The sequence below is a fragment of the Bos grunniens genome, chromosome 21 (genome assembly GCF_055505025.1).
Source record: "Bos grunniens cultivar Pamir isolate PY7600 chromosome 21, Bosgru_T2T1.0, whole genome shotgun sequence".
Classification (NCBI taxonomy): domain Eukaryota; kingdom Metazoa; phylum Chordata; class Mammalia; order Artiodactyla; family Bovidae; genus Bos; species Bos grunniens.
In genome coordinates, this window is record NC_141185.1 from 35852098 (window position 1) to 35906717 (window position 54620).

Genomic DNA, 54620 nt, shown 5'->3' on the forward strand with positions numbered 1-54620 from the left:
AGATCCCAACTAGCTATGGTTCCATACAAAGCTGGCCACAGAGACCCAACTCTGAGGGCGAGGAGCCAGGTCAGGCAGCTGGCACCTCATTCCCATCCATTCTCTCTCTCTCTCTCTCTCTCTCTCTCTCTCTCCCCTCCAAGCCAATCTTGTTCCTCACTCCCCATCAGCTAACAGCTAAATAAAGCCCCTTATTCCTTGAATCCCAGAAGCCACCACTCTATCTACCAACATTCATTTCTCAGTCATTCCAGCCTCAAGCCAGCTGCTGCTCCTGGAATTTCACTGACTGCTCTCAAGCCCGGTTTTTTTTTTTTTTTTTTTGCTGGGGTAGTGGGGAGGTAGAGGCCAGGGGGATGTCTGCATGTAAGGAAATCACAAGTTTGAGAGGGCAGCTTTAGGTGCGAAACTGACATAGACTTTGGAATCAGAGAGACAAGGGTTCAAATCTTACCTTCACCACTTCCTAGCTGTGTGACCTCAGGCAAGTTCCTTAACCTCCCTGAGCTGCCTCATCCTCATCTGTATCATGAGACTAATATCGCCTGGCTTACATGACTGTTGGGACTGGCCAACCAGGATAATAGGTGCAGAGCTTCTAGCCAAGACCTGGTACAGACAGAGAGCTGGATAACTGTTCTTTCCCCTCCCTTCATGCAGTCCTTCTCGGCCTGTCCCATGATACTGCCCAGAAAATGATGTTACTGGATTCTGTAAAATCAGTGGCTTGCTATGGACAGAGTATCTGTCCCTACGCCCTGACTTTGGACTTCCTCTTGGACACAGGGAGAACCAGATGTGCACACGCACACACACGCACAGGAAGGCATGTGCACATTTATCAGCTCTGCGTAGAGGCACACAGAGGACAGGCTGACTGAGGCAAGAGGAACAGGCAGGGACCATGCCGTAAGCACCCCCTGCCAACCCTCCTCTCTGCTCTCCCCTCCTGAGCCAGGCCTCGGCTTTGGATGTGTGAAGAGGCTTTGGCGCCCTCTGCTGACAACAGCGATGCCTGCAGCCTACATCTAGCTCAGTTCAGTTCAGTCACTCAGTCGTGTCACTCTTTGCGACCCCATGGACTGCAGCACGCCAGGCTTCCCTGTCCATCACCAATTCCGGAAGCTTACTGAAATGCATGTCCATCGAGTCGGTGATGCCATCCAACCATCTCATCCTCTGTCATCCCCTTTCTCCTCCTGCCTTCAATCTTTCCCAGCAAGAGGGTCTTTTCCAGTGAGTCAGTGACTAGAGCCTGAGTAATAAGCCCTGGGTGCCTGGGGAAACTCCCCTCCCTCTAGTGCAGGAACAGGGAAAAATGGAAGGGAAGAGAAAGGAGATGAGGGACAAAATAAGAAGGGAGGAATGGAGCCTGGTTCCATTCTGTCCTCAAAACCATCAGGATGGAGGATCCGGCTCTGTAGCCCCTCCATCAACCACAGCAGCTGCTCACAGCCATCCCCTCTTCAGATGCTCATCATGACCTCCTGGAGACCTCTTGGTGACACAGCCAGTCCCCAGGAAGCTTCTCATGCCCTGGTTGTGATGCCTGAAGGCCTACATGACAGAACGATATCCCAGGCCTGGAAGACTTTACTACTTTCTCTGGAAATGCCACATCCCAGACCTTCAGTCTTAGAGACAGGAGAGCTGAATGGTAAAAACTTGTGGACTTGGAAGCCAGACAGACCTGGGCGGAGGGCCAGGATTGGCCTCCACTAGCCACAGGGCCTTGGGTTCCTAACCTTTCACACTTAACCTCTGCCTCCTCGACCTCAATATAGATGGAAATAATACAGCTGCTCTGAGGATTCATTGAAAATCCATACAGAGCACAGCCCAGGGCCTGGCACATAGTAAGTAGGCAATAAATGCCAGCTATTATGATTTCTGCGGAGAAGGCAATGGCAACCCATTCCAGTACTCTTGCCTGGACAATCCCATGGGCAGAGGAGCCTGGTAGGCTGCAGTCCATGGGGTCGCGAAGAGTCGAACATGACTGAGCGACTTCACTTTCACTTTTCACTTTCATACATTGGAGAAGGAAATGGCAACCCACTCCAGTGTTCTTGCCTGGAGAATCCCAGGGACGGCGGAGCCTGGTGGGCTGCCGTCTATGGGATCGCACAGAATCGAACACGACTGAAGAGACTTAGCAGCAGCAGCAGCATTATGATTTCTGAGGTTGCTTCCCTTGCCATGGGTTTCATGAGGGCTAAAGGCCACACTACCATCAGAACCACGGCAGCTTGCATGGCAACCTGGCAGGTGGAGGGATGGTGTGGTCGTCAGAACCCCCTCCTTACAGAAGACATGTTGTTAGTCTGAGTTCCACTGGGAACACCAGTTGTGACTGGCTGACAGCACCGATCCTCTTTCTCCCAGGAGGGCCCTTCCCTGCTCCTCTGTGGAGCTGCCCTCCCGGCCAGACTGACTGTCCACTGTCCTGACCTGGCCAGTGAGGTCATCCTCTGGGATTTTAGATTTGGGCCACCAAGAGTCGGTTCTCCAGGCAGAGTCTCCATGTTACAATGCTTGGAAGCTGTGAGTGGCCATATTTTCTGTCTTTTGGACCAAACGTATGTACAGCGAGAGGAAAGAATGGGGCTGACCTACAGCAGGAAGCAAAAAATGAGAACTGGGAGAGGGCTGATTTTGGCTGTCACTCATGCCCACCTATGTCACCTCCCCTCCCCCAGCTCAGCTATTGGACTCCATGAGATGCTCCAGGATCCCCCCTATAAAGCCCCACTTCTGCAGAAGCGAGCATGAGTTGTACTTTCTGTCCCCAAAATCAAAAGGACAAAGACCTGCTCCTTGACCCCTCGGTCCCGTGCCAATGGCTTTCCCTCTTCATCTGCACTCACAGAAGCTCCCATGCCCCACCTCTATACATTCCCCACCCCCAAAATGTTCCAAAGCTGTTTTTTCCCCTCTTTTGCTTTTAAGAAAGGGTTTTTCAAGTGTAGCACATTCATTGCAGAGTCTCAATCTGTTGGAGTATAAACATGAAATTGTCTTCTAACAACCAACCCCTCCCCCCACCCCTCACCCAGCTGTGTCCTGTCGAAAGCCCATGTCCCACTGGGTGGCAGGGCTCTTAATGACATTTGGCTGCACCACCCATGATCGTCTATTGGAACAGTCTCGTTTCTGCAGTTAACACTCAGACCTCTTCGCCTCCTCCAGCAGAGTTGAGATCTCAGCTGCATGGCCCAGGGTGAAGGGGAATCTGGCCCTGCACCCAGCCTCCTCCGCCCTTTTCTGGAGATCTCTGAGACTGGGGGGCCAGGAGAGGGGTGTGGAAGCAAGTCTCACAAGCCTATCCTCTCCTGGCTGGATTGTCACTGCTTCTCTGGCTACTCGACCCATCCTCTGTTCAAAGAAAGCCGAGTCCCTCCGGAAGGCCTGTGAATTCCTTGAAGCCTGTGAGTGAGGCCCTCCTGGGCGAGGCAGCAGCAGCAGCACTCAGTTTGAGCTCAGCTGCCTCCCTCTGTGCTCTCTCCCCACCCCGCCATCTGTCTCTTATTTCCCCTTCCCCTCCTCAGGCGGCCAGAGGTTCATCACAGAGCCCACAGACAAAGCAGACACCCACCTGGGGGATGACATGCTGGTCTCGCCTTACAAGAGATTTCCTGTGGCCCTGGGAAGGAAAAGCACCCCTCCCCATCTCCCCCACAAGAGGGAAGAGCAGACCCTCTGCCACATGCACTGCACTCCCCACATGGTAAATGACTCTCCCCCATGCCAGCTCCTCTTCCAGTCATTGTGGGCAGCCGTGGTGCTGATGAGAGAAGAGCCAGTCCAGCCCCCTTGCAAGCCCTGCAGAGGGGAGATGCTGTGAGCTCCTGGACGCTCACTGGAGGCTCTGTGAATGTAGGCACGTGGGTTCCTGGTGTCTTTCATACTCAGTTTTGGGTCTTAGCTGCATCCAGGACAGGACAAGTTCCACACAGCATCCAGGTATGCTGGCACAGGGCTCTCCTTCCTCCAGGAGCCCAGCTCTTGGATATATATAGAAGGGAAAGCTCAATAAATAAACATATTAAATTTTTTTAACATTGTATTTATTTTAATTTTTGGTTGCTTTGGGTCTTAGCTGTGGCCTGTGGGATCCTTCCTTGTATGCCTGGGCCTCTCTCTACTTGTGGTGCATGGGCTGAGCTGCCCCACTGCATGTGAGATTTTAGTTCCCTTAGCAAGGATTGAACTCGTGTCCTCTGCACTGGAAGGCAGCTGCTTCTTTTTTTTTTAATTGAAGGATCACTGCTTTACAGAATGTTGTTTTCTGTCAAACCTCAACATGAATCAGCTATGGTGGCAGTTTAGTCACTAAGTTGTGCCAACTCTTGCGAACCCATGGACTGCAGCCTGCCAGGCTCCTCTGTCCATGGGATTCTCCAGGCAAGAATACTGGAGTGGGTTGCCATTTCCTTCTCCAGAGGATCTTCCCAACCCAAGGATCGAACCCAGTTCTCCTGCATTGCAGGCAGATGCTTTACCAGCTGAGCAACAAGGGAAGCCCTGAGTCAGCTATAGGTATACATATATCCCCTTCCTCTTGAACCTCTCCCATCTCCCTCCCCATACCCCTCTAGGTTGATACAGAGCCCCTGTTTGAGTTTCCTGAGCCATACAGCAAATTCCTGTTGACTATCTATTTTACATATGGTAATGTAAGTTGCCATGTTACTCTTTCCATACATCTCACCCTCTCCTCCCCTCTCCCCATGTCCATAAGTCTATTCTCTATGACTGTTTCGCCACTGCTGCCCTGTAAATAAATTCTTCAGTACCATCTTTCTAGATTTCATATATATGTGTTAGTATACAATTTTTATCTTTCTCTTTCTGACTTACTTCACTCTGTATAATAGGCTCTAGGTTCATCCACCTCATTAGAACTGACTCAAACACATTCCTTTTTATGGCTGAGTAATATTCCATTGTGTATATGTACCACAACATCTTTATCCATTCATCTGTTGATGGACATCTAGGTTGCTTCCATGTTCTAGCTATTGTAAATAGTGCTGCAATGAACATTGGGGTACATGTGTCTTTTTCAATTTTGGTTTCCTCAGGGTACATACCTAGGAGTAGGATTGCTGGGTCATATGGTGGTTTTATTCCTAGTTTTAAAGGAATCTCCACACCATCTGGAAGGCAGATTCTTAACCACTAGACCACCAGGGAAGTCCCCTTAAATTTTTTTTTTTTATGAAAAATAAAATAAAATAAGGGCAAGCCCTGAGTCAGCCTGGAAGCCAAGGAAAGCACATTTCCATGGCAGGAATGCTGGGGATCTGCGGAAAACATGCCCCATCGGGATTGAAGTGAGATCCCTCAAGGGCTGGTTCACAACACCAGTTTCTGAGAAAGGTAAACTTCCTTCGAGAGAAATAAGTAGATGAGATCCTGACAGTGTTTGTCAACTGCCCCTGAATTGGAGAGCAGGTGGTGGGACGTGGGGCTTGCCGAGAATATGTCATTCAGAAGCTCTTTCGGGGCTGTAGATTAATAGCGTTTGGGAAGAGCTGACTGGAAGGCTTTGGGGTGCATGTGGTTGCTAGGCCAAGTATATAACTGGGAGGAAGCTCCTCCCTGAATCAGTTTCACCCTGATACCACATTTCCTCTTCCTTGACAGAGTGAGCTCAAGTCTTGTGAAGGCTGCATCAATTACCTAGTGGATGAGCCTGGCATATCGCTGGAGCCTGGCATATCGCTGGCCCCTGGTGCAGACAGAAGTTTCCCCACTGGGTCACTGCCAATTCCCACTCCTTCCCCCTAACTAGATCCCTGAGCTGGTAATAGCCTTTGGAAGGCTCTACTTGAGTAGAGAAAGAACAGGACAAATACACAGATACACACACACATACACACACCCTACAGCCAGTGAGACCTGCAAGTCAACTCTGGACATGAGCGGGGGCACATAATGACAAAGATAATTTGTGTTCACAGCCAGTTGGTGACATGAGTTGGCATTAACCAGTCCTTCAGCCTAAAAGATGACAGGACCTGGAATAATATCCAGGTGAATGGTGAGCTATGCCAAAGCCTTTGACTGTGTGGATCACAATAAACTGTGGACAATTCTGAAAGAGATGGGGATACCAGACCACCTGACCTGCCTCTTGAGAAATCTCTATGCAGGTCCGGAAGCAACAGAACTGGACATGGAACAACAGACTGGTTCCAAATAGGAAAAGGAGTTTGTCAAGGCTGTATATTGTCACCCTGCTTATTTAACTTATATGCAGAGTACATCATGAGAAACGCTGGACTGGAAGAAGCACAAGCTGGAATCAAGACTGCCGGGAGAAATATCAATAACCTCAGATATGCAGATGACACCACCCTTATGGCAGAAAGTGAAGAGGAACTCAAAAGCCTCTTGATGAAAGTGAAAGTGGAGAGTGAAAAAGTTGGCTTAAAGCTCAACATTCAGAAAACGAAGATCATGGAATCCGGTCCCATCACTTCATGGCAAATAGATGGGGAAACAGTGGAAACAGCATCAGACTTTATTTTTTGGGGCTCCAAAATCACTGCAGATGGTGACTGCAGCCATGAGATTAAAAGACGCTTACTCCTTGGAAGGAAAGTTATGACCAACCTAGATAGCATATTCAAAAGCAGAGACATTACTTTGCCAACAAAAGTCCGTCTAGTCAAGGCTATGGTTTTTCCAATGGTCATGTATGGATGTGAGAGTTGGACTGTGAAGAAGGCTGAGCGCCAAAGAATTGATGCTTTTGAACTGTGGTGTTGGAGAAGATACTTGAGAGTCCCTTGGACTGCAAGGAGATCCAACCAGTCCATTCTGAAGGAGAACTGCCCTGGGATTTCTTTGGAGGGAATGATACTGAAGCTGAAACTCCAGTACTTTGGCCACCTCATGCGAAGAGTTGACTCATTGGAAAAGACTCTGATGCTGGGAAGGATTGGGGGTAGGAGGAGAAGGGGACGACAGAGGATGAGATGGCTGGATGGCATCACTGACTCGATGGACGTGAGTCTGAGTGAACTCCGGGAGTCGGTGATGGACAGGGAGGCCTGGCGTGCTGCAATTCATGGGGTCGCAAAGAGTCGGACACGACTGAGCAACTGAACTGAACTGAACTGAACGGTGAGCTAAAAAGAATCCAATTCTTCCCCTCTTATTTGGGGGAAAATAATAAGATTTAACAAAACACTGATTTTCTTAAGGAGGAGTAAAAGCAAACACACACCCACATGCACACACATACACTTGCAAACACACAGAGTCTTTGAAAAGATTCTGTATCATGAAGGGAAAGAACAAGTCCTTCAAAGGGCAGAGAAAAACCATTCCTTTGAAGATGATTTATCGCAGATACACAAATAACTTTCAGACCACATCTGCTTTGTATGCACTTCATGTAATCAAAACACAAACTCTAAGAAAGGACAGCTGAAATACAAATGGGAAGAATGAAATGCGATGGCTGCTGGCTGAGAGGCAGGTGGGAGTCATAGGCAAACCATACAGGAGAGAGAGAAAGAATGAAAAGAAAAGGCTGTAAAGAGACTACAAAGGCAGCAGCCGATTTAAAATTATATTATGATGGTAATGGACAGAACCGAAACTACAGAAGACTGAATCTGTAAATGGGGAGACAGACCTAAGTCCTCTGAGAAGGCTGAGGAAAAGCCCAAAGGAATAAAAACAAAGGGGGAGACCACAGTAGACATAGAGGTCCAAAGAAGAAACCGAGCAAATGAAATAAAAGCAAGAATCAAAAAAGAAGATGATACTCCTGATGGGAAGCCTGAGCTTAAACATTTAAAAGATTCCTTTTGATATGTCAAATAATTAAAAAAAAAAAACAAAACTTAGAAATACCATGCAGGATTTTGTCCATTTTAAGGGTAAAGAAATAATTCTATGGGGCTTCCCTGGTGGCTCAGCAGTAAAGAATCTGCCTGTCAATGCAGGTGACGCGGTTCGACAGGACACAGATTCGATCCCTGGGTCAAGAAGATCCCCCAGGGAAGGAAATGGCAACCAACTCCAGGATTCTTGCCTGGAGAACGTCATGGAGCCTGGCAGGCTACAGTCCATGGGATCACAAAGAGTTGGACACAACTTAGCAGCTGAACAACAGCAACAAAGCAATCTTGTAAGCACCCATACAGAGGGGAATGCGGGAGAAACATCTGTAACACTCGGGAAACACGTTTAACTGGAAGAGGAACTCCATTCCATGGAATGTTGAGAAGTACTTATGCTACCAACCAGGGTTCTTGGCCTTCCCCAGTCAACAGAAATTGACTAGAGGCCAGACAAGAAATTCAGACAAAGCTTTTTGGGGGCCCTGGCTGCAACAAATGAGATCAAGAACAAACAAGTAAAAAAAAAAAAAAAAAAAAGAACAAACAAGTGTCCCTTGTTCGCTTGCTCCATAAAGCAGGGTGCCGATTTGTTCCTTATACAGAATGAGGGTGGGGTCAGGCCAGAGGCGTGGCTTAGGTGTTTCACCCACTCCTTTGATGATGGCGAGTGCAGTGGGCATGTGCAATACCCTATTTTTCCTCCTGACACACCGTTTTTGCTCCAGGTTCTTCAAAGATGGCAGTTGGGTTTTTGGTCTCTTTGTATCTTTTGTCCAGAATTTGTCCCAACTGCATATGTATGCAGTTATTTTTAGTTCCGTACAGTTTCTTCATATTGTGTTGCTTGAGGATGTGTGTCCAGCTGCAAGCACTGAAGCACTGCAGCAGACGGTCCCGTGCCCCAGCTATGCTGCAGAAAAAAGCTTCTGCCATAAAATTGACTTGGGAGATGCAGAGAGAAGTGCAGCAAGATCCTATACTGAGGCTTTCTCAGGGCTTCGAAAGCATTTGTGAAATCAGTAATGTTAGCGAGCACAGTTTTCCAAGTTTATTTAGCAATGAAACCCTTTTCCACTGACTGAGTGGAAAGACGGGTGCTCCATGGAACACACTTTGGAAACCATGCTTCTACAGAATTTTGCGAGATTGCAGCTGTGACCTAAAATTCCCATCATCTGCCAGGGGCCCTCATGCATGAAGACAACAGAAAGAAACTTTCCTGTACTCCAGAACTTAGGATATGTGCCATGTGTAATGTTTCATGGGGAAAAATATTCAGGGATGCACTCTTAGCAGGCAAAGATGAATCAAAATAAGCAAGATCATAGTAAACAACAAAAATCAGTACTAGGAAGTTGTTGTATAGAGGTGGAAGTGAATATTAAAACCCTGTCAGGCATATGATTATGTTAGTCTCCGTCAGAGTCTGGTCACGAGACAGAAACCGCAGCAGAAACCACATCCTTGCCTGTCTGGTCCCAAGCCTCAGGGGGCTGACCCCACAAACTGCCCGGGCAGTAGCAGTGTCTCCAACCTCAGCACTTGCCTGGACCTGTTCTCCCAGGTGTCAGCTCTAGGTTCCTCCCTCGTCCCTGCAGCCCTGGGACTGGTCTCCGGGTGCCTCACTGTCCCTCGTTTGTCCCCTTCGCCTTATCCACACGTCCACAGGGACTCCTTTCATTAAAGTCTCTCTATTTAGGGACTTCTCCGGTGGTCCAGGAGCTCAGCGTCTGCATTCCCGATGCAGGGGGCCCAGGTCTGACCCCCGGCTGGGGAACTAGATCTTACAAGCTGCAACTAACACATGCGGCAACGAGGGTCGAAGATCCTGAGTGTCACCACTAAGACCTGGGGCAGACAAATGAATAAATATTTTAAAAGTAAAAAAAAATAATAATAATAAAGACTCTCTGTTTAAACCATTTGGCAGTGGGGAGAATGTTTCTTGCCAGGACCCTGACTCACACACTTCCCAACTCTTTATAAAGCTGGAATAACCCTAACACTAAAACCTGACCAATGGCATAAAGAAAAACACAACGAACGAATGAGCCATTCACGAGTCTCTTTCATATAGATGTAAAGTCCTAATAAAAATTTAATCAGATTAAAGTCCAAACCCAGTCCAACAACATATTAAAACAATGTGTCCAGTGTTTTTACCTTAAGCATCTTTGCCACAGAAATCTTTGCCAAAAGCGTTTTCTGCTGCAAACATTTTTGCCCTGTAACTAAAGGGCTGTGAGGCAATTTTGTGAGAAAGATCAAATAACTGGTTTGACAGTTTGGGGTTTGACAGCTTGGTTTCCGCTGGCTGAAGTGTGTTAGCGTTTCTTCCAGTTAGCAATGTTATTGATGGCTTTATGGAGCTGACAGCAGACAATGATTTCCCCAAGAGTTGGTTTCTGATTTTGAAACACACTACCCTGGAGGAGAAAGAGGCCTTCCAGGCACAGTTGAGCCCACTCTTCCCACACACGTCTGGAGTGACAATCAATGGACACGTGGCGTTACACCAAGAATTAACGACAGTGCAGAGGCCTTCACAGCTCACCACAGAGCTCATCCCAGGATTGGGGACCAGATGCCTCATCCAGCGAAGGAAGAAATTCTAGCCTGAAAGAAAAAGAGTGATGCCAGCTGAGAAGACAAGTCACCGAGTAAACGCATAAAATACTATGAATGGAAGACCTGGAAGACAGCTGCAGATAGGTCCAATCCACAAGATAAAGTCAGTTCTTTGTGTAGCATGTCTATGAATCTACACATATTTTAAATGTCTTCAAATATTTTGTATTTTAAAATACAGTCTTTTAGATTTCATTCTTCATGTTTCTGTCCTTCTTAATGTTCCTCTTAAACTTTTATGGCAAAACTGTCCTATGGCCAGCTAGTTATGTGATGTAAATGTTTGTGTCAAAGATGTCTTGGCAAAGATACTTACAGTGAAAGTATCTAGAGCTATGAAAAGAATACACCATGAGCAAACACTCCTGGAATGCACGGATAACGCTATATCAAAACTGCAGGAAACTGATTAACTACGGCGATAGGTTAAAGGAGGAAAAAAAATCATTTTACACACTGAATAGATACTTGGTAAATTTCAATATCCATTCCTGGTTTTCTTTCAAAAAACTCTAGTGAACTAGAGATGGAAGTATATTTGTTTCACATGGTAAAAAATACTAGCTCTCAAACCCACAGCCAACACCAAGTCAGTGAAATACAAAAAGCATTCTCATCAAATATGTGAACAAGATAAAGATTTCTACTGTCTCGTTATTCAACACTAAGTATTATAAAAATTCTAGCTACTGCAATTTGAAAAAATAAGATTAAATTATAATTATTTGCAAATAGTACTCAGAAAAACTAGGAAAAGGAATACAAAATTATCAGAATAGAAGAGTTTAGTAAAGTAGCCAGTTATAAAATAACTACAGAAAAGTTAATATTTTTTCTACTTCCTGATACTTACCAGAAAACATTAAGCAAAAATTAAATAAATAAAGATGTTGCATTAGTTATCCATTGCTGCATGACAACTTACCCCCAAAGCACAGTGGTTTAAAACAACAGAATTTATTATCTCAAGTTTCTGTGGGCCAGGAATCTGTGGGTGGCTGAGCTGAGTTCTCTGCCTCTGAGTGCCTCACAAAGCTATAATCAAGTAGTTAGCCAAGGCTGCGGTCTCATCTGAAGGTTCAAGTAGGTATGCTCACTCACATGGCTGTTGGGCTGAGGGTCTCAGGCCCTTGCCACATGGGCTTCCCATAAGGCAGCTCGAAACGTAGCAGCTGGTTTTGTTAGAGAAGGCAAGTGAGAGAGCCTGAGAGGGAAAGAGAGCTCCAGCAAGACAGAAGTCACAATTCTCCACAATCTAATCTCAGAAGTAACATCCCATCACTTTTCCAGATTCTAGTCACTAGAAGCAAGTCATTAGGTCCAATCCACACATAAAGGGTGGGGATTATACAAGGAAGTGACTACCAGGGATCATTGAGAACCATTTCAGAAGCTGCCAACTACAGATGTCATTGCCACGTTTCATTAAAGATGCACCAGACACATATATTCATCTATAAAACTTAACTGTAGAACAACAATTTAAAAAGACCTTAATAATAGAAAGATACACCATCTTCCTGAATGGAAACACTCAGTGTTGCAAAGAAGTTATTTACCACTACATTAATCTATAAATTTAATCCAATTCCAATTTCCAGAGGGACATTTTGTTTTATATTTAACTTGGAAAAAAAAATCTAGAGTTCACCTAAATGACAAGCACTAAGAATAATTTTTGGCAGTCCAGTGGTTAAAATACCCATGCTTCCATTACAGGGGCTATGGGTTCAATCCCTGGTCAGGAAGCTAAGATACTGCACTCTACAAGCCATGGCCAATAAATAAATAAATGAGATTTGTATTCTCAGTTAATAACCATTATTTAAAAGTTACAACTATTAAAATAAGGTAATCTCAATGTAAAAATGATCTGATAAGTCAATGGTACAGAATAAAAAGCACAATCAAACAGAAAACTATTCAGTATATGATAAAATGGCCTTTCAGATCACTAGGAATTCATTTATGGATTAATTTATCATTCATATTAAAATGATAGTGGCTTAATTTGTTTTAAAGTTGTTTCCTTACCTCTCACCAGATACAAAAATAAAATAGAGTTAAATATAAAGGTGAAATTAAAGTATAAAATCTTGAAATGTAATTGAAAATGTATGCATTCTTGGTGAAAGCAAAGGTCATATAACAATAAAGTCTGGGATCATAACAGAAAAATCGAATAATTTGACAGCTTAAAACTGAAGCACTTCAATATATCAGGAAAGTATAAAAACTACAGATGCAAATGACAAACTTCAAAAATTACCTGCACCCTATATGACAAAAAAAGTGATATATGAAAAGACGCTAAATATACTACATCTTATAAATCAATACTAAGCAGATGAATGTTACAACAGAAAATAGTCAAAGAATATAGAAATTCACCATTCATTCATTTGTTCAACTAATATTTATTGGGTGACTCAAAGGTCACAGAGTCAGCCCAAAGATGCACCCCTCCTCAGGACTAGCCACTCCCACTAGAGCGTGAGCTCTTTGGGGATCCCCCAGCCAACACAGGGCTTCCATTCAGCAGGCACCCAGGGAACACGCTGACTGAATGAGTGGACACATAAGGGAATAATTCAGAGAAACAGGTGAGGTGGAGTAAGGGAGATATAAAAGAATAGAAACAATGAGTAGAGACTGTAAGCCACTGAAATGGAGGGAGACAGAGAAAGTGAATGAATGAATGAAAACAGGGATATTCTGAAAAAAGGAAAAAAAAAATAAAGGTAAAGAAACCCAGAAAGACCCAAATGGAAGTTAAAGATATACAGGCAGGAAAACAAAAGCAGAGAGAGAGACAGAGAGAGAAAAAGCTTTCCCTTAGCCTTGTTTAGTGGTCGTGTTCGACTCTTTGGGACTCCACAGACTGTAGCACCAGGCTCCTCTGTCCATGGGATTTCCCCGGCAAGAACACTGGAGTGGGTTGCCATTTCCTACTCCTGGAGGATCTTCCCTTAGCCTTGCCAGGCTGCTATTAGAACCCCTGGGTTCCTGCCTCAGGAACCTCCCTGTTCCCTCCCACTTCTCCAGGGTTTGCCAGGCTGCAGCCCAAGGGACTGGCCTCCTGCTTGGTCTTGCCAGTTCTCGCCTTTGGGCAGGGAACTCTGTGACCTCCTCCTCCCCACAGCACGCTGGCTGAGAGCCACCCCAACTCGAACCTTAACACCAGGGGCTGTCCTATCCAACAGGCTCCAACCAACAACTTCAGCAAAATCCTTCCACCCAAGGACGGCCTCAGGGAGGAGACCCCTCTCCATCCCTGTGATCATGATATTCCCTGACCCTGCCAGCTCTGGATCCTGGGATGGAGTGGGGGCCGGGGGTGGGGGGCAACGTGGGCAGGGAATGTTACCATTTAGCCAGACCCAGAGCCCTGCCCACCCCTCAGGACGGGGAGAAAGTCTGGAAGTGGAGAAGCTGGCTGGGCTGGGGGCCAAGGGGATCCGGGGATCGCGGAGGCTTCCTGCCTCACAGAGCTTTGCCTGGGTGACCAGACCCATGTATCTGCGCTGGTATTTCCAATTCCCTGGGGAGCATGCAAGCAGGAGCCCCAGAGAGCTAGGAGGAAAAGCAGAGTGGGAGGTGGCCAGAGCCACTGAATTCCCCTGGGTCCTAGAGAAGGGTGGGTTCCTTCCCTCCCCCCCCACCTCCCCATTTGTCCTTCCAAAAGGCTCTGACCTCACCTCCCCCATTTCTGGGCTTCTCCAGAGTTCCAGCGATGAAGAGAGGCACTTCCAAACCAAAGGGCCCCGGCCCCTCCTGCGGGCCCCTCCACGGCTACCTTGGCTCTGGGGACCTCCGAAGCCCCCCTGCCTCCCCCACCATTGCACCAGATGTGGCTGTAGGGGAAGGGTGGGTGCAGGGCCCAGCTGGCAGTGGTCACTTGGTGGTCCTCTTGCTGCAGAGTCAGCACATTCTATGCCAGCTTGCCAGGCCTCCTCACTCAGCACTTCCTCGGCCCAATTTCTAGAAGCAGCAGCAGGGGCCTGCGCAGTTCACTGCCAGCTGGGCTGGGGCTTCCACCCCCAGGTCCGCACAAACCCCATCAAGAACCTTTGCCAGGGGCCTAGGCTCAGCAGCCAGGGATCTCAGTGGGTGGATAAGGACCAGTCCCATTCCAGGTGGGGGACAGAAGGCAGGGACACCCGGAGTTTGCCTCATCCTTTCCCCACAACCATAGAAACATTCTGACCCACAGTGGGCCTCCTGGTCCTTTCCTCTGCAAAGCAGTAAGGCATCCCACGGCTCATATCCTTTCTCGGCTTCCCAAACCCTCTGCGGTTGGGTCTGAGGCCTCCTCACTCCCTCCAGATTTTCCAGAGCCTGGAGTTCCAGCACAGGATCAAAAGACACTGGCTGTGTCCCATGGGAAGCCCAGGGGAGGAGCAGCCCCGTCCAGAACATTAGATTCTTAACAAAGTCACACACTACCAACAAGCTCTTGCAGCCCTATACCCCAGCCCTCCAAGAACACTTGTGCCTGGTTCCTATTGCCAGGGACTGGCAACAAGCCTCAACCACAGGGCTAGGTCTTAAAACTGTGGGTGTGAACCCAGCCCCTAGGAACAGGGCCTGGTGAGGAGCTGCCTGCCACCCGCCCCTCACCTCCAGATGGCTCAGGCCCAGCCTGGTGACTCGAAGCCCTCATTTGACCCCAGCTCTGCATCCTTTGCTGCCTGTCTGGGGTCTCTCTCAGACCCCGGCTCTGCTGCTTCCAATCAAAGGATGTCAGGACACCTCCAGCTACTCAGGCAAGGCCTTGTCCTGTGTGTGCAGAGGGGGAACCACCTAGGCTCCTCTGGGCTCAGAGATCCAAGAGGGTCTTATCAGCCACTTTGGGAGACGCAGATTGGAAGAGAGAAGGAGGGCAAGGAAGGGAGTGGAGAGGAGGAGAGGACCGGCCCCAGGAGTGTGCCCTGGGCTGGGTATAAGAAAAGGATGCAGAAGACAGATGAAAAAGATGAAAGGGACAGAGAAAATGGGGAAGGGGGGATTTGAAGCTCTGAGAGCTTAACAGGCTTCCCTGGGGAGTGTCTGGGGGCCAGGCCAGGACCCCAGGTCTCCAGTCTCAGCAGAGATGGCTGGCAGGGCTACAATCCTGGCCCCAGGAGCTTGTGCAGAGGCCCAAGCTATGTTCAGAGCAGAGTTTATTCAAACAGAGCCTAACAGGAAACTTGGCTCCTCTGACTCACTCTGATTCGACCTTATTAAGAAAAAAGAAAGAGGAGCAGGAGCCAGCACTGGGTAGGGTTTCACGCCAAAAGCTGGCTCCCAGGCGGAGGCCGGCTGAGCACAATGGCCTGTGCCCCGAACTCCCCACAGCTCCAAAGTCCCGAGGCAGCCCTGTCCCCCTGCCTGGCTCAAGAAGAAGGGTCCGGCCTTCTCCGCTCTGCCAGTGGGGCTCCTGTACCATACAGCCATCCTCTCTCCTCCCTCTGTTCCTCTCTTCCCTTCCCCTCCCTGCCCAGGGGTACCCTGGGGCCTGTTTCCACTGCTCCTCCTCCTCCTCTCCTGGCGCTGCTGCCCATCTGGCTGTCGGGAGGGCCCTACAGGACCCCAGGGATTCCAAGCAGCTGAGGCCAGCACTGCAGGGGGGCAGGCTGGAGGGAGGGAAGGCTTAACCCTCCCAGTCCCGGCCCTCAGCATCTGGCTCGTGGTCCTGCACCAAATGGGTTGCCCTTTGCAGGAGTCCTGTTTTAGAGACTGAGATCAAACCCCACATGAGGGAGCAGAGGGGCTGGTGTTGAGCAGTCGCTGGCTGGACTAGGAGGGCAGACGGATGCCCTGAGTCACCAGAACCAAGCCTCATCTTGAAGCACAGCGTGATGGGGGAATACATGCAGGCTGGATGAGGAAGCAGGGGCCCACGGTCTCTGAGGAATGTCCACTCTGGCTGTCTCCTACCAAAGTGGTCTCCATGCGTTTCCAAAGTAGGAGGGGAATCTGGAGAGACCAAGTTAAGGGCAGGTTCTTCCTCCTGGATGTATAGGCCCAAGAAGGGGATTTCTGCCCTCCAGTTCCCACGACCAAGGTTGGAGAAGGCAGCCTGGGGGAGGCATTCAGAGACATTTCTTAGACTCCAAAGTGTTCAAACTTCTAAGGCCCCTCCTATTTCTGCCGAGAGAACAGAGAACCTGCCAAAGCCCTCTTGGAGACCATCTGGTCTAATCCTCCACTGATCGGATGTGGTGACTGAATCAGAACAGGGGAAAGACTTGCCCAAGTTCATCCAGCAACTTAACCACAGCAACTGGAGTAGGCCCATTCTCTCAAATCCTCTTTTCTGTTGCTCCATGCAAACAGCACATGGTGCCTCCCAATGACTCCCAGCCCACATCAAAGACAGCCCCTGAATTTCACTTTATCCAGGTGCTCACTCAGGCTATTTCTAGGCCATGCGGACTTCAGAGATGCATGACAGAAGCCACACATGACGGGCAGGAAATTGATCTCTCCCATGTTTTCACAAGTTCTGTTCAGCAGGAAGGCAAACTTCCATTCTACAGACCAGGAGAGTAAGGCCCAGGGCTGTGCCAAGAGGGAAAAGGCAGAAGCTGCATCTTCTTTTTGCTCAGACCCAATGAAGGAAGATGCACCTGATGACCTGAATTAGAGTGGCTCAGCCTCTCCCCACAGGAGGGTGGGATTCAGCATATCCCCCTAGAAGGCCCACCAACAAAGAGGAAGTCTCAGTACTGCTTTGGAGACTAGCAGCCCAGGTGTCCTGGGCAGAGGCTGGAGTGGACAAGAGTCAGGGGCTCATTAAAGCCTAGATAAGAAACCAGGATGCTGGGACCAAAGCAAAAAGAAACGGCCAGAGTGGTGCTGACACCTCTGCCCTGTTATGCCTGCCAGGACCCCACTCACCAGGCCTGAGTCCCCAGAGGCCTCCTTCCTACTCCCTATTTCATTCCCTTGCTCAGAGGCAGGTCTGCGGCTTGGCTGGGAGCTCCAGGGACTGAGGGAGCGAGCGCAGCAGCTGTGGGACAGACCACATAGCTAAAACCCGGCGGGCCATAGGGCCCCGCGGAGGAGGCCCCAGCAGGCGGACCAGGCTGCCCGAAAAGCCTCCCGAAGCTCCCAGCCTGTTGCTTATTCATTCAGAGTGGGAAAGCGCCAGCCCAGCGCGGCCAGCCACAGCCGGGCTGGCCATGTAAGGCCCCCAGGCGGCCCTGCCTGCCCGGTGCCCTACAGAGAGCCTCGTGCAGCCCTGGGCACCGCCCCTGCCCTGCCCTGACCCCCTTGGCCTCGAAATGCTGTCATCGGAGGAGCCGTCCCGCTCGGGACAAGGCCAGGATGGACAAAGCTAGAGCTGGGGCGGGAAAGGAGCCGTCCTGTCCTCGAGGCCGTGGGAAGAGAAGCACGCACGGGGGGCCACTCCTGAGAGCCTCTCGGTCCACCAGGCCTCAGCAGAGGGGCCACCATGGCTCTGGCCCTAACTGGCTGGCAGCTGGTGTGGGGCGCCTGCGTCTGCGTCCTGGTGCACGGGCAGCAGGCGCCGCCAGGGCAGGGCTCGGACCCGGGACGCTGGCGGCAGCTGATCCAGTGGGAGAACAACGGGCAGGTGTACAGCCTGCTCAACTCGGGCGCGGAGTACGTGCCGCCGGGGCCTCAGGGCTCCGAGGCTAATTCCCGGGTGCTGCTGGCGGGCGCGCCCCAGGCCCCTCCGCGGCGCAGCCAGGGGGGCCTCCGGCGTCGGCAGGCCCCGTCCCTGCCCCTGCCCGGGCGCGTCGGCTCGGACACAGTGCGCGGCCAGGCGCGGCACCCCTTCGGCTTCGGCCAGGTGCCCGACAACTGGCGCGAGGTGGCCGTCGGGGACAGCACGGGCATGGCCCGGGCCCGCACCTCCGTCTCCCAGCAACGGCACGGGGGCTCCGCCTCCTCGGTCTCGGCCTCTGCCTCTGCCTTCGCCAGCACCTACCGCCAGCCGTCCTTCCCGCAGCCGCAGTTCCCCTACCCGCAGGCGCCCTTCGTCAGCCAGTACGAGACGTACGACCCCTCGACGCGGACCTACGACCAGGGCTACGTGTACTACCGCAGCGCGGGCGGCGGCCTGGGCGCGGCGGCCGTGGCCTCGGCGGGGGTCGTCTACCCCTTCCAGCCGCGGGCGCGCTACGAGGAGTACGGAGGTGGCGGCGGCGAGGAGCAGCCCGAGTACCCGCCGCAGGGCTTCTATCCGGCCGCCCCGGAGAGGCCGTACGCGCCGCAGCCCGCCGACGGCCTGGACCGGCGCTACTCGCACAGCCTGTACCACGAGGGCACCGCGGGCCTCGAGCCGGCCTACCCCGACCCGGGCCCCGACGCTGCGCAGCCCAACGGCGGCGGGGGCGGCGGCACGTACGGCGGCGGCGGGGGCGACCCCCGCCTCGGCTGGTACCCACCCTATGGCAACATGCCGCCCGAGGCCTACAGCCCGCCGCGGGTCGTGGAGCCGCAGCCCCCCTTCCGCGTGCTGGAGCCTCCCTACCTGCCGGTGCGCAGCTCCGACGCGCCCCCGCCGGGCTCCGAGCGCAACGGCGCGCAGCAGGGCCGCCTGAGCGTGGGCAGCGTGTACCGGCCCAACCAGAACGGTCGAGGTGAGTCCGTCCAGGCGCCCGGGGCTTCGTCCATCCTTTACAGAATGCCTCCCCCGCCTGCTAAGTCAAGACCCCCACCCTGGCCCCCATCGGCAGCCCAAGTGCTTCCCAGGCCTTCGCCACCGTCCACACATCCCCATGGCGCCAGGATTTGGCCAGGCAGGCCAAGGCTCTGACCTGGGGGGTAGGGGACGGAGGGGCTGGATAGGCTTTGGAAAGAGACGCTTGGGTCATCTGAGGACACATAAAGGAGCCCCTCTCCCCGCCTCTCCCTTGTTCCCACTGGGGCACGTCCTCCTCTCTTGGAGGTGCCCCTCTGCCAGCCTCACAGGGTGAAACACGGAGCATCCGGGTTAGAAAGGCCTCGGGAACACCTCCGGAGGTGTGACAAGTTCCCGGTCACTGGGCATAGGTGGGCTTGGCGTGAACGAACAAGAGGTTAGAAGAGAGGGTCTGGCCTGACAGGAGAGCAGATTGGACCTCCCGGGGTTCCTTCGCGGGACCCTGCCAGGCCCGGACTACAGAGGCACTGGCCTGGGCACCAGAAAACTTAGTAATCTACTTAAGTAATATTTCAGTGCATTTTTAGATCAAAAGTCATGCCGAAAAAAGATGAACAAAATATCAAATTTTGAAATAGAATCAGTAATGGTGCCATGCCAAACTGTATTCAAGCCAGGGAAAAACTGAAAATTAGCAATAGCAATCTGTCTTTATATGAAATTTTGATATTTTCTTCATCAGATTTCTTTTTTTTGCAGTACTGCTTATTTTTGTAAAATATTGCCTCAAATATTACTTCCCTTAGTTACTGAGATCTTAGATGCCCTCTTAAGTTTTGCACCCCAGGCTGGGATGCAAAAGTCCCTGGAGGCAGTTGTGGACAGGGATGGGGGGGAGGTTGAAGATATGACCTGGTCTCGGGAAAGCTGTCTGCACACTGGAAGAGGCGGCCTTCCTTCTTCAGATGAGCAGCTCCACACATGCTGTTCTAAGGCAGGCTACCTTGGCTAGGGCCCATGAGTGGTCTGGCCAGGGCTGAACGGCCATTGACCTAACCTCTGCCCTCCTAGAACTCCCTTCCCTGCTTCTGTCTCTGCAAGTCTGCAGTCAGCTCTGGTCAAGGTTTTCCATTCAAACTCCAATGTGTGTGCATTCCACGTCAGCCTTGCCTCTTTCAGGTTGCAATTAATATTCCTGATTCTTTACTTCTGCTTCTCTGCTCCACACCAGGGTGGCTGTGCCAGGCCCACCAGGTGAGGGCTAAGCCCTGAGGGGCTCAGGGACACAGATACTGCATCTCCAGCCTTTGTTCCTCTGCCTCTGTCCACATGGGGATGCATCCTTGTCTCCAGCCATACTGACCTTGGGTGAGAGGCTGCTGCTGGGTTGCAGGGGTGGGGACTCTTGACTCTCTGTGGGCTGCTGGAGCCCAAGGCTAGGGGAGGGATGTGTCCCTAATGGTAGTACTCGCTCCCTCACATTCAGGGGCTTCCCAGGTGGTACTAGTGGTAAAGAACCTGCCTGCCAATGCAGTAGACGTAAGAGATGCGGGTTCAGTCCTTGGGTCGGGAAGGTCCCCTGGAGGAGGGCATGGCAACCCACTCCAGTATTCTTGCCTGGAGAATCCCATGGACACAGAGCCTGGTGGGCTACAGTCCATAGCGTTGCAGAGTCAGACACGACTAAATCGACTTAGCTTCAGCTCTCCCTCACATTCAAAGCATAGCCTTCAACTTGGGATGCTGAATCCCACTTTGAGAACCTTCAGGTGCTCCAGACAGGAGCTAGAGGGAGGGCCCTTCTATGATGTGATGAAGGATTTCTCGGCCTCACCTGCATCTGATTCTCAGCAGGACTCGCAGCAGCCCTGCAGTGGTGTGTGGTACCACCCTGCATCAGCCCCTGCTAGAGCTCCGTGGAGGAGAGCACGTTTTATCTATAGGCTAAACTGTTGTGGTGAATTTTCTTCGAATGCAAGACCGCGGAGTGGGGCTCAGCCAGAAGCGCTCCACCTCTGGGCGGAGGAGAAAACCCAGGCCTCAAATAGCAGTACTGGCAGAGCCAGGCCTTGGACTCATCGTCTGTGCCCCGAGCCAGTGGCTTTTTCTAAGGCCCTTCTGTGGCTTGTTAGATCTTAAGGTTCAGAGGGAGACTGACCAGGGCAAGGCTGTGTCTGGAGTGGAGGTGCTTGGTGCTCAGGAGGGCCTCTGGCCATTGCCCCTGATCCCCAGTGTTCATTTGAGATTAAAGACAATTCTGCCCTGAAGGAGATGCCAAGCTGAATCCAGGCCCTGCCCTGAGGGAGGCATAGAGGAGGGGGCATCTCAGGGCTATGATCAGGCAGGCATTGGGCGGGTGGGGAGAGGGTGGTGGTGTAGGGGAGCCAGAGGAGGGGCCTCCCCAGTCAGGGACTAGGAACCAGGGAGGACTTCTAGGAGGAGTAGGTACCCAAGTATTGCTGCAAGTTGTCAGCACCCTCCAGGTGCCCCTTCCCTAATCCTGGAGGGGATGGTGTGTGGGTGGGGGATACAGGCAAAATCCGGGCTCACAGAGAGGCCAGAGAGGGAGCAGTACCTTCTCCCCCATCATTTGTTCCCCTTCCCACCCTGCTAGGCTGGGACCATGGAAAATCCCGGCTCGGGGAAGGCCAAGCTTTGTGCTTGAGATCAGACCCCCAGGCCTGGTGTGGGAGTCCAGGGCGGATTCTCCGAGGCTGACCTCATTCCTCCTGGCCGCACACCCAGGGGTCTGAGGCTGGGCGCTGGCAGCCCGCGCGTGTACGGGTGTGGACATGTCCTCACAATACCAAACACATGTGCGCACCGCCCACGGCCTCCACGTTTGGGCGGTTTCCAAGCGCCTGTCCGGAGCCTGGTTTCTTCCTTGGGTGCCTGTACCCGCTTCCCTCCCACCCTGGAGAGGGGGACCCAAGGGTTCCTGCAATACCATTGTCTCTGAAACATGTAGCTGGACGGAAGGCAAGGAAACAGGGGCCCAGGTCACATACCTGGCCTGACTGTCCCAGCAAATCCAGGCAGAGGCCTGGGGATGGGCTGCCTGCTTCCCAGGCCCTGCTGAGACCCCTGAGCTGTGCCCCTCCCTCTCCCACGGCCAGGCTGTCTCCTCCTAGCCTCCTTGTCCCTGTTCCTGCCTCCCCACAGCCTCAGCTCCTCTGATCTGCTGATATTTGTGCGGACTAAGATGACTCCAGGCCCTGGAAAACCATGCCTCTTCTCCCAGGGCTCCCCCTTAAACCCCTGGCCTGTTTCACTGGTTCTGGCCACCCTGTGAAAATAAGGTGGAGCAGCTGCCCTGGGAGGATGGCCAGTTGGAGGGCATCCTCCCAGGGCACCTCTGATGGCTGTGCCAGCCCTGCCTGGCACGGTTCCTCCAGCTCTATCCTCACACAGCCGGTTGGAGCTGTGACTGCCCCCTCCCTGGTTTCTTCCAGTCCGTCCTACATGTGAGGTAGATACACCCTTGCATTGCTGACCACATTACTCTCCTGCTCAATGAGGTTCTGGGGCTCCCAAGGCCTTCAGGACAAAATCACAAATGCCTTAGCCTATTGCTCCAGAACCTGAGGCACCTCCTCCCGTCCCCTCCTTCTCCATCTCTCAGGCCTCCACAGCCCCCAGGGACGGTCTGGGCCTAGATATTTCTAGGGTCCGCTCCTCTCCATCCAGCCTCCTGCGCCCAACAGTCCAGATGGGACCCCTTAGTCCCTGAGAGCAGCCTAGGCTCCCTGCTGCCTGCCCTTCTCCCCACCAGGACCTGCCTGCCTGACTCAGGTCACGCACCCACCTCCACAAGGCTTGAAGGAGATGCAAGGGCAGACAGAGCAGGCCTCCACCCAGCAAGCATCCAGAGTCAGAGCCCCCCGGCAGGAATGATGATCACAACTCCAACCATTTGCAGAGGAGCACCTGCTGAGCTTAGTGGCCTCGATGTGCAATTTCATTCACCCCACAGCCTCCTAGAGAGGTGGGGATCACAGGCCAGTGGTGCAGATGAGAAAATTGAGACCCGGGAAGGTCTCACAGCTGGATGCGGCAGAGCCAAGACTTCACACTGAGCCTGTCATGTCTTCATGACTCTGAGAGGACCCTGCCCTCAAGCCACCTGTGAGCCAGGCCCCAGTTCTCCCAGCCACGTCCAGGGGGAATAATTCTGCTAGCATATGTTGGACACTTTATATTTATACATCACCTCTCTTTATTCCCATAGCAACCCCACCAGCCAGATGCTGATAATCCATCCCATTTCATAGATAAGGTGGTGGGTTCACTTGCTGATTATCATATGACCTGTTAGTAGTGAAACCAGAATTTGGGTTTGTATGACTCCCCATCCTGGGTTCTTAACCCCCACGCATTATTTTTTTCCTAAATCTTCATGTATGGAGGCTTACCTCTCATATCCATTTGGTCATTTAGCAGATACTTGACTCCTACTGTGTTCTGGGCAGTGAGCACTGGTTGTGACAAAGTGAGATGAAACAGAATGTGCACAGATTTAGAAGCAAAGAACACCTTCCCAGTGTGGTGTTAGCATGAAGCCCTATCATTTCCACTCCAGACTCCAGAATATTTAACAAGCACATGGACAGCTCCTGACACTGTTCTTGGAAATTTACAGTTAGAGTCGTTTAATCCTCCTAACAGGCTTCCCAGGTGGCACTAGTAGTAAAGAATCCACCTGCCAATGCAGGAGACGTAAGAGACGTGGGTTCGATCCCTGGGTCAGGAAGATCCCCTGGTGTAGGAAATGGCAACTCACTCCAGTGTTCTCGCCTGGAGAATTCCATGGACAGAGGAGGCTGGCGGGCTACAGTCCACGGGGTTGCAAAGAGTAGGACACGACTAAGCACACATACCATCCTCATAACAACCTTTGTTGTTACTATTACTCCCATTTTGCAGATGAGGAAACTGAGGCCCTCGGAGGTTAAGCAACTTGCCCATGACTGCTTCAACTGGTGACTGGTGGAGGCAGAATCGCAGCTCAGCACTCCTTCTTCCTTCCCTGAAGTTGTCCCAAGTTGCTCCTTTAGAAAGAAATGGAGTCTCAGGCCTAGGAAGTTGGAGTAAAGGGTCAGACAGCTATGGAGACAGAGGGGCCTGGGTCCTCTCGCTGCTCCCCTGTTTGGCAATCAGAGGTCACTGGTGTCAGAACAAACAAGTTGTGTCAGGGACAGCCTCCTTGCAGGCAGACTTCCTGTCTCCTCTCATATCTGCCAGTTGAGGGCCACATCCTCTCCCCCTGCTCTCAAACTGGACTGTCCCTGCAGGAAGAGACAGCTCCTGTTTTAAATAATTATAATTGCAACTGATATTACTGAACCCTTAATGTGTATCAAGGACTTCCCTGGTGCCTAGGACAATAAAGAATCCTCCTGCAATGCAAGAGACCCAGGTTCGATCCCTGGGTCGGGAAGATCCCCTGGAAGAGGGCATGGCAACCCACTCCAGTATTCTTGCCTGGAGAATCCCATGCACAGAGGAGCCTGGCGGGCTACAGTCCATGGGGTCACAAAAAAGTCAGACACGAATGAAGCGACTGAGCACCCACAGTATGCCCCAGACACTATGCCAAGCATTTTATTTTTGTTTCTTCCTTTAGTCCTCCCGGCAAGCTTGTGAGGTATTATCACCCCCATTTTACAAAGGAGGCAGCTGAGGCTAGAGAAGTTCGTAACTCATCCAGGGTCCCAGAATTCATCAGCAGCCAAGCTCAGATCCAGGCTGACTCCCCTCACCAAACCTCAACCTCCCCTTCTGCTCCTGCCCCTCAAGGAAGGGTATGTCTCCACCTTCATTGTTTCTCTCAGATCTAAACCCCATTAAGACACACAAAGTTGGATTTTTTTGCCTTGAGTTCGCAGGCCCCACAGAGCTTGTTGGGGTGGTGGCCCAGCAGGGCGCTTCAGGCCCTATAAGTGCCAGTCCGCTGCCACACTTGGCTGGGGCAGGGGGGTTGGTGTTCTGGCCTTTGGCCCCCTCTCCTCCTCTCTCCCACTCTAGGTGCCCCCATCTTAATGCCCTCTCACCTCCGAAGGGGCATTTCACCTCCAAAGGGGCACTTCTCCCCAGTAGTCCCAGCCCAAGTCCACGCGACTCCTGTCCAAGCCAAGAACACATGGAAAACTCCCCAGGGCAGTGGCTGGAAAGGCAGGAGAGGAAGGGCGGGGGAGGAGCCGGTGGCCGGCCCCAGCAGCCCACACCTGCTTCCAATTCTGTGCCCGGCATTCCTGCGGAGCAGCAGCCCGCTCGGGAGGGAGGGAGGCCGGAAGGAGAGGCTGCTCCCATCCCTCCCCTTCCCCAACCTAACAGCCTCCTCCCCACAGGCGGCTGGAGCCAGAGGGCCTTGCTGTCTGGGTTCTGGAGTGCAGGGCCAGGCTGCACCTGGGTCCCTCTCCCCCTTACTGATGGGCACCCAGAAACCGGGCATCTCAGCATCACCTGAAAATGGAGCAAGGGCATCAGGACACCAGAGCAGGAAGGTGCCCAGAGGGGGAAGTCGAGGCCTGAGGAGCGTCAGCCACCCGAGTCTCAGGAGACAAGCTGCCCTTCCTCCCTGTCGTGGGCCGATGGGAACCATGGTTTTCCAGCCCCAAAGCTAATCCTTTCTGAAAAGAAAGGGCTTTTGGAGTCAGTCCTAGCCTCTACGTGATAACGAAGGCTGTGCTCCCGTAGGTAGTGCCAGCAGACCCTTTGTGGGATACCGGTGTTTGTCCTCAGGCTCGCTGAGGGCATGCAGGTGCCAGGCCCCGAGCTGGGGTACAGGGAACTCAGGGGCACCCTGAACCCATCCCTGTTCTCGCCGGGGCCTTAGCCCCGGCAGGCAGGATGCCATGGTCCAGGTCCACTTCCTTCTCTTGCCAACTCGCCAGCTCTCAGAAGACTCCGTGCACAGACCTGGGCCACAGCGGGGTGGCGGCAGACAGGTGGTGGAAGAGGGAAGAGGGAGGGGCACCGGGCGGTGGCAGAGGAGGGCTAACAAGGTAGGCCTTGGGACCTCAAGACTGTACCCCGATGAAGAGGGGGGTGTGCGTGTGCCTGCACAGCAAGGAATTCCAGGGCAAGGGCACTATGGGATCAGAGATCAGTGGCAGAAAAGGTCAGTTGTGCTAGGAGCTGCCTCCTGCTCCTTGGGGTTAAGAAATCTGGAAGGCCAGGTTAAGGCCAGACCACAGAAGGCTGGCTGAGGAGAGCAGATACCATCTCATGAGGAAATGCAGCCATTCCACAAATATTCATGGAGTGCCTTTCTCTGTGCTGGTCTAGCGCTGGGTATTCATGAGTTTAAGAAAAGAGACAAAGTCCCTGTCCTTGTAGATCTTGTATCTTCATGGGTGAACATGATAAGTAAATAATAGAAGGTGGTAAGTACTGTGGAGAAAGCAGAGAGAAATCAGGGAGCTCTGAAGTGTTGGGAGAGCTTGCAAAGGCGTCAGGGTGGGCTTCATGAAGGTGACTTTTGAGCAAAGAGTCAAGTGAGCCAAGCAGCTATCTGCCAGTAGAGCATTCCAGACAGAAGAGCCAGCCAGTGCAAAGGCCCTGAGGCAGGAATTCCCTGAGCTTTCAGGTGTGTTCCAGCGTGGTGGGAACAGCACAGCATGGGTGTGGGGGCCTTATAGGAGACAGGTAAGAGAGGTAACGGGGTCCAGACCATGACTCTCCACTCATGGGGGAGCCACTGCTGCTGCTGCTGCTAAGTCGCTTCAGTCGTGTCCGACTCTGTGCGACCCCGTAGACTGCAGCCCACTAGGCTTCTCTGTCCCTGGGATTCTCCAGGCAAGAACACTGGAGTGGGTTGCCATTTCCTTCTTCAATGCATGAAAGTGAAAAGTGAAAGTGAAGTCGCTTAGTTGTGCCCGACTCTTAGCGACCCCATGGACCCTACCAGGCTTCTCCGTCCATGGGATTTTCCAGGCAAGAGTACTGGAGCGGGGTGCCATTGCCTTCTCCGGGGGGAGCCACTACAGTGACATTTAAGCCGGGTCTCTTTCTGCTATGCTGGGAGTGGACTGTGTGGAGGCAGACAGCGGGAGTTTGAGAGGAGGCTGGTACAGAGATCGAAGCTGAGGTATCAGCAGCCGAGCCAGGGGGATAACAACGAGGTGGGGGGCAGTCAGTTTCAGCATATATTTTGGAGATAGAGCCGATGAGCTTTTCCTGATGAATTGGATGTGGGGTGTAAGAGAAAGAGAGGGGTCGGGCATGATAGAAAAGGGCTATGTCCTGTGCAGCTGAAAGGGTGAAGTCACCATAAGCTGAGATGGGCAGTTTTGTAAGAAAGATAAAAAGTTCAGGTCACTGAGAAGGGTCTGAGGGGCAGCAAGGGAACCTAGGAGACCACGGGATCTGCAGAGCCTTCTAGAGGCGGGGGCAGGGCACTAGGCAGGGCCTGCAAGAGGGGAACCGTGGGTGGGTGGGTGGGCATGCTCACACTGGGAAGAGTGTGAGTGATGGAGGGGTGTGAGGAGGCAGCAGGAGGCAGAGGTAGCTCACCTCCCTGGCGGCCTCCTCCAGCTCTGCCCCGGCTATTTCTGGGTGGTTTGCTCAATTGAACAAACACTTACCCTCCTCTGAGTCTGCAGCTGTCACCCAGAGTAGCGAGGCCATCGCTGCCCTTGGACTGCCTCTCCCCGTCTGGTGGGGGCAGCAGTCTGTAGGTGATGGGGAGCCACCAAAGGTTCTGGGCTAGGCTCAGTGACCATCCTAGCTCCTTTGCCTGGACTGTATTGCCCTTCACGGTGGGCCACAGTGGATCCTGCAGAACCTTGCCTGCCTTCTGGTCACCCAGGTGTGGCACCGACAGTTTAATGTCCTGATTATTAGATGATCATTTCCTAGGACCCAGAGCTGCCAGCTCCCGCCCCCGAGGCCCTCCCGGCCCATCCTTATTCCAGGCCATGCTCTCTGAGCTTCCTGCTCTCCCCACCGAGGGGCTGCTCTGGAGTCAGGCCACTCGGGCCAAAACATCCCTCTCTCTACATATTTCACAACCCACTGACCGGTTCCTGCCGGACATTGTTTATCCTCCAGCTCGAGGCTCGAGAGATTAGGGCTCTTTGGCATTCCATTTGCCTTCAGCTGCTTCGTGTGAGCAGGAGGCTGGGGAGAAGGATTTCAAAGGAGACGAGGTTTATGGAACTCACAGGAAAGAGGAAGCCAAGAGGAAAACAGGTGAGGTGTAGGCACGCGGAGGGAATGTAACCTCAGACCCTCCGCTCTGGGCGGCCGCCAGGAACCGCTGAGCAGGAGGGAACAGATTCCTTCTAAAGCAGGAAGGATTTAGGTCAGACGGTGGGAGAATTTCCTGGCAGCTAGAGTATCGTCTGCAGAGGTTGTGAGAGGTCCTGGGCTCTTGCCCAAAGCTGGGGAATGGCCTGAATAGCTCCTGAAAAATATTTTAATCTCCAAGTGTTTATGGAGCCATCAAACCTGCTCTCACGGGACGGTTACTCTAATCTCCCCGTCATCCACATGGGGAAACTGAGCCTAAAGAAGGGCCGGGACCTGGAACATGAGGCGCAGGGCGAGATGGCAGATATCGCCTGCTGGACTCTCTCCCACCAGAAGGCCCCAGCTGTGTCCTGCCAGGGAGCAGGAAGACAGTCCTCAGCCTTCCACAGGCTGGTGTGGGGGCCAGCCGGCAGCTCCAGGCCCAGCCCAGGTGAGGCGAGAGGACATCAGACCCCCAAGAGGCAGTGTGCAGGGGCCCTGGGTCCCACTGAGAGGAAGCCCCAGAGGCAGAGCAGGAATGCTGAGTGCTGGCGCTTGGCCCCCACTCCGTGTCCTCCCAGCCCTGGAGGGTTTAATGGGGCCCCCGAGGCTGAGGGACTTCCTCCAGACCAGAGGCTGCCTGCAGAGTGGCCTTGGGACTGGTTCACTCACAGCCAGCCCCTCCCCAGCCGAGCAGCCTAGCTTCAGTCATCCCCAGGGCCCTTGCCCTCTGACTCAGTGTCCTCCCAACCCTAGTCCAAAGTGTGCAGCCTGACCCCGTGTGGCCAGCACACTGTCTCTGGGGAAGAGTGTTCACCGGGGGTCAGCCCCAGGCTCCCAGCCCTCAGTCCGTGTTAATGGAAGCAGTGAGGCATAGACAGGGGCCAGACCCACCCAGGGCCTCACAAAAGGCCTGTGACAGAAGGGTAAGAAGCCAGGCTCCTGCCTACCTCCTGGGCAAGGACGGCAGGCCGCTGAAGGTGACCAGGCCTCCCTGGGTAGCCTGAGCACGCCCATCGCCCAGCCTTTGAGGGGGTAACCCCATCCCCAGGAGACTGGCTAGATCGGGCATGGAGGGTATAAACTGTGGAATCGTACTCACAATGACAAGCAATGAACTTGACATATCTTAAAAGTTAATATTGACCGGAAGTCAAGAAATGGAATGAGACCCATAAGACAATATCATTCATATACCTCACGGATACATAGCCACTTCCAATTTTATACAGAGACACAGATGTTCAAAGACATGTCTAAGGGTCAGGGTAAGGATGAAAAGTTAAAAAAACGTAATTATGAGAATGGCCTTGCACAAACCAGTGATAATGGTTGCTCTGAAATGATAATTCATTTCTCTGCATTTATAAAAGTTCTCTGCGTTTATAAAAACAAGTGTCTCCAGAAAAACTTCCCACTACACTACTTTATAATGTCTCCAGTGTGAGGTCCACAAGCTGGCTGACTACATACATTCTGCATAAGACATCCCAGCCCCGGCCCCCCCACCAAATTACATCCCATGACTGATGGTTCTCCCTGCCTTCTGATGACCTGATGACCAGGATCTTCCTTTTAAAATGCACATTTCTTGGGATGGTAGGGAAGAGAGGTGAGCACAGGTCTTGTTGGAACTGAACTTTAACCAACATTGGCCACTCTGTCTGGAGGGCCTGGATGTACCTCCACAAGCCAGAGGTAACAAACCGGCACCCCTACCCCTACATCCACAAGTGCCCACTCAAGCTTTCCCTCAGCCCCCTTCCAACACCACACAGCCCACCCACACACCCAGGCCCCTGTGGAGAGGCTGAAGCCCAAGCCTGCAGGCCTGGCTGCTGATGGAATGCCTCCTGGGAGAGCAGCAGAGAAGGAGGCATTGTTCTCCCTGGGAAAACATACCAGCTGAGGGAGGGGGCCTGCTGTTCCCAGAGACCTCAGTGGGGGATTTTAAGGGGGGTTGAGGGGACCCAGCCTAGACTCTGTCATTTCCAGTAGCTTACCCCATGGCAGTGAAGGTGGGGAGTCACAGGACCCCCGCGCTGGTCAGAGATGCAGAACAAAGAACATAAAATAATGATCAGGGTGATTCCATTTAAGTTCTAGAAAAGGCGTAACCAATCTAAAGTGCTTAAAAAGCAGATCAGTGGTTACCTGGGGAGGAGGGAGGGAGGATTTACCGAGAAGGGCCGGGGAGGAGCTTTGAGGAATGATGGGAACAGACCACAGCAGGACTGTGGTGGCTCTAACACCCTGTGTCCATTTGTCAAAGCTTATCAAACTGTATGCCTAAAATCTGTGCATTTGACTGTGTAAATTGTAACTTTAAAAAAATCGTCTTTATACAAGAAGAAATAACACGTAAGGTCCTAGAAGGAGAGGTTGGGACCTGGAAGCTCTTCCTGGGGCTTCCTTGACTTGCTGTGTGACTGTGGGCAAATTCATTGCCGTCTCTGAGCCTGCTTCCCTCCAGCACCACTGTGTGCCGTGGTTTCCTAAGGAAGACAGGCTGAGGAGCACGCTTGTGGATGAGTGGAACAGTAAAGTGTGAAGCCACAGATCAGTAAAGAAGCTTGCCTGACAGAGACTGAGAGCGTAACAGTCAGCCCTGAAGCATGCTGAGGGGGCGAGTGGGGCGTGAGCCCTGCCCTCAGGGAGTACAGACTGGAGGGGAGCAGACACAGGTGACTATGATGAAATCTAGTAGTGAGGCAGAAGGGTGAGCAGCTTGGAATGTCACTGCCAATCAGAGAAGCCTTCCTGGAGCAGGAGGCACCTGCCTGAACCTGAGGTTCCTCAACAGTAAGAGGAAAAGGGTCATCTTTGGCTCAGCCTAGGACCAGGAGCAAGCTTCAGTGTGTGGCCAGGATCAGAATCCAGTATGTGATCAGAGTCAAGGCGCAGTCAGAGGCCGGGAGTGCACCCGCCCCGAGTACCCGCAGCCTCTTAGCTGGCTCTTTCAGCTTCTCTGGACTGAGAGGAAGGGTCGGGCCAGAAAGCTTTGTAGAGTCATCTGTACAGTGTTTATTGAAACCGAGCCTGGAGTGGGGGTGGCAGACTGCCTCGTGCCAAATGTGGGTCTCATGCAGCTTCAGGCCCAGCTGACCCACCACCACATGTTGCTGAGGGAAAGGCTCTTTGATAATGGGAAGGGAGCCATTCCTGGCCATTCACCCCCTTCTCCCCCACCCACAAGCTTCTATGGACCAGAGAGTGAGAAACAGCTTGATTCGGAGGTGGCCCTTGCTTTCAGGGCCTGACGCTCCCTGGGGAAATGACTGCAAGCATTCCTAGGGGCTTGAGTAATGGGGCCGAGGCTGGCCAAGACAGCCCCCATCAGCCAGGAGCCACCTCATCCTCACCCACCCTTGTGCTCCGTGCTTCCTCTTCATTCCTAGCAGGTGAGATCACACTGGCTGCTCCCGCCTGAGGCCTGGGCCCCAGGCAGGCAGGGGTGAGGTCTGGGAGCCCCAGAGATGAATTTGTGAGGGGTGACAGGCAGGCAGAAACCTCTGGGAAAAGCTCAGAAGCCAGCGTCCCCCTCTTCTGACTCGTCTTCTGGACCTGCAAGCTGACAAGAGGATTTTGGCAGCAAGAAGAAGGGGCTAGAAGCCTGTCCGTATGACTCAAGCCCCCTCACTGTGCCTGCCCCCCAAAAAAACAGAGGGCTTGAAAGAAGCTAAGAAGAGCTTACAGCTTCATTTTATCATTTATCTGCCAGAAGCCCGGCAGCATGAGAGAGGAGGGGACATGGAGACCCAAGCCCATTCCCCTTTAAGCTGGTGGCTGAGCTGGGATGGAACCCAGGGCTCTGGAGGCCCCCCAGCCACCTCCAACCCTACCCCTTCCACATACCCAACATCAAGATCTTTCCTTCTTTATTCCGGGTGGCTAGGGTCTGGACACCTGAGTTCAGCTTCTGCTTAGTCCTAATAACTCACTGGGATGAAGTTATGTACGGGGTGGGGAGCAGAGTGGACAGACCCTTGGCTGCAGCCTGACCGGAGGAACAAGTGATCCAGGGACTGGACCAGGCTCCAGACTTCCCCTGGGCACTGGGCCCCAGGCCCTCCTCAGACTGGAGGCCAGAGGCTGCAGACGGGAAGGTGTGGTCCACTCTGGGGGCCAATGACAGGATGAAAGGAATCCTGAGCGAGGCGGGCTGGGCGCCCAAGCCGAGAATCCTGCCCTGTCAGCAGCCTGCTCCGGGGACGTGTTTTCTTGTGAGCCCCTCCCTTCCTGGCCACCCTCACTTTCGCCAACCGCCATTCACCTGGCTCTGCCCAGGAGCCTCTGGTACCCGCTGAGGGCTGGAAGCCTAGGGTTCACTCTTGGCGGTTCACGAAGAATGCCAGCTGCAGGGGAGAGATGAGCAGAGAGTGTCTGGGGGCTGGTGCCCTGGGAAATAAGGATACCAACGGGAGTGTCTGCGTCAGGAAATTGCTTGGTTCACTCGATCCTGCCCACAGGCCCTTGTTCATGCTATGCCCCCTGCCGAGAGCACTCTTTTGTCTTCTCCTGTTCTCCAAATCCCCCCCCCAAGTCTCCCAGGAGGCTCAGTGATCCCCACAGCATGGAGTTCCAGAGGTTAGCCCCTACTCCCTGACGTCCCTGACCCCACACCCGAGCCTAGAGAGAATGATTCATGTCACACATACTGGGAGGCTTCCAAGAGGAGGTGACAGCCAGTGTAGAGAACTGAGAACGACCAAGGACATTTGGGGTTGGGGAGGTCTCTGAGCTGTAAATTTAACCCTGGTCCTCCTCAATGCTAAGCTATTGCTCCCTCCTCTCTCTCCTTCCCACTCCTCACTCCAGGTCTCCCTGACTTGGTCCCAGACCCCAACTACGTGCAAGCGTCCACTTACGTCCAGAGAGCCCACCTGTACTCCCTGCGCTGTGCTGCGGAGGAGAAGTGCCTGGCCAGGTAAGGAGATGACGTGTGGACAGTCACTGGGAGTCACCCAGAACCTGCCTGCAGGCTGCACCACCCTGGCCTTCTCATTGGTGAGCCTTGTCTGCCCCCAGGGTTTCAGGTGGGGAAGGGAATGGGGAGATCCAGCTCTTATGTATACATCACCCTGCAAGGAACTTAATGATGTTTCATCTTCACGCCGGCTAGTGATAAAGAACCTGCCTGCCAATGCAAGAGACCTAAGAGATAAGGGTTCTATCCCTGGGTGGGGAAGATCCCCTGGAGAAGGAAATGGCAACTCACTCCAGTATTCTTGCCTGGAGAATCCCTTGGACAGAGGAGCCTGATGGGCTACAGTCCATGGGGTTGCAGAGTCAGACACGACTGAGCAATTTAGCACGCCACTTCACATCAGTAACTGAGGAGCAGTGAGAAGAACTGAAACCCTCAGATCTGAACTGCATCATGAGAAGGTTCCAGGAAAGTCTTCTAGCTGCCGTCAGGACAGAGGGCAGGATTGTGGAGCCATCTCCACAGAGGACAGGTGGAGGCTGGCCAGAAGGGGCCAAGGGCACAGGCGGCAGTGAGGCCTCCATCGCGTGTTGCCCCCGAGAGCGGGGAAGGCCATCAGCACTGGAGCCCAGGAGGCCAGCACAGAGACTCTCCATTACACCTGGGTGATTCTGCCTCTCGCAGAGCTTGCTTCTCAGTTTGACGGCGAATGTTCTGGTCAAATATGTATGCGTTGAGGACATCTCCCCGCGCCAAAACAACTAGTTAAAGATTACATTGACTTACTTCTTTTGTTTACATCCCTCTATGTTGAAAGCACCTTAATTATTTGCTTTCTTAAAGCAGTTGAACTCTTGTTTCACTTTCGAGTATCTGGGAAGCGCTTGGGGATCTCACTGATCAGCATTTTCTCACTGATGGAAAATGTGAGAAATTTTCATTCTCTGCCTCTCATTCACTGCCATTCAGAGTAGCTGACCGCAGACCGTTATCTGTCTGTAACGAGGGTGCTTGCTTGCAGTGAATGTCACTCAATTCACCACTTCCTTCATCAAGAAAGTCTTGCTTCAAAAAAAGAAGTATCAGCTGAACTAGTGTGATCAGTGATGTAGCTGATTTACATGTTGGTGGAAGTTCCTTATCTCCTTACAGACTGGCCACAGACAGTGTGAGAGCTGGCAGAGGTCCAGGGACCACATGTGAGTCCCCCTCAGCGGGCCTGCCCACTCAGGTTTTGTACCTGGGAACAGAGCATCATAGTACTGCTCTTACTACAGTGGCTTCAGAGAACAGGAGTTCAGTCTCCATGGCTGTCCGTTGAGGCTGAGTTTTGAAGAGTCTTGAGTCAAAACCAAACTATTACTCCATCTTCATGGAACATCCCGTGTGCTCACACCTGGGCCCCCAGGGGGGCTGGGGAGGAGGCGACCAGGGCTCCGTCCAAGGGCTCTTTTGATCTAGCTGGAGAACCTTGGTAGCCGCTCACCCAGATCCAAGCGACAGGGAGTGGAGAAGAGCTGGAAGGGGTGGTTGGCAGGCTGGAGCTGCGCGAGGCCAGAGGAGGGGGCGGTTGGCAGGGGCTGAGGCATCCGCGGAGGCTGGGTGTGGGATACAGACCTAGAAAATGCAGCAGGACCAGCGCCCTGGAGCGGCAGGGCCTGCAGAGATGGCCGAAATCGCGGCCGCAGACCAGTGCCAGCCCACAGACGGCAGGCGGGCCTCAGACGAGGGAAGGGACTTGCGCCAAGCCTCACTGCGGGCTTGTGGCCAAGCTGGGCCTAGAACCCAGACCCTAATGGGTTCCCACGGTGTGCCGAGCCCAACAGAAGGGCAGGATTTAGCTGAACAGAGGGAAGGAGGATGTTCTGTTCCAGCGCAGACAGAGACAAATTCCAAGCCTCCCTCAGACAAGGCCAAGGGACTTACGTCCTGGCAGACAGAAGCCTGCAGCGCCTGGTGTCCAGACATCTTCTCACAGAGAGCTAATCCCCATGACTGGCCATCTCCTGCCTCTGGCCTCAGGGCCCAACCCTTAATGATTGCTAGGGAAGTGCCTCTGAGGCTGGCCAAGACAGCTGTCCGCAGTCAGCTGAAGGGGGGACGCCTGCAGTCAGCCCTTTTTCCTACCTACGGGGGGTGTGGACATGTCCCCTCACTGCCGCCCCCCCAGCTTTCTCTCTTTTCCCTTCCCTCCTCACAAGGCCCATCTCAGTTGGCAACCGGGGGACAGCAAGTGAATTGTGAGCAGGCAGTTTGCAACCAGTGCTCCCTCAAACAGGTCAAGTAGCTGGCCCTGAAGCCACACAATCAGGGAGAGGTGGCCTACTCACACAGGCCCAGATCGGGGTGTGTGTGGTATCAGGGTGTGTTGGAGGCAGTGCTGTTAGATCTCCCAGGCAGTTAAGATCCCCGTAAGTGGGGCAATCCCAGCAGACTTCTTGGAGGAGGGGACCTGAGTTGGGGCTAAGAGGCTGGTTGGGTTCTGGGTCAAGTGAACAGAACAGGCAAAAGTACAGTGAACGAGTTAAGTCTGTTTGGGAAACAGTATTTGAAGCTAGAACCCAGGGTGTAGGGGGAAGGGAGAAGTCAGAATCTTTTGGACAAGGCTGTTTTTAAAAAAGCCCTCTAAAGATTTTGATGTGCCCCCACGCTCAGTTGTGTCTTACTCTTTGCGCCCCATAGACTGTAGCCCACCAGGCTCCTCTGTCCATGGGATTCTCCAGGCAAGAATACTGGAGTGGGTAGCCATTCCCTTCTCCAGGGCATCTTCCCAACCCAGGGATCAAACCCAGGTCTCCGGCATTACAGGCAGATTCTTTACCATCTGAGCCACCACGCTCAGGGACTGTCCCCAACTGAGAGTCATAAGCAGGCATCAGAGATCCTCAGAGGGTCATTATCAGGCCCTGCTTTAGAGCGTCCCCACCAGCAGCTTCCAGCCACATGGCAGAGGGGAGGGGGTGGCCAGCAGAGAGGAGCGGAGGCCTGAGCCTTGGCTGCAACGCAGGGGTCAGCTGTGAGAACCTTCAGGGACAAGACGGCCCGCGCGGGGTGTCTCTGGCTGGTACCTAAGCCCCGTCTCCCACCTGTCCCCACAGCACAGCCTACGCCCCTGAGGCCACCGACTACGACGTGCGCGTGCTGCTGCGTTTCCCCCAGCGTGTGAAGAACCAGGGCACAGCGGACTTCCTCCCGAACCGGCCACGGCATACCTGGGAGTGGCACAGCTGCCACCAGTGAGCAGCCGCCCCGCTTCTGGGCCCGGACCCTGCGCCCCACGAGCACTCTGGCAGGGGCGGTGCTGGGGGGGATGGGGGGCCCATGAGGTGTTTTCTGCCAAGAATCCATCACTGGGACAAGGACTTTTCAGCGGAGCCTTAGCAAAAGCTGGGCTGGAAGATGGGACATAGAAGGATCGGCCTGGATAGGAAATGGAAGTGTCTAGAATGCAGGGCATCGCCCAAGGGAGGAACCCAGGGAGGAGTGAGGGGTCCTGAGGAGGTGCCCTCCTGGGGTGCCTGGCTCGGTGGGGACACCAGAGATGCTGCCTGTGGGACACAGGGGCCCAGGCTGGTCAGGAGGCAGGGTCACCCGGGCCGTCTCGGGAGGGGAGCGGGCTGGGCAGGGCCGACTAGGCCCTCCTCTCCCGCTCCTCTCCCACCCCAGGCACTACCACAGCATGGATGAGTTCAGCCACTACGACCTGCTGGACGCAGCCACGGGCAAGAAGGTGGCCGAGGGCCACAAGGCCAGCTTCTGCCTGGAGGACAGCACCTGCGACTTCGGCAACCTCAAGCGCTACGCCTGCACCTCGCACACCCAGGTCAGGTCAGGTCGGGCTGCAGAGGCGGGGCCGGGCTCCGGGGGCGGGGCAGAGCTGCCTGGAGACGGGAGGCTGGGTCACCCTGAAGACAGGCTGGTGCCGAGGCTCCTGGCCACTCGGCTCCTCCAGAGTGCGGGTCTTCTCGCCAGTCCTGAGGCCACCACAGGGCTCCTCGGGGCCTACCCTGCACCTCCATTTCCAGGGGTGTCCACTCATGGAAGGAAAAGGAACATTCCAAGGAGTCCGGATGGCTTAATGTTCCATTTGCCTAGCTGGGCCCCCAAATCCATCTTTCTATCCAGAGAGTGTCCATCTATCCTGCCTATCTCTCTCTGTCCATTCATCCATGCATCTCTCCCAGGCATCCCCCCACCTTCATTTCACCCCTCCTTCTGGCTATTACATCTCTCATTGCTCCGGTCCATCTGCCCAGTGAGCCTAGTACAAGGCAGAGCCATGCTGAGCAGCTACTCAGGGCAGGGAGGGCAGGGTCAGGACAAAGCACAGAGGAAGGAGGCCCCAGGCTGCTGAAGTGGGCATGGGGTGGCTCTCTGAGGAGTGCACAGCACCCCAACCTCTGCTCCTGTCCCCTCTCCTAGGGCCTGAGCCCAGGCTGCTATGACACATACAACGCAGACATCGATTGCCAGTGGATTGACATCACCGACGTACAGCCCGGGAACTACATCCTCAAGGTAGGGCCCCCTGGAGGCACTCCTCCAGCCTGATGTCTTCACCCCTGACATAAGCTGCACATTCTGGTGTACACCCTCTGGGTGTTAGATCTCACAAGCAGTCACGAGCACTCTAAATGGGGCAATCACGGTAGACTTCCTGCAGGAGGGGACCTGAGTTGGGTCTAGGAGGCTGGGTGGATTCTGGGTCAAGTGAACAGAATGAAAGAGTTAAGTCTGTGTGGGAAGCAGTATTTGAAGCTGGAACCCAGGGTGTAGGGGAAAGGGGAGGCCAGTATCTCCAGACTAAGGCTCCTCCTTCACACTCCTGTTGCTCTGCAACCAATGATGTCCCCTGAGGTCTGCACTTCGCATCTGAAGGTCTTAGTCTCAGGCAGACACAGCCTCTTCCCATAAAAAACGCCCAGGAAACTTCAGCCCAGGTGTGGTAATGCCGGAGGAGGGGGTGACTCTCCTCCCTAAGTGACAGAGGACTTGGAGAGCCTTCTGGGAGAGGACACTGCCTTTCCCTGAGACACAGACAGGACCCCCTGCAAAGCCAAGGGCTTTATCCCCTCTGGCCTGAACCCCTCCTCCACGTCCGATCATCCCAATGCCCCTTGGTTGGGGGCACAAGTAGAAAAGCACGTCAGGGACACAGAACCCAGCATGGTGCCTCCATGCAGGCTGGGCAGGGGCCAGGTCATCACAGCCTCACCTGGGGAAGCCAAATCTTAGCCTCTTTCTTGCAGGTGCAAAGCCAGGGTGGGGCTCACTCTACTGGGCTCCTTGGGCTCTTCTCCACTCTGGAGTAAAATAAGAGCAGAGAAGGTGGGCCTGGAAAGCAGCTTTAACCTGCACAGAGATGGGCTGCTAGGCGGCTGCCTTCAGAACCCAGCAACCCAGAAGCTGTTGGTTGCAGCCCTGTCCCGAGCACCTCTCACTGGGCTTGGTGAGGCCTCTGCTCAGCCTCACCCAGGGGCCAGCATTGTTCAGGGTATCTTTTTTCTTCCCTCATTCATCCACTCAACAGACTCACACAAAAGCTCTTCTGAGTTCTAGGTTCCAACGATTCGTGACATGTAATGCCCAGTTCCTGCCTCTAAGAAATGTAACTTAAAGACAACATCACTGCATCTCTTCTTAAATGCTCTGCAGATAAGGCTGGGTGTGGCCTAACTCAATGAAGCCCTCCCCTGTCAGTCCACATTTTAAAGACTTCCTCGTGTCCCAGCAGCTCCTCTTCAGCCAGGTTATGCTTGGCTCATCATCTCAGTTGAGTGTCAGGTGCCTTGGGCTCCAGGCCAGGAGATGCCACCTGGCATCAGATAGGCCATCAGTGGATCATCTAGATGGGCACACGTGGTGAAAGGGTGCGGGCTTCGTAGTCAGGGAGACCAGGCCTGGGATCCCTGCCCAGCCCCTCACTCGCTGCTGGGTTCCCTGGGCGGTGGCTCTGGACGCCCTGTGCCGGGCCCCCTGTCCTGAGCTCTGACTGAGGAAGCCTCCTGTCTTCCAAGAAGGGTGATCTGATGGTGCTTTCTTTGACTGTGAGCTGTCTCTCCCTTCTCTGTCTGTGTCTCAGCCTCTTCTCCCGTCTCTGCATCGGTGCGTCTCTTGGTCTGGCGTGGTCTGTCTCCGTTTCCCTGTCTCCCTCTCTTCTGTCTCCTCTGTGTCTGCCTGTCTGCTTCTCCACCTTCCTTGGCGACCAGGTGAAGCACAGCCCCCTGATCAGACCCCTTTCCATCTGTTCCCTCCCTTCTTCAGGTGCATGTGAACCCAAAGTACATCGTTTTGGAGTCTGACTTCACCAACAATGTCGTGAGATGCAACATCCATTATACAGGTCGCTACGTTTCTACAACAAACTGCAAAATTGTCCAGTAAGTGTTCGCCCACCCCACTCGAGGAGCAGGCAGGGCCACCTGAAACACGGAGGATACCTGCCCTGTGGGTCACCTTGATGGCCACACACGGCTGCAGCTGGACCAGCCCACAAGCTGGGCAGGAGGAGGCTCATCTGTGCCCACCCCAAGCCCAGTGCTCAGGATGGGGGTGGCGCTCAGGCTGCAGGCGCTGATCTGGGGCGTGGCCCCCCATCTCTCAACTGGAGACTAGCAGGGGGCGTCGAGGAGGTGCAGGGCTCTGCAGGCCTTGCTCTGTGACTCCCTCACTCTGACCTCAGGCAGCTCACCTCACCTCTCTGATCTTTTCTCTTCAGCACTTCCCACGCAGGCTTGTGAGGCGGATTGAAAGGCCTGACAGATGTCTCTGCGTATTCCAGAACCCTTACACTGGTGCTCAGTGAATGGCAGCTGTGTGAGCCTTAGGGTCCCTGTAAGGTGGATTGAATGAAGCAGTCCCAGATTAGAAGGGATTCTGGCTAGAGTCACTTCCAATCGGTCATCAGCCCCTGGGCCCCCTGGTGGAGGGAGCTGATGAACTCTGCACCCGGGCCTTTGGCACATGACTCCTCAGCTGCCCGGGCTGGCTGTCCTCAGCCTCTCTCCTGATTCCTCACGTGAAGTACTTTGCAGAGGGACTGCCTGCTTACAAACTCAATAAGAAATGCAGTTGCCTTCTGTGTGAATTTTAAATGCTTGATCAGGTCAAAGCAATTCCCTTCCATTTAAAAACTAAAGAAAAAAAGAGTAGTCTTCTAGAGCTGTAGTCCATCACCTAGGGTACAGCTGGCAGGGATTCTGAGGCCCAGAGAAGCACTTTTCCCCAAACATGCCTGCTTATTAAATGGTTCACAGATATGAGAGGCTTAGCCTGTCACCAGCGTCAGGGCTTAGCGTGTGACCAGGATTGGGGCTCAGTGTGTGACCAGGATTAAGGCTCAGCATGTGACCAGGGTCAGGGCTTGGTATGTGGTGCTCCGTGTGTGTTTACAGATAGCCGCTTCACCCTTGGCTGCTACCACTAAGCTAACTGTTCACAGCCCCCCACCGCACTGTGAGAAAAGTAGCCTCTGGTTCAATTCAGAGATTCTGTTCCTCATTAGTGGGATTAGATCAGAATTATCCAGGTCACAGAGTGACCTGGGAACGACTGACTCCTGCTCCATCCCTAGCCCTTTGGCAGGCCTGGATTTCCAGCACCTTCTTGCTCCTCAGGGCTTGTCTCTTTCAGCCATTAAAATTCCAGGGGTCACCTAAACAGTAGAGGTTTTCTGGGAAGCAGTTGAGGGAAGGAGTAGCAGGGGCGGGCGGGAGAGAGGCAGGAGCCATACAAGAGGAAAGAGGGCTGAGGGGGGAGCAAGGGAGGCAGGGAGCCCACACGCCCTCTTGTCGCTCCTGCTGCTGGGGAGGGAGCATCCAAACAGCCCCCTGTTTTCGGGAGGCACCCTGAGCTGGGCCCCTCAGCAGGGTGGACAGAGCAGCTGCCCACACCCTCTCCAGCTCCCCCGGGGCCCTGCGGGCACCGGGAATGCCGAGGCCCTTCCTTCCGAGCCCTTTACATAAGTGCTTGGAGAGGCTCAGGTCTCATTAGCGCGTCTCCGCAACCCTGACCGCAGGCAGGCGGCTGGGCCAGCGCACAGGAAGCTGGACGGAGCCTTCCCAGAAAGGCCACGGGACTGACGCCTGTGGGTTTCAATCATGTTTCTGAAGAGGAAAAAGGAGGCCTTTTTTTCTCCCCCCCAAAAGTACTGAGTTAGAAGAAGTAAGAAAGTATTTCCAGACAGTAGCTAATGGCCTAGAAAACAGTCTGGAGCTCAGGGCATGGGGCAGTGTGCTGCCATGACCATGCCCTGGGTGGGAGCCCATGAAACCCCTCTTCTTAGAGCTGGGGGTGCAAGGCCCCTTTCCCTGAGCCCCGATGACTGAGGGGAGTGGAGGGGAAGCGCTCAGCTGGGGAGGTGGTGGGGGCCTGGCTGACAGTCGAATGAGGTCTCCCTGCCCCTCAGCCTGCCACTGACCTGCTCTCTTTCTTTCCTTAGATCCTGATCCTGGGGAGGTGTATACAGCCGGCCCACCTCCCCACCTTCCAAAGCAGGCCCTGCTCCCCAGGCAGCCTCCCACCAGGACGAGCCCGGCCGGAGGGGCCCAGCCCCCACTCACAGGCAGGGGCAGCTGGACGCGCGGGAGCATCCTTCCCTGCCCGCCTCAGGGAGCGAACGGGGGCCGAAACCACAGGGACTCCGGATGCCAGGCCCCACTGTGTACTTAACTCTCCCCTACCACGTTATTTTGTTGGTTGTTGGTTTTTATTTTTTATATTTTGGCCATACCACAGAGTAAGATTGCCCAGGCCTGGGCTGAATAAAACAAGGTTTTTCTACTCTGTGGTTTTCTGCATGTGGCCTGCCGGCCGGGATGACCAGAGCTAGGTTGGGCTCAGGGGACACGCTTGGGATCCATCCTTGGCAGCAGAATGTGGAAAGGGCAGCCACCACCTTGTCAGGACCACAGCTTGACCGAGAGGGCCTCGAGCCCCCGGTGGAAGCCCCATAGGGTCTTTCGGCACCAAGCCCTCTGCGTGGGGAGAGGCCCACGACACACTGGGGGAGGGGCCCCCAGCATCTCATCCTCCACCACCACCCACCCTCCCTTGCTCTCAAACAGTCACCCCCTCCACCAGCCACCTGCCCCCTTCTCGCATATTGAGCGCCTACTGAATGCCCAGCCTATGGTGGAACAGAGTGCACATTAGAGTCAGAGACAGTTCCTGCTCACAGGGGCTGGAGGGGGTGCACCCCCCAACATGAAAACATTCCCTACCTAGTGAGACAGCCTCTGGGGGCAGTGGTGGAGCCCAGGAAGGGAAGGGAGAAGAGCTTACTTGGCAGAGGCTGGTGGAGGCGGTGGCCCGTTCGCTCCTGTCCTGGCAGCAGTACCCTGAGCTTCTGGACCCCAGATCCGGGCCGGAAGGAGCAGAGGAAGGCACTTCCCCTGCTCGTCTCCTTCCACAAGCCCTTGGAACACCTTTGCACCCACGCCTGCCAGCTCCCTACCTTCCCAGGGCAGTGACAGTAATGACAAAGGGAAAGAAACTTGGCCCAAGAATCCGGGCTGGGAGTTTCAGGGCCAGTTCTCCTGCCCACCGGCTGTGTGACTTTGGGCAAGGCCTGCAACACCTCTGGGCCTCAGTTTCCCCGTCAGTAAAATGGGAATGCTCTCCTGCCTGGCCCACATGTGGCATGGAGAGCCCGTGAGCTACTCCTGCAGGTCAGCTGCAGGGTGTTAGGCCACGTCCAGGTCCTTGTGGTCTCTCCCACCTGCTGCACTCAGAGTTCTCCAAGGAGAAGGGGGTGCCCCCTTCTGGCTCTCACACTGGTCATGCCTCAGGACCCCCGGAGCAGGTAGGCGCTCCAACAGGGTGGAGAGGGCCGTCTTCCTGGAGCCATGCTGTGCTTCCAGAAGGCCCTGGCCCCAGCCCACTGGAGCCCTTGAGCCATTCACCAGCCCAGGCAGAGGACAAGTGGAACATGGCTACAGCCCCTCTCGCCTTCCCTCACTAAGTCTTGCTAGGGTTCGACTCTTTCCCGACTCGGGGGGAGGGCTGTGGCCCTGCCGCTCTCCATCTGGAGCTGGATGGCAGGACTGAGAGGGGGTGCAGGCAGAAGCCTGCCTTCCAGGGGTCCCGTTCTGCCACAGCCTGTACCCCTGTGTGCCTCCAAGACTCTGTCCTGACTCCAGCCCCACCGCTCTCCTTCCTAGGTGCCCCCCAGGAGGGCAAGGAGAGTTCAGACAAGGTCACCAAATTCCAGACTGTCAGAAGGTCCCAAGAGGTAGAGTCAAGAGTCCCCAGTTGCCACGTCAGAAAGCTGAAGCCTAGAGGAGCCTGTCTGAGGCCACAGGCTTCAGCCGATGCTCAAGGGAGGCTCCTAGGGAGGCCCAGTGCTCCTGGGGAACGGGGACTGGGGGGCTAGAGGGTGAGGATGAGCGAGACTGCGGCAGGAGGAGCAGAAGGGGAGGAGGCGCAAACCACCTTCAAGCCTGAACCAAAAAAAGGTTATTCCTTGGAAGCCGCCTTCCAAGAAAACAGTGTGGGGCTTGCTGGGTGGTAAGGGGCTGGGTGCCAAACAGGTTCCCTCTTGGTCCATGGCAATGCCTGTGTGCCAAGCCCCTCCTCTCTGCGTTGGGGGTCCCTTGGCATCTGCGCTGGCCGCACACCTGATGCCCACCCCTGGGGCCAGCCTCCTGAGGAAGGTTCCTGCTTGCCTGCTGCTTCAGACTGAGTGAGGTTAACGACGCCTGCCCTTCCAGCTCGGGGCAGGGGCATCACTCCCCAGCTCCCACCAAGCATCTCCCCTTCATGGTCAAGATACCAAAGCCCCGTTGGCCACCCTCCAGACCTCTGAGCCCTGCTGGTCATGCCCAGGGATGGTCCCAACACAGCTACTCCTCACTGTGGCCAAGTTGGGTACACACCCAACTACAGCCTTTGTTGGGAAGCCCCACCTCCCCATAAACTCCTTGCTGCCCCCAGACTGAGTCCTACAGGCAATGCCCGTGGGCAGGATGGGCACCAGTCAGCTAAGGAGAATGAGAGGCACTGCCCACATCCTAGAAACTTCACTGGGGAATCAAGGATTCAGGTCAAGAGAGCAGCCAGAACTCAGGACCCAAGGGCTCATCTGACACACATCACCCTGGAAATTGCAGCAGAACTTTCTAAGAATGAGAAAGTCCTAAAAAAGCTTCAGCAGAGAAACTCAAGGCATGGAAGACAGGGGAAGCAGGTATGGACTTTGGTTCCCATTTGCCCTAGCTAAGTGAAATCATTCTTTAAAAAAAAACAAATTAATGTAATCCACTTTGAGCCCCTGGTTACCAGGTGGGAAATTCAATGCCCTGAGCCATTTTACTCTCATCCTAGAAGCCTCAAAAGGCCCAGAACATCAGAGAGGGGCCTGTGGTCTTCAGTCCCCTCTAGTCATGGCATGCAGGCTTGATGAATGAACCCTCAAGGGCAGGTATCTCTGCTTCCTGCAAAGCCTAGGCACAAGGCCCCACGCAGCATGTCCCTTGAGGTTCATACATCCTCAGGGCATCGCCAGTAGCAGGACATTGTCCTTGCTACTAACTCCTCCCTCCTTTCCTCTTCCCATTTGGGACAACCTTCCATCACCCCAGGACTTCCCTGGTAGCTCAGACAGTAATGTGTCTGCCTACAATGCAGGAGACCTGGAGGTTCGATCCCTGGGTGGGGAAGATTTCCCTGGAGAAGGAAATGGCAACTGACTCCAGTAATCTTGCCTGGAAAATCCCATGGACGGAGGATCCTGGTAGGCTATAGTCCATGGGGTTGCGAATAGTCGGACACGACTGAGCGACTTCACTTTCTGTCTTTCCATCACCCCACGGTGTGCCTTGGCTCACAGAAGCCCCCACAGATCTGGACCTTGAGGTGGGGGAAGCACAAGGACCTTCGGGGGTGGAGAGAGAAAAGGGCCCGCAGGTGGAGACCACTAATGATGAGGGTGATGACGCTTAACTTCCTGAACTGTGAGCCACTGACAGCGGTGCCAGCCGAAGTGTGAGAGTACGAGTCGCTCAGTCGTGTCGAACTCTGCGGCCTCATGGACTGGAGCCCACAAGGCTCCTCTCTCCATGGAATTCTCCAGGCCAGAATACTGGAGTGGGTAGTCATTCCCTTCTCCAGCAGATCTTCCTGACCCAGGGATCAAATCCAGGTCTCCTGCATTGCAGGCAGATTCTTTACCATCTGAGCCACCAGGGAAGCCCTAGCCATGCGCCAGGCTCTCCCACAAATGCTATACAAAAGTTATGCTACTTAATCCTCACAATGACCCTATGAGGAAAGCACTGTTATTATTCCCATTTGGGAGATGGGGAAGCTGAGGCCTAGAGAATCATATGACTCACCCCAGTTCCCTCAGCTAGTAAATAGGACAGCCAAGATTCAATTGCAGGCAAATTTCTGGAGGCAGGGGTGTGGCTTCCATCAGATCCTCAAGGCATCTGAGACCAGACAGAAAACAATATGCCTGTGCTTTGAAGCAGAGCCAGGGCACCGTTCAAACCTTCATCACCTTCCTCCACAGCTCTCTAGATTCATGACTCCTAGAAACAGCAGCTCAAAAAGTGGCTGGGCAAGAACAAGCATAATTCCTCTTAGAAGTAGTGGAATTCATGTCTAGATTGTTCTTTATGGGAAGGGGAAGGCATAGACAAAATAGACAACCCACCAACTGGTCTAGTCAAGAAAATAATACCAAATACGAGGTTAGAAAGGAAGTAATAACACAGCTATGAAGATGACTTTTGAAATTTAAGAGAATAGTACATGCATTTTTCATGCTTATTAATAAGTGTTTCACCATTAAAAACAATATTCTAGGAATATATTTGTAAATTGCCAAAATGGACTCAGTGAGTGAAAGACCTATAACTACAGAAGAAATTTTACAAATTTCTCTAAAAAAGATACAAGATGTAGAGAGTATTCTTATGAGTTCTTCCAAACTAGAAAAACAGGTCATTTCTATTTCTCTATTTAAACTTTTCCAGAGCGTAGGGGGGAAATGATGGATGGGTTTTATGCATCCAAATGGATTTTATAAAGTTCACGTACTCCTGACACTCAAATCTGACAAAGACAAGTGTCCTCCCTACTGACCTTCATGATGATAACCACAGACAAGTTTTACTTCGGCAGTGTATACAAAACCCTGGATAAAAGGCCAGCAAATGAAATCCCGTTATGGTGTTGCCTAAAGAGGTTAGAGGCGCCCACAATTGACCAACACCCAGTGTTTGGTATGCTTTCCTGGGCCCCAGACTTGTGCTGGGGCAAACTGGACCCGATATCTGGCTCCAGGCAGTTTGGACCCAACATTCCCTTTGTACAGTCCTAAGTGCTCCTCTCAGGAAGCAGAGAGAATAAAATGGAGCAGGTGTGCAAAGCTTGCAAAAAATACAAAAAGGCTACAGTTTGAATAATTGCTGCTTGCTAGAACCTTGAAGTCAGCTGAAATACCACATTAAGTTGATAATTTGTCACTTCTTTTCCTTTTTGAGAAGTTCTCAAGTGTTTGTTTGTTTTTAATAAGTTACTGTCTTCTTTTCTCCCTGCTGGGGTTGGCCACATCTGATTAAATAGTCAAGTCCTGGTTGGAATTCCTTCTTTTCTGTATCAACATGTATACCCAAAAAAAACCTGGGGACAGTGCCTGTGGTGACCAGGGCAACAGAATCCTGGATTCAAGGTACTTGATCCAAGTGGCAGGGTATCCATGGCAGACAAGAGAAGGGACGCCTTGGCCTCTGTCTGGGGTTCCAGAAGGCTAGGAGCTTCTCAGCCAGCAAATAGGAGTGTCACTGCCCTAGGAAGCCACTAGATGGCGCAGGACTCTATTTCCAGGATGTGATGTGCTAAGTTGCTTCAGTCAAGTCCAACTCTGCGACCCCATGTACTGCAGCCCGCCAGGCTCCTCTGTTCATGGAATTCTCCAGGCAAGAATGCTGGAGTGGGTAGCCATTCCCTTCTCCATGGGATCTTCCCGACCCAGGGATCAAATGTGGGTCTCCCACATTGCAGGCAGATTCTTTACCAGCTGAGCCATCAGGGAAGCCCCATTTCCAGGATATGTGACATCAAAGTCCATTTCTGACTCACAGCTATTACATCTTTCACTTTTAAAATATAATTCAGATATATTAAAGAATAATCCACCTACAGTAAAATTCACCCATTTTAGGCATACATTTTGATGAGTTTTGACAAGTATGTGTAGTTGTAGAAACCCCCCACCCCAATCAGGATGTAAAATATTTCCATGACCCTTAAGTTTTCTTATGCGTCTTTGCAGTCGATTTTCTACCTCCACCCACATCTCCCGGCAACTGTTACTCTGCTTTCTGTCCCTACAGTTTTGTCTTTCCCAGAATCTCATATGAATGGAGTGATTCAGTATGTGGCCTTTGGTATCTGTCTTCCTCCACTTGACATAATGCTTTTGAAACTCATCCATGTTGTATCAACAGCTTGTTCCTTTTTATTGCTGAGAAGTATTTCATTGTGTGGACCACAGTTTGTTTTTCCATTTATTTCAGAAATTATGTATTTGGGTTGTTTCTGGTTTGGGGCCATTACAAAAAACAAAAACAAAAAAACTGCTGTCAATATTCACATACAGGTCTTTGAGTGGGCATACATTTTTTTTTGGGGGGGGGGGGTGAATACCTAGGAATGAGGCTCTCAGTCATATAAGTGTATGTTTAACTGTACAAGAAACTGCCAAACTGTTTTCCAGAGTGGCTATTGCTCCACAAAGTAACTACTGCCAGCACTTCATACTGTGTGTGTGTCTGTTTTTAAACCATTCTAGGAAGTAAGTACTGTTATTTCATTGTGGTTTTAATTTTCATTTCCCAAATGACTAATAATGTTGAGCATCTGTTCACATACATATTTTCCATCGTATCTCATGTCTGATGAAGTTTCTGTTCAAATCCTTTGCCCATTTTTAATTGTCTGTCATTACAGAGTTGGAAGAATTATCTGTTCTGGATACAAATACTTTATCAGTTAAATGTTTTGCAAATATTTTTTCCCAATCTGTGGTTTGTATTTTTATTTTCTTACTAGTAATTTTGGAAGCACAGAAGTTTTTAATTTTGATGAAAGCAATATAATCAAGAGTTTTTTTCTTTTATGGATTGCACCATTTATTTTATCTAAGAAATCTCTACCTAAACAAAGTCATATTCTCCTCTATTTTCTAATATAAATACATAGTGCTATAACTTCCAAGTGCTGCTTTAAATTTTGATAAGTTGTGTTTTCACTTTCAATTAATTAAAATATTTCTAATTATTTTCATTTTATTCTTTGAATCAGTTATTTAAAAATGTATTCTTTAATTTCCAATTATTTGGGGATTTTCCAGATATCTTTTGGTTATTGATTTATAGCTTAATTTTATTATGAAGAGAGAACATACTTGCATGAGTTTAATTATTTTTAATTTGTTGATTCTTGTTTTATGGCTTAGCATATGGTCTAACTTGGTACAGTTCCATATGCCTTTAAAAGAATATATATCCTGCTGTTGTTAGGTGGAGTCAACCCTATAAATGTCATTCAGATTAAACTGGTTAATAGTGTTATTCAAGTTATCCATATCCAAGTGGATTTTCTGTTTAGTCACTCATTCTATCAAATATTGAGATTTGCCTATTTCTCCTTTCAAGTCTATCAATTGTACTCGTATGTATGCTGATGGTCCATTCTACAGGTCATCACTTTGAGGCCCTTTTTATTCTTGATGAACTTGACCTCTTTTTCATTATGAATTGTCCCTCTATTCCTGGAAATATTCTGTTTCCTAATCTACTTTGTCTCATGTTAATAATGTTCAAACTACCACACAATTGCACTCATCTCACACACTAGCAAAGTAATGCTCAAAATTCTCCAAGCCAGGCTTCAACAGTATGTGAACCATAAACTTCCAGATGTTCAAGCTGGATTTGGACAAGGCAGAGGAACCAGAGATCAAATTGCCAACATCCACTGGATCATCGAAAAAGCGAGAGTTCCAGAAAAACATCTATTTCTGCTTTATTGACTATGCCAACACCTTTGACTGTGTGGATCACAGCAAACTGTGGAAAACTCTCCAAGAGATGGGAATACCAGACCACCTTACCTGCCTCTTGAGAAACCTATATGCAGGTCAAGAAGCAACAGTTAGACCTGGATGTGGAACAACAGACTGGTTCCAAATCAGGAAAGGAGTATGTCTGGCCTGTATATTGTCACCCTGCTTATTTAACTTATATGCAGAGTACATCATGCAAAATGCCGGGCTGGATGAAGTACAAGCTGGAATCAAGATTGCGGGGAGAAATACCAGTAACCTCAGATATGCAGATGACACCACCCTTATGGCAGAAAGAGAATAAGAAGTAAGAGCCTCTTGATGAAAGTGAAAGAGGAGAGTGAAAAAGTTGGCTTAAAACTCAACATTCTGAAAACTAAGATCATGGCATCTGGTCCCATCACTTCATGGCAAATAGATGGGGAAACAATGGAAACAGTGTCAGACTTTCCTTTTGGGGGCTCCGAAATTACTGCAGATGGTGAGTGCAGTCATGAAATTAAAAGATGCTTGCTCCTTGGAAGAAAAGCTATGACCAATCTAGACAGCATATTAAAAAGCAGAGACATTACTTCATCAACAAAGGTCTGTCTAGTCAAAGCTATGGTTTTTCCAGTAGTCATGTATGGATGTGAGAGTAGGACTACAGAGAAAGCTGAGTGCCAAAGAATTGATGCTTTTGTTGTGTAGGAGAAGACTCTTGAGAGTCCCTCAGATGGCAGGGAGATCCAACCAGTCAATCCTAAAGGAAATCAGTCCTCAATATTCATTGGAAGGACTGATGCTGAAGCTGAAACTCCAATACGTTGGCCACCTGATGCGAAGAACTGACTCAATGGAAAAGGCCCTAATGCTGAGAAAGATTGAAGGCAGGAGGAGAAGGAGACAACAGAGGGTGAGATGGTTGGATGGCATGACCAATGCGATGGACATGAGTTAGAGTAGGCTCCGGGAGTTGGTAATGGACAGGGAAGCCTGGCGTCCGTGGGGTTGCAAAGAATCAGACACGACTGAGCGACTGAACTGAACTGAATATAGACACTTGAGCTTTGGATCAGAGCATGTCTTTTTTTTTTTTTTTACTTTTACTTTTACTTTTAACCTACCTAGGTCTTTATATTTAAAATGGAGTCCTTGTACTTCAGGTGTTCCACAGAATTTTCGTCCCACTGTTTGCTTTCAAAGGTCCCTGCCTGCCTCTTCCACGGAGTGGTTCCCTCTGCGTGCTCTTGCTCGCCCCCTAGTGGTACACTGCTGTTGCTGTTTCTCGGTCCTCCCGGGTCCAGCCTCACTCACTGAGCCTGTGTACCTGGGACCCACAGGGTGCCCCTTGGCAGTGTTCCTGACCCTCGCCTTCGTCTTGGGCAGGAGAATCTTTCCTGCACGCCCCACAGGGATGAGAGGGGGCGCTGACTTTTATCCTCCCAGAAGCAGTGGATCTTAGTTTCTGCCTCTCCTCCAGCAGTGTGCTGCGTCCCGCCATCTCCCCGCCAACACCCCAGAGGCTTTTAAAATTATCTTTTATTGAAGGATAGTTGCTTTACAGAATTTTGCTGTTTTCTGTCAAATCTCAACATGAATCAGCCATAGGTATTCATATATCTCCTCCCTTTTGAAGCTCCCTCCCATCTCCCTCCCCAACCCCAGAGGCTTTTAGAGAACTTCCTCTGGGAAGGTGAAGCCTGCCTTCCCGCAGCAGCCAGTTACCACTTGCACATGTGTGCCACCAGGGGGTTCTCTTCCCTCTCCCACTACTGCTCTGCTTCCAGTCTTCCTCCTGGGAAAGTTGAGCGTGGGGGTGGGGCAAACTCCCCCGCCCTCCAGCATGCTCTCCCCAAGGCAAAACCGTTTGCCTGTTTGGAATTCAGTTCTCTTGGTTGCCTATGATGATCTCAGTTCTCTCATGGGTTTAAAAAATTACAGTTTCGCAGATTCCTGGCTTCTTCTTGTCCGAATGGGAGTGACATTTTCTTGCAGCTTTCTTCATCCTAAGAGGAAGTGAAACCCCTCTTTCATTTTTACATGCAAATAATCCAAGGGGTTTCCGGACACTAAATGCCCTCTGACTCATTCCTAACCTTTTGTCGGGTACTTTTTGTAACTTGTGTCTCACAGGTTTTCTCATTTCCCCACAGCTGTGTTTGCTGTCACTTGAATGGCTGGCATTTACTGAGCCCCTACGATGTTTCAGTACCAAGTGCCTTGGCCCATTTCGAACCCTGATTCGTCTCCTTTTCTCTCACACCCACATCCAGTCTATCAGGAGATTCTTTGGCTCTATCTATAAAATATCAACTTCAGTTCAGTTCAGTTCAGTTGCCCAGTCGTGTCTGATTCTTTGCGACCCCATGGACTGCAGCACGCCAGGCCTCCCTGTCCATCACCAACTCCTGGAGTTTACCCAAACTCATGTCCATTGAGTCGGTGATGCCATCCAGCCATCTCATCCTCCGTCGTCCCCTTCTCTTCCTGCCCTCAATCTTTCCCAGCATCACGGTTTTTTCCATTGAGTCAGTTCTTCACATCAGGTGGCCCAAGTATTGGAGTTTCAGCTTCAACATCAGTCCTTCCAATGAATATTCAGGACTGATTTCCTTTAGGATTGACAGGTTGGATCTCCTTGCAGTCCAAGGGACTCTCAAGAGTCTTCTCCAACACAACAAAAGCATCATCAATTCTTTGGTGCTCAGCTTTCTTTATAGTCCAACTCTCACATCCATACATGACCACTGGAAAAACCATAGCTTTGACTAGACAGATCTACTTACTAGACAGAAGTAATGTCTCTGCTTTTTAATATGCTGTCTAGGTTGGTCATAGCTTTTCTTCCAGGGAGCAAGTGTCTTTTAATTTCATGACTGCACTCACCACCTGCAGCGATTTGGGAGCCCCCCAAAATAAGTCTGTCACTGTTTCCATTGTTTCCCCATCTATTTGCCATGAAGTGATAGGTGCCATGATCTTAGTTTTCAGAATGTTGAATATTAAGCCAAGTTTATCACTGTCCTCTTTCACTTTTATCAAGAGGCTCTTTAGTTCTTCTTCGCTTTCTGCCATAAGGGTGGTGTCATCTGCATATCTGAGGTTATTAATATTTCTCCTGGCAATCTTGATTCCAGCTTGTGCTTCATCCAGTAAGTGTCCAGGAGTCTCCGGTGGAGGCGTGGGTGGGCAGTGGCCTGCTGCAGAGCTAGGTGCACTGAGTGTAGCAGTGCATGCAAGCGACCTTTTGAAGGAGGTCACCATTATCTTCATTACCTCCACCATAGTTTGGCCTCAGGTCAAATAACAGGAAAGGAACACAACCCAGCACATCAACAGAAAACTGCTTAAAGTTTTACTGAACACGGCCCTGCCCATCAGAGCAAGACCCAATTTCCCCCTCAGTCAGTCAGTCTCTCCCATCAGGAAGCTTCCATAAGCCTCTTAACCCTTCTTCATCAGAGGGTAGACAGACTAAAAAATATCAACATACCAGTTCAAAACTAAAAACAGACCTAACAAGGGCCCAGCCATTGCATTTATCCCAGAGAAACGAAGACTTACATTCACAGAAGAACTTGTACACAAAAGTTCATAGCAGCTTTACTTGTCATAGCCAAGCCTGGAAACTACTCAGATGTCCTTCAGAGGGGGAAGTGTGAGACCCACTGCGGTGCGTCCACACCACAATACAACACTCAGCAAGAAAGAGGGTGTTATACCACACCCTGTGGTATACTGTTATACCACAGGACAACAGTCAGCAGGAAAGAGGGTCAACTGCGAACACATCAACACCTGGGGTGCATCTCTAGGGAGTTCAGCTGAGTGAAACAGCCAACCTCAAAAGGATACATACTGCAGGACTCCATTTATCTGGCAATCCTGAAGAACATAATCATGGAGATAAGACTACAGATTAGTGGCTGTCAGAGTGAGCAACAGGAAGGAGGGGTTTGACTATAAAGAGGTGATGCCAAGGACAGTACCATAGAGCATCTTGATTGCTGTGGTGGTTACTCATGTATAGCCTAGATGTGATTCAATTGTGTAGAGCTATACACACACACAAATAAGCACACATATAGCCAGTGAAATTTGAATAAATCTGATTGATTATCCCAATGTCAATTCCTTGGTTTTGATAGAGTTTGGTGGTTATATGAGATGCTAGGGTGGCTCAGGGAGGCAGACATGGGACTTCTCTGTGCATTTCTTTGCAGCTGCCAATGAATCTACAATTTCAAAATAAAATAATAAAATACACATAACTATAATCTAATTCCTTCTAATCGCCTGCCCTGCTATCAGCATGGTCCAAGCCACTATCATCTCTTGCCTGGATTATTACAATGGCCTCTTAATGGGTCTCCATACTTTTACATACAGTTTACTCTCAATAGAGCAGCTTTTATAATGTTAGGCAGTTTTTGTCATTTGTGGAAATAAATGAAGACCAGCCAAATGGGAAAAGCAAAGGTTATTTTTTCAGAGCTTGCTATAGAGCAAGGGAGTCAGCCACCATCGCTTTGTCCTGGCAGAGACTCAAAGACAGGCAGAGGACTGGAAAGCTCTATAGTGAAAAATGGAAGGAAAGCTTCAGGTGTGTACTGATTAAGGCTACTGGCAGTCTCCAGCTTTCAAATTGTGCTGGAGCTGAAGAATTGATGCTTTCGAATTGCAGTGCTATGGAAGACTCTTGAGAGTCCCTTGGACTGTAAGGAGACCAAATAATTCAATCCCAAAAGAAATCAACCCTGAATATTCATAGGGAGGACTGGTGCTGACGCTGAAGCTCCAGTACTCTGGCCACCTGATGTGAAAAGCCAACTAACTGGAAAAGCCCCTGATGCTGGGAAAAAGATTGAAGGCAAAAGGAGAGCCACGGAGAATGAGATGGTTGGATGGCATCACCAACTCAATGGACATGAGTCTGAGCAAACTCCAGCAGATACTCGACATGAATCTGAGCAAACTCCAGGAGACAGTGAAGGACAGGGGAGCCTGGTGTGCTGCAGTTCACAGCATCGCAAAGAGTGGGATGCAACTTAGCAACTACTCCGGCACCTAAGACATTGCTTGGTCTAATGTAAGGTGAGTGCCCAAAACAATTTTTTAGAATGAATATGGGATTATGTGTGTATGCAGGTATACTTAATGACATCTCTTGCTTATTGGGTGCTTGGAGTTTACTGGACATTGTGCTAAATGCTTTCATATATTGCTTTCATATATTTTTACTCTTCATAGCTCTCCAATAGGGTATTGGGTTGGCCAAAACGTTCATTTGGGTTTTTCCATGAGATCATATAGAAATACTTGAAT

The 54620-nt window shown here is 51.9% G+C and overlaps 1 protein-coding gene and 1 long non-coding RNA gene across 3 annotated transcripts; one reads left to right on the forward strand and one right to left on the reverse strand.

Moving 5' to 3' along the window:
• The first annotated feature begins 17607 nt into the window (after positions 1-17607).
• Positions 17608-42022, forward strand: LOXL1 (lysyl oxidase like 1). Of its 2 annotated transcripts, XM_086365255.1 has the most exons (7): positions 17608-19081; positions 33133-33241; positions 36340-36477; positions 36908-37064; positions 37664-37759; positions 39506-39621; positions 41682-42022. In XM_086365255.1, the coding sequence occupies exons 1-7, from the start codon at positions 17929-17931 to the stop codon at positions 41686-41688; spliced, it is 1776 nt and encodes a 591-aa protein (XP_086221381.1). In that variant the 5' UTR covers positions 17608-17928; the 3' UTR covers positions 41689-42022. The 2 variants fall into 2 exon arrangements, with proteins under 2 accessions (XP_086221381.1, XP_086221382.1); XM_086365256.1 differs by lacking the exons at positions 33133-33241; positions 36340-36477; positions 36908-37064; ... (1 more) ...; positions 39506-39621; positions 41682-42022 and adding an exon at positions 24007-24485.
• Positions 24005-25250, reverse strand: LOC147349367 (uncharacterized). Its single transcript, XR_015150436.1, has 2 exons — positions 25134-25250; positions 24005-24157 (listed from the first exon to the last, which is right to left on the reverse strand). It is a non-coding gene; the product is annotated as an uncharacterized LOC147349367 (long non-coding RNA).
• Positions 42023-54620: the final 12598 nt, after the last annotated feature.

Excerpts from the sequence above, each read along its gene's own strand:
- LOXL1 (XM_086365255.1), top strand. The coding sequence starts at position 17,929 with ATGGCTCTGGCCCTAACTGGCTGGCAGCTGGTGTGGGGCGCCTGCGTC. Across the intron at positions 36,478-36,907 it reads GAGTGGCACAGCTGCCACCA|GCACTACCACAGCATGGATG; the intron begins GTGAGCAGCCGC and ends CTCCCACCCCAG. Across the intron at positions 37,760-39,505 it reads CCGGGAACTACATCCTCAAG|GTGCATGTGAACCCAAAGTA; the intron begins GTAGGGCCCCCT and ends TCCCTTCTTCAG.